At 45.2% G+C, this 66,671-nt stretch overlaps 2 protein-coding genes across 2 annotated transcripts; one reads left to right on the forward strand and one right to left on the reverse strand.

The window, feature by feature from the left end:
• Positions 1 to 10,894: 10,894 nt before the first annotated feature.
• On the reverse strand, positions 10,895 to 18,479 carry LOC149466117 (uncharacterized). The gene is made up of 7 exons (XM_089672773.1): positions 18,322 to 18,479; positions 17,576 to 17,745; positions 16,917 to 17,105; positions 16,707 to 16,830; positions 16,097 to 16,590; positions 15,911 to 16,013; positions 10,895 to 12,547 (listed from the first exon to the last, which is right to left on the reverse strand). Exons 2-7 carry the CDS (start codon positions 17,717 to 17,719, stop codon positions 11,655 to 11,657), a joined length of 1,947 nt encoding a protein of 648 aa, XP_089528899.1. The 5' UTR covers positions 17,720 to 17,745; positions 18,322 to 18,479; the 3' UTR covers positions 10,895 to 11,654.
• Positions 18,480 to 18,931: 452 nt separating this feature from the next.
• On the forward strand, positions 18,932 to 32,160 carry LOC149466118 (uncharacterized). Its single transcript, XM_089672807.1, has 7 exons — positions 18,932 to 19,051; positions 19,603 to 19,686; positions 21,375 to 21,566; positions 21,651 to 21,774; positions 21,876 to 21,973; positions 22,069 to 22,177; positions 27,467 to 32,160. The coding sequence occupies exons 2-7, from the start codon at positions 19,615 to 19,617 to the stop codon at positions 28,543 to 28,545; spliced, it is 1,674 nt and encodes a 557-aa protein (XP_089528933.1). The 5' UTR covers positions 18,932 to 19,051; positions 19,603 to 19,614; the 3' UTR covers positions 28,546 to 32,160.
• The last annotated feature ends 34,511 nt before the right edge of the window (positions 32,161 to 66,671 follow it).

Consider the following 66,671-nt stretch of genomic DNA (forward strand, 5'->3'; position numbering starts at 1 on the left):
CACCGAAAGAAAGCTCAATTCGTGGGGAAAAAAGGACGTAAATTTCATTTGGGTGCAGAGTTGCATGACCGCGCAATTGTCAGTTAAAGTAACGCAGCGCCAAAACACAAAAAAAGGCCTGGTCAGGAAGGGGGGTAAATCTTCAGGAGGGCAAGTGGTTAAGGAATCCCTGGTTGTCAACAAAGCGAGTGTACCCATTGGAAGATTTCCTCTCTATTATTGTTCTGGGGACAACTCAAAATGTGGGATTTTCTTTCACTTTCACTTTTAGCGATAATGGTAAACATGACAGAGAAGGTGAATCTCCATAACAGGGACACAGATAGCAATGAAAACAGGACAAGTGTTCTAATCCCTCTCCACAGGTTTTTCCCTTATATACAGTATACTTTAACTTTGTCCAAAATTTTTCTTTAAGTTCTCTTCATCACGGGTCATCATGGAATGGCGTGTGTGTGCACATAGGACAGTCATGGCTTCAACAGAAGGGGAGGAACTTTAAAGACCTGCAAATCAGGGAAGACTTTGTTGCAGAAGAAGATAGATCCCGGCTGGGACACAACTGCTGGTGATCGTGGAACACAACTGCTGGTGATCGTGGAACACATCTGTTGGTGATTGTAGAACATGTATCCTGGTGATCATGAAACACATCTGCCGGTGATCCTGGAAACATACCTTCTGGTGATCCTGGAACACACTTGCTGGTGATCCTAGAACACACCTGCTGGTAATACTGAAAACACACCTACGTGTGATCCTGGAACACAGTTGCTGGAAATCCTGGAACACAGCTGCTGGCAATCCTGGAAACACACCTCCTGGTGATCCTGGAGCACAGCTGCTGGCAATCCTGGAAACACAAATGCTAGTGATCCTGGAACATACCTACTCTTCAATCTGGAAACACACCTGCTTGTCATCCTGGAAACATACCTGTTGGTGATCCTGGAAACACATCTGCTTGTGATCCTGGTAACACACCTGTTGGTGATCCTGGGAACACACCTGCTGGTGATCCTGGAAACACACCTACTGGTGACCTGGAGGCACACCTTGCTGGTGATCCTGGAACACACCTGCTGGTGATCCTGGAAACACACCTGCTAGTGACCTGGAGACACACCTGCTTGTGATCCTGGAACACACCTTCTGGTGATCTTTGAACACACCTACTGATGATCTTGGAAACACATCTGCTGGTATTCCTGGAACACACCAGCTGGTGATCATGGAAGATGTATTTTATGATCACCCACAGTGTTTCCAGGTTCACCAGCAGGTGTATCTCCAGGTTACCAGCAGATGTGTTTCCAAGATCACCAGCAGGTGTATTTCTCATATCACTGGTAGGTGTGTTCCAGGATCATCAGCAGGTGTGTTCCAGGATCATCAGCAGGTGTGTTCCAGGATCATCAGCAGATATGTTCCATGATCATCAGCAGGTGTGTTCCAGGATCATCAGCAGATATGTTCCATGATCATCAGCAGGTGTGTTCCAGGATTTTAGCAAATTGCCAAATAAACTAAACTGCTAAGAGATCTGTAATCTGTAACCTGTAACCTGAGTGTTGGCTCTGTTCATTGTTTTAATTTCAATAACAGCCTACAGGAGTTGGAGCTGTGCATCGGTGTTCCATAATAACTACATTGGGGAGGGGCGATTGAGCGCTGTAATTTTCTGTATTGATAACGTGCACGCTAGCTCCAGGTCCATCAGCAGATGTCTTTGGATTACCAATAGGTTTGTTTAAGGATCACCAGTAGGTGTACTTGAGGATTGCCAATTGGTGTGTTCCACGATCACCAGCAGCGGTTTCAGCATTGCCAGTAAGTGGGCTCCAAGATAACCAGCAAGTGTGTTCCAGGTTGACCAGTAGGTGTTTTTCTGGAACACAGACAGCGGATATTGGCATAGACTAGTTCACTACAACAATGTCTGGATGGAAGTAATGGACTACTCAGAAGGTTGGCTCTGCTTCCTGTGTCATCTCAAGGTTTCATTTCCAACTTTGACTGGAACAAACCTTTTAAGCAGCTCTTTTGCTGAAGCACCACTCTCTACACTTTGATGATAACAGATGACACTATTTTCAGCTTGTATAGTCTGAAAGCAATACACTTTATCAACTGTCTTCTTTACAAAATCATTTTTTTATTTAAAACACCAGTATGGTGTGGTGAGATCATCATGTTCATGTGTAAAAACAAAAAAAAAAGATCATGAAAAACATTCAACATGTGCAAACAGTTACATACTTCAGGCAATCCCAAGGGTTCACATGAATCCAGATACAGAGAGTCTTATTTTGAGTTTATTTGGCCGTAGACAGATGGGAAAGTTCCCACAGAACAGGAAGACTAGACTTTCAGATTCCATGATGTTTCAACGTCTGATAGGTATATCATAGTTCTGGGCCGATGAGAATGGTAATTCTAACTTATCAATTTTAAAATGCATTCTCCTTGAAGGAGGCAAATCTGTGATGAAAGTGTAGCATAGGTGGACCTGCTTCTGGTCCTGGGCCCCTAACTCTCTGATAACATAAACAATGACTCAACAGACGACCAATTCTTGGGTGTGTGGTGAGAAGCACCTAGTAGAAATGTTGATCTCGCTTGGAAATTCTTTTACAAGGTCTATTGGTTAAGAGCATCAGATACACTCAACAAGGACCCTTTCTTCAAAACTGGAAAATGGTTTGTAATAGAGTCTGAATGGTATATATTAAAAAGACTGGATAGAAGATAGCATGTCCTATCAACAAAGTGGACAACCATCTGGCTGTCCACCTTGCCAAGAGGACACTAGCCCCATTCCAGCCTTACTATTCAGGCTTTTTAGTGTATTCCATCCTGATTCTGTTACAAACCATTGTCCAAGCTCTAAGTAAGTAGAGGGGGTGGAATCTTTCTCCTGAAATGTGTTGATCTAGCGCTCTTAACCAATAATGTTTTAAAGAATTTCCAAGCGAGATGACCGTTTGTGCTGAGGTTTCAAAGAGCAGGCCACACAATACCTGATATCTCAACTTTTGGTAGCTGTCAGGATGGTTAAACCCCTTGAAAAGTTCTCCTGTACTTAGATTTTCCTGAGATCTGCAGACTTTCTGTTATCTTTATATGACAGAATCAACCACTATTTTCTCTTTTTTATATTTGCTTTTATGATGGACTATTTAACAGGAGATGTCCTTTTGCTCCAAGATGGTCTTTATCCATTTTCATGTTGGACAATGCAACAGGGGACATCCTTATGCTCCAAGATGGTCTCTATCCATTTTCATGTTGGACAATGCAACAGCAAGTGTACAATCCAAACGCACACGTTTCTGCGTTAAAAATGTCTGTGTGTATAAGTGGGTGCTGCAGCGACCGTTGGCTGGAACCAAACAAAATCAGCAAGGAAAAATGTCACCAGCACACCAAGGATCACCAATATGGGTCCAAAGGTTTTAATGATTGATCACATAGTTACAGCAAGGCAACTTTTTGCAGTCTCGCAGGACCCCTTCATCAGTGTCACATGCCTGATGAAGGGGTCCTGCGAGACTCCGAAACGTTGCCTTGCTGTAACTATGTGATCGTTCATTAAAACCTTTGGACCCATATTGGTGATCCTCGGTGTGCTGGTGACATTTTTCCTTCCTGGACAATGCAACAGGAGATGTCGTTATGCTCCTAGATGGTCTCTATCCATTTTCATGTTGGACAATGCAACAGGAGACCTCCTTATGCTCCAAGATGGTCCTTATTCATTTTTTATGATGGACAATGCAACAGGAGACATCCTTATGTTGCAAGATCTTCCTTGTTCATTTTTTTATGATAGACAATGCAACAGGAGACATCCTTATGCGCCAAGATGGTCCTTATTATTTTTTTATGATGGACAATGCAACAGGAGACCTCCTTATGCTCCAAGATGGTCCTTATTCCTTTTTTATGATAGACAATGCAACAGGAGACGTCCTCATACTCCAAGATGGTCAGGAACAGAATTTACTACTGGAATCTCCAAAAGACATAATAGGCTGGCTGGTGGCTCTGCCCATCAAACTTCAACTTCAGTTCGCATTTTAATTGTATCTCCAAACAAAAAGTTAGTTTTTAATAGAGTAGGGAAGGTTTACAACCTCAGTTCTTACCATTCTCTCTGGTCCCATTATTTATGGTCCTGTTGAAAAAATTGTTACCAGTAATAAAAATCCTTTCACTTAGTACATGAGTAGAAGGCCAAAAGCCCCATCAGCTTTTAATTGCTAAGTCCCCATTGCATGTTTTTCCTGAAATCCTGTTATTGTATTGACAGAAAGTGACGATAAATGTTTTCAATAAGATATCCATTAGCAGTAAAACCTTGACAGCGGTTTTACTGTTTTCCAATCTGTCCAAAAATGTAAAAAACAAAATACTCTTTAAAAAAAAGTTAACTTTTTTTTGAACATTACAAAAATTTCTGCGGTTGATAATGAGCACTTTTGACGCTCATGCTTTGAGCTAACTGCATTGGTGAATTTAAGACAACTGAGAAATGCCCCCTTTCTCCCATTTCTTTGGTCTTTCGAAGTGGTAAACATGCAAAGTTGGCAAATGTTGCCAAGCTTAATCTTGACTCTTGTGTATTCCCGATAGTTGTCTGTCTTCATACAATGCTCTCTTTCTGCCATAGTATACAGAATGCCTATTAGCCAAGAACAGAAGAAGAAGTTACTTGAGGTCCAATTTTATGACCTTTGGCCTGTATCAATTACGATATCTGACCAGCATCAAGAGGGTCCATGGCCAATACATCTGTATCCTCACCATTTTTTATTGAAGGACCAGGGTGGGAAAAACCAGCATTCCATGACTGCTATTCCTTGTGATGATCTTAGGATGTTTATCTTTCCAGAAGCTTGTCAGGTATGCCTAAAAACAGGATCATTCAGATTTGGCGTATAGGTCAAATCAGGACATCTAAGATGGCTTCTTCCATTGAGGGTAATGCGATTTGATTTATTGTAAAAGTCTTTTCCTCGATAAATGCTCATGTGGCTCAAGCCAAGCCTTAAAATATCCCATCCATGTGCAAAACCTTTCCAGTGTGGGGATATGGATGATTGGCCACATAGGTGCTTTTGGTACAACTAGGCTTTCCTTTCAGCAGAAGCTCATCTGAACATGCAAAGAGCTTATCCTCCTCATACACTTTCTGGCGTTTAACAAAATTTGAGCTGGTTATAAAATTTTTTCTGCATATGTAACAAGGAACAAGCTTCTGCAACCAGTAGGCCCACCAGACTTTGTTATAAAATACCAGTCACATATACAACATGAATATGGCTTCTCCCCTTTATGAACCTACAGATGTTGATCAAGGTTCTGTTGCTTGTCCTACACTCGAATTTCCGAGCCCGGGGCTGTGTTCATTTATGTTATCTCATGTGTATTAAAAGATGGTTTGTGAAACTTTTCTCACACATGGACGTGAGTATGACATCTCAACTTGGTGACCTATTTCATGGCTAGCAAGACTTGACTTGAACTCAAAGCATTCCCTGCAATAAAAGCTTAAATAAAGCTTTACACTTCCATTACTTCTAGAAGGTCTATGATTGGTGACAGTTGTGGAGAGACACCTTAAAAAGAGCAGATAATAGCAACTGGAGGAAGTTGGGGGTAATAGGACATGATGTCCCCATCTTCTAATTCTCTATCTTGAGAGTTGGCAAGTGTTTCAAGGCAATAAGAAATAGTGGTGCAAAAGGAATGATCTTTTCTTCACAATCAGTGATCATCTTTTTCTACTTTCACAGTTCCTTCATGAAAATATATGGTCCATGATGTCACCCAGGCCCCCAATCACTGGGAAACTGTCACTTCTGATGGGAGTATCAACGGGATAGGACTGCCATGGTGCTCATTGCCAGGTCATTCCCTTATCATGTTTGACATTGGATCTGCATTGCTGGATGACATGATTGATGTTGGATCTACACTGTTGGATGACATGTTTGATGTTGGATCTACTTTGCTGGATGATGTGATTGACGTTGGATATACATTGCTGAACAACGTGATTAACATTGGATCTACACTGCGGGACAATGGTGATTGACATTGGATCTACATTCCCGGACGATGTGATTGATGTTGGATCTACATTGCTGGACAATGTGATTGATGTTGGATCTACAGTACATTGCTGGATGACGTCAGGGCATTCGCTTATCATGACTGACGTTGGATCTACATTGCTGCAAGACATGATTGAAATTGGATCTACATTGCTGGACAACATGATTGACATTGGATCTACATTGCGGGACGATGTGATTGATGTTGGATCTACATTGCTTGATGACGTCACGGCATTCGCTTATCATGATTGACGTTGGATCTACATTGCTGGATGACATGATTGACATTGGATCTACATTGCTGGACAACATGATTGACATTGGATCTATATTGCTGGGCAATCGTGATTGACATTGGATCTATATTGCTGGACAATGGTGACTGACATTGGATCTACATTGCAGGACGATGTGATTGATGTTGGATCTACATTGCTGGATGACATCAGGGCATATGCTTATCATGATTGCCGTTGGATCTGCATTGCTGGACGATGTGATTGATGTTGGATCTACATTGCTGGATGACGTCAGGGAATTCGCTTATCATGATTGACATTGGATCTACATTGCTGGATGATGTGATTGATGTTGGATCTACATTGCTGGATGACGTCAGGGCATTCGCTTATCATGATTTACGTTGGATCTACATTGCTGGATGACATGATTTACATTGGATCTACATTTCTGGATGACATGATTGACATTGGATCTACATTGCTGAACAACATGATTGATGTTGGATCTACATTGCGAGACGATGTGTTTGACATTGGATCTACATTGCTGGACGATGTGATTGATGTCGGATCTACATTGCTGGATGACGTCAGGGCATTCGCTTATCATGATTGACATTGGATCTGCATTGCTGGACGATGGTGATTGACATTGGATCTGCATTGCTGGACGATGGTGATTGACATTGGATCTGCATTGCTGGACGATGGTGGTTGACATTGGATCTACATTGCTGAATGATGTCAGGGCATTCGCTTATCATTATTGACTTTGGATCTGCATTGCTGGATGATGGTGATTGATATTGGATCTACATTGCTGGACCACGGTGATTGACATTGGATCTACATTGCTGGACGATAATGATTGACATTGGATCTACATTGCTGGATGATGTAATTGATGTTGGATCTACATTGCTGGATGACGTCAGGGCATTCGCTTATCATGAGTGACTTTGGATCTACATTGCTGGATGACATGATTGACATTGGATCTACATTGCTGAATGATGTCAGGGCATTCGCTTATCATGATTGACTTTGGATCTGCATTGCTGGATGATGGTGATTGATATTGGATGTAAATTGCTGGACCACGGTGATTGACATTGGATCTACATTGCTGGACGATAATGATTGACATTGGATCTACATTGCTGGATGATGTAATTGATGTTGGATCTACATTGCTGGATGACGTCAGGGCATTCGCTTATCATGAGTGACTTTGGATCTACATTGCTGGATGACATGATTGACATTGGATCTACATTGCTGGACAACATGATTGACATTGGATCTACATTGCTGGACGATGTGATTGATGTCGGATCTACATTGCTGGATGACGTCAGGGCATTCGCTTATCATGAATGACATTGGATCTGCATTGCTGGACGATGTGATTGATGTTGGATCTACATTGCTGGATGACGTCAGGGCATTCACTTATCATGATTGACATTGGATCTACATTGCTGGATGATGTGATTGATGTTGGATCTACATTGCTGGATGACGTCAGGGCATTCGCTTATCATGATTGACGTTGGATCTACATTGCTGGACGATGGTGATTGACATTGGATCTGCATTGCTGGATGATGGTGATTGACATTGGATCTACATTGCTGGACGATGGTGATTGACATTGGATCTACATTGCTGGATGACATCAGGGCATTCGCTTATCATGATTGACTTTGGATCTGCATTGCTGGACGATGGTGATTGACATTGGATCTGCATTGCTGGACGATGGTGATTGACATTGGATCTACATTGCTGGATGGTGATTGATATTGGATCTACAGTGCTGAACGATGGTGATTGACATTGGATCTACATTGCTGGATGATGGTGATTGACATTGGATCTACATTGCTGGGTGAGATGATTGGCGTTGGATCTACAGTACATTGGGCTTGATTTATTAAAACTGGAGGATGCAAAATCTGGTGCAGCTGTCCATGGTACCCAGTCAGCTTCTAACTTCAGCTTGTTCAATTAGGCTTTGCCAAGAAACCTGGAAGCTGATTGGTTTCTGTGCAGAGCTGCACCAGATTTTGCACTTTCCAGCTTTGGTAAGTCAACCCCATTGTTTAATTATTATTTTATTTTTAAAACAAACTTTTTCTAAGGTGTGGATATTTTTCTATTTATTATAATGAGTAGCAAGGAGTAATATATACACCTTGCTCATTCACAAAGGGGAAGGGTCAGATATCTGGGGCCCCCATTTTTTTAATGGCAGCTTTCAAGTTCTGGGGTAGAGGCTCTTGTCTGCATCTGCATGGGGACAATGTACCTTGGAGTACCCTTGCAATGCTGAGGGCATGTGGCCTGATGTGGTTTGGAGAGGGCTGAATAACCGCTGTCCCTTCCACCACCACCTTCCCTTTCCTGGCCATGTCTGGACATGGGTCTGGTATGGATTTTGAGGGAGGACTCCATTCCTTTTTTTTTGCAGGATCTCCCTTTAAATTCCATACCAGACCTGGACATGGGTCTGGTATGGATTTTGAGGGAGGACTCCATTCCTTTTTTTTGCGGGATCTCCCTTTAAATTCCATACCAGACCTGGACATGGGTCTGGTATGGATTTTGAGGGAGGACTCCATTCCTTTTTTTTGTGGGATTTCTCTTTAAGTTCCATACCAGACCTGGACATGGGTCTGGTATGGATTTTCAGGGAGGACTCCACTCCATTTTTTTCAGAGAGGACTCCACTCCATTTTGTTTGAGGGATCTCCCTTTGAATTCCATACCAGACCTTCAACCAGGCATGCAACCTTGGTAGCCAGCAAAGGAAGGGGCAGAAAACATGCACACACGTCCCCCTCCTGCTTTCAAACCATACCAGGCCACATGCCCTGATGAAAAAAACAATAGCCTGGGTTCGTTCCATAATTTGTACCAGATTCTTATTCAGGCTCCCATCTTTCGTAGGGTTCAGGTGCAATGTTTGTGGTGTGCAAATTTCCCAATGGGTTTGGAAAAGTTCCAGAGAGCCAAACTTTTCTTGGTCCAGTAATCTCTGCTCTTGGACATCATTGTTAGAAGGAGTAGGGGGTAACTAAAGAACGAAGAGTCGCCCTAACAGCCCTCCTTCTGAGCCATCTGCTCTGCCATTGAAGGTGAGCACAATTATTTAAGTATTATTAAAACTTTATGTAGAGCCAACAGTTTGCTCAGGACTTTAAAAAAAAAAAAAAAGGGACACAGTACAAATAAAACACAATTCAGGACAAGAGAGTTAGGAGGGTCCTGCTCATGAGAGCTTACAATCTCAACAATGAGGTTCCCCCATTCATATAAGGGCACAAGCGGCCTTATATTTGCATTTTTGCCCACTTCTTCCTTTGCAGGACTGCGGGCAAATTGTGCCAGCTTCGGCTTCCTTGCTAAGGGTTACATGAGAGCCAGCGCCATTTTGGGCCATAGCGTGGCTGCCATGGAGTCCTCTCTATTGTCACGCCAGCGAGCAACGAGATGTACCATCTCCGGTAGGTGGGGGTCTAGTACATAGGAAAGGTACACTGCTGCCGTGAAGGAGTGATTCAAGATCTGCTTTGGGAGCCATTCACTACCCACATGGAAGAAAAATATATTTGAAATATATTTTAAAAATATTCTTCCCAAATATATTGACATATATTTGAAATGTTATAATTTTGGTCATATTCAATATATTGCAAAATATATTTCAATAAATATATAATATATATATATATATACACACACACATATACAAATCTAAAATATATAATATAAAATATTTTTCATATAGTTTGCAATAAAAAAAAATGTCAACACCACACAGTATATATATATATATATATACATATATATATATATATATATATATATACTGTGCGGTGTTGAAATGCGTTTTTATTACAAACTATATGAAAAATATTTTTTACAATACATTTCAAATATACCTATGTCTTTAAAAATACAAATCTGCATTTTTGGAATGCATTTACAAATATATGTTAAAATTACTTTTTAAAAATATATATTTTTTAAATATATTCTTCTGATTTTTTTTTAACATATCAAAAAGTCATTTTAACATATATTTTTACATATATTTGTAAATGCGTTCCAAAAATGTAGATTTGTATTTTTTAAAGACATACAGTATATTTGAAATGTATTTTTAAAAGTATTTTTCATATATTTTGTAATAAAAATGCATTTCAACATACAGTATATATATATATATATGTGTGTTTTTATTGCAAACTATATGAAAAATATTTTATATTATATATTTTAGATTTGTATATGTGTATGTGTGTGTGTATGTATATATATATATATATATATATATATATATATATATATATATATAAAATATATATTTATTGAAGTATATTTTGCAATATATTGAATATGGCCAAAATTGTAGCACTTCAAATATATGTCAATATATTTGGGAAGAATATTTTTAAAATATATTTCAAATATATTTTTCTTCCATGTGGGTAGTAAATGGCTCCCAAAGCAGATCTTGAATAACTCCTTCACGGCAGCAGTGTACCTTTCCTATGTACTCCTACAGGTACTTCACCTCCACCTACCGGTGACGGTAAATATATTTTTCTTCTATATGGGTATGCGAGCTGCTATGTGCATGTTCGGCCATGCTACCCCATTAAAAAACAGAATTTCTCATCCTTCCCCCTCAAATGTTTGGTTTTACACACACTACAATCAATGAGATCGAGTAGAGGGGGCTTTTGACTATGGCTAGAGCTGGGATTCTCACTACCTGCTACCAGTTACCAGATCACTTACGTTGCCCTCGCTCTTCCAAAGGTTGAGCACCCTTGGGCTAGAGAGTTGCTACATTAGTATGGTACCCATCAGGGGTGGACTGGCAACTCATGGGGCCCCCGGGCAATAGGGGATCATGGGGCCCCTGTGTCCTCGCCCACACTCAAACCACACCCAAAACAGCCTATGAAAGGTACCAGGGGCATTTCATGGGGCCCCCTACTGACCACGGGCCCTCGGGCAGTGCCTGAGTGCTCGAATGGTCAGTCCACCCCTGATACCCATGCTTCTAAGTCATGGACCCCTGAACCGTTAGGTGCCTACGGTCCACCAAAGGTCTTAGCTTAGCACATTTTTCAGACCACATTTTTACTTCACAGCAAAAAAAAAAGAACTGAGACTCTTCCTGCTCTCCAAACCATGCATGTTGGTTTCTCCCAGAGGTGCACATGCCATACTCCTTTACCCATAATCCCCTTGTTTTCACCCGCTGCCCAGCTGTCTATCTCCCTGAAGGGTGGTCAACCTCACAACGCAACAGCCGGTGCCGATCAGCACTTTCTTTATATCTAAAGCATTTGCCGCAGCGAGAACACAAAAAAGGCTTCTCTCCCGTGTGAACCCTCTGATGAGTGAGGAGAACCGACTTTGCCGTGAAACCTTTCCCACACTCCGAACAGGTGTAGGGGTAGGCGCCCGTGTGAGTAGCCTGATGGCGAACTAGACCTGACTTCTGTGCAAACGTTTTCCCGCACTCGGAGCAGGAATACGGGTGGAAACCCGTGTGTGTTCTTTTGTGCCTCACAAGGGTGGACTTCTGAGCAAAACTTTTTCCGCACTGGGTACACGGAAATGGCTTCTCTCCCGAGTGAGTTCTTTGATGAGCATCGAGGTTTGACTTCTTCAGAAAACGTCTCCCGCACGAAGAGCAAGAGTACGGCTTGTCTCCTGTGTGGATGGACTGATGGCTGACTAGGTTATGTTTGTAGGAAAACGTTTTCCCGCACTGAGAGCATGAATACAGTTTCCACCTCCCGAAAGCCTTTTGGTGGCCAATTAGACCGGATTTAGACTCAAAGCGTTCCCAACAAGCTCGGGTCGTCTGGTGACAAAGAAGATCATCTGGCAGAGAAAAACACTGACCACACTCTGAACACTGGAGATCTCCATCCGCTACAGGAGGACAAAGAGTGATGGTCGTGGAGTGATTGGGAATACACTGACCATTAGAAGAGAGATCACGTGGTGGATCTGTGCTGTGAAGTAATGGATGGACATCTGTGGTACTGGAACATTCTTGAGAAGAGTTGGAGGTGAGGTCCATGTCATCTTCTGTTTCACCTCCTGGAGAGACAAGTGGAGGCTTCTCCTTGTAGTTCCAGTTGTGTCGTCCATCTGGCAGCAACAGAAACAGAGGGGAAAGAGTACCAGTTAAAATGTTCTACAAACACAAACAATCATATTTTCCCCACTACCCAACTGTGTCACAGCAGAGGGAGCCAACTTAGTGCAGTACAAGCGTACCTCAGTTTACGAATTTAATGCATTCTGCGGGACGTTTTGTATTGTGAAAAATTCGTAAACCGAAACGCGGTTTCCCATAGGAATGCATTGAAAACCAATTAATCAGTTCCAGAGGTCAGAAAAAAGTAACAAAAAGTATTTTATCTGTTCAAAACGCTTTATGAAGTGCACTTTAAAGGCATAAATACCGTACAGGGACATGATTAAAAATTAATTCGTAAATGCTTTGAAAACCAATTAATCCGTTCCGGAGGTCAGAAAAAAGTAAAAAAAAATTTTATCTGTTCAAAACTCTTTATAAAGTGCACTTTAAAGGCATAAAGGGACTTGATTAAAAGAAAAATTTGTAAATGCATTGAAAACCAATTAACCAGTTGCCGCCCGGCCTATAGCCAGATGGCGGCCGGGCGGCCACTTTGTCCCTCCGGGTGGATGCCATATGGCGTCCTTTCAGGCATGCAGATTGCACATTCCCGCAGGGCCGTGCTGCGGTGCGATCTGTCACCGGTCGTGTACCTCGGATCTGTATACCGACCCCATTGGCAGTACCATGTGACCTGCTGTGACCAATCACAGCAGGTCACGTGACAGTTGTATACAATGGATGGCTTCCTTTCATGCCATCCAAGTGTGTCTAGCTGTGAATGGTCACAGTGATCACATGCACAAGCTGGGCCAATCACAGCCCAGCTGTGTCATGTCATTAGCTGTGGCCAAATCACAGCTAAGCACAAAAATAACCCCCCTGAATGAATCGATGTCATTCAGGTAAATGCTTGCTTATAGCAAAGTAATTCTTTGCTATAAGCAAATTGTGTAAAAAAAAAAAAAATACTTATCACTTCCCCAAAGTAGTACAATGTTACTATGGTAATATTATACTACTTTGGTCATAGTGAAATATGAAAAAAAAAATCTTAATAAAAGAGGACACAAATATAATAAAAAATTAAAAATAATAATAAAAAATAAATAATTATCAATTTTTTTTTTGTACTGTCACCAGTCAGTGTCCCTGATCACCGCCATGCCAGTTATATGATGACGCTGTACTGCACTGGTGACAGTATGTACAAAAAAAATATAGTGAAAATCCTTTTTTCAATTTCTTCATTTCTGAAAAATTATGACAAAAAAATTACAACTTCAAAAAACTCGCCATGCCTCTTATGAAATACGTCGGACTGTCTACTCTGCAAAAAGGGGTCATTTGGGGTATATCTGTACTGTCCTGACATTTGGGGGGATATCTGTACCGTGCTGACATTTGGGGGATATCTGTACTGTCCTGACATTTGGGGGATATCTGTACTATTCTGACATTTGGGGGATATCTGTACTGTCCTTACATTTGGGGGATATCTGTACTATTCTGACATTTGGGGGATATCTGTACTGTCCTGACATTTGGGGGATATCTGTACTGTTCTGACATTTGGGGGATATCTGTACTGTCCTGACATTTGGGGGATATCTGTACCGTCCTGACATTTGGGGGATATATGTACCGTCCTGACATTTGTGGGATATCTGTATTATTCTGACATTTGGGGGATATCTGTACTGTTCTGACATTTGGAGGATATATGTACTGTCCTGACATTTGGGGGATATCTGTACCGTGCTGACATTTGGGGGATATCTGTACTGTTCTGACATTTGAGGGATATCTGTACTGTCTTGACATTTGGGGGATATCTGTACTGTCCTGACATTTGAGGGATATCTGTACTGTCTTGACATTTGGGGGATATCTGTACTGTCCTGACATTTGGGGGATATCTGTACTGTTCTGACATTTGGGGGATATCTGTACTGTCCTGACATTTGGGGGATATCTGTACTGTTCTGACATTTGGGGGATATCTGTTCTGTCCTGACATTTGGGGGATATCTGTAGTATTCTGACATTTGGGGGATATCTGTACTGTCCTGACATTTGGGGGATATCTGTGCTGTTCTGACATTTGGGGGATATCTGTACTGTCCTGACATTTGGGGGATATCTGTACTGTCCTGACATTTGGGGGATATCTGTACCGTCCTGACATTTGGGGGATATATGTACCATCCTGACATTTGGGGGATATCTGTATTATCCTGACATTTGGGGGATATCTGTACTGTTCTGACATTTGGGGGATATATGTACTGTCCTGACATTTGGAGGATATCTGTATTATCCTGACATTTGGGGGATATCTGTACTGTTCTGACATTTGGGGGATATATGTACTGTCCTGACATTTGGAGGATATCTGTATTATCCTGACATTTGGGGGATATCTGTACTGTTCTGACATTTGGGGGATATCTGTACCGTCCTGACATTTGGGGGATATCTGTATTGTCCTGACATTTGTGGGATATCTGTACTGTCCTGACATTTGGGGGATATATGTATTGTCCTGACATTTGGGGGATATATGTATTGTCCTGACATTTGGGGGATATCTCTATTGCCCTGACATTTGGGGGATATCTGTACTGTCCTGGCATTTGGGGGATATCTGTACTGACATTCTTGGACCTCAAGAAATTAGATTGGCTGACAGTCATGTCTATGAGTATGTTGTAGCGTAGCTGTATCCAAAGCTGGGACAAGGCCATCTAGCGTCCAGGGCGAAGATGCCAAACAACAACCCCCCCTCCCCCCCAAAAAAATGTATGAGTATTATATGTCTGAAAAAAATCTCCTCCTCCACCCATCAAAAAAACTTTGAGCACTAATCTTCACTCTCCAAGCATAAAGGGCAGAGCCAGAATGGGCCTACAAATAAAAGGGGCTTGCATGCCAAAAATGATGTTGGGTAGTTGATCAAGGCACTATGACAAGATAAAGTCTACCTTTTATCCAACTGTCCTAGATCTGGAGGCCACCGATCACCAAAATATGTACCTGCTTTGGTCTGAAGCTACCTACATTGAAGGATAATGATAGTCGGATTCAAAGAGCCGCATTTCCGGAGGCAAGATCTTAACAGTTATCAAGGAGAACGCTTGGAGAACAAAAAACATCTGCATTTAGACTATTGCGGTTTCAGTTAGGAACTCAAAGAGTACACAGGAGAGCCTGAAGAGAAGAGCCAGGGTCTCATAGGAGCTGATGGCTCCTGCCCACTGGGCACATACTGTCTCCCCATTACTGTCTACTGACAGAGAAGAAGAGATGGTTGTAGTCACTGAACAAGGAGGATCTGGGACTCTTCTCTGGATTTAGTGTTTATTCCTCACCTGTGCTGATCTCTGGAGGGATCTCCTCCTCCTTACATGGCTCATCTCCCCTCACACAGGGATCTTCTTCAGGTTCTACTTTGACAACAACCAGGTCTTCACCCTAATTAGGATAAACACTTTCAGTACCATCCTCAACAGCGGTGTCCGGCTTAGCAACTGACAGTCATACATAGAGACACCTACCTGATAATCCTGATGTTCCTGTGTGGAATTCTGGGAATACAGAGGATGGGGACATCTTACTGGTGGGTTCCCATCACTGGATTCATCTAGCTGATGATGGTGAGGGATGATGTGACCTTCCTGTGTGGAATCCTGGGAATACAGAGGACGGGGACATCTCACTGGTGGGTTCCCATTACTGGATCCATCTATCTGATGATGGTGAGGGATGGTGTGACCTTCCTGTGTGGAATCCTGGGAATACAGAGGATGGGGACATCTCTCTGGTGGGTTCCCATTACTGGATCCATCTATCAGATGATGGTGAGGGATGGTGTGACCTTCCTGTGCGGAATCCCGGGAATACAGAGGACGGGGACATCTCTCTGGTGGGTTCCCATTACTGGATCCATCTACTTGATAGTGATGAGGGATGGTGTGACCTTCCTGTGTGGAGTCCCGGGAATACAGAGGACGGGGACATCTCTCTGGTGGGTTCCCATGGCTGGATCCATCTGTAGGAGACACACACACTGACTGAATACATTGTTTCTATGTGTTTATCAGATAATGGGGGATCTAGGTGGACCCTCCGTACTGCTCTCTCCTTTACAATAAAGTCTCCTCTTACCAGGTGATGTGAGGGGCGGCTGATTCTCCATCATAACGTCCTTGTAGAGATCCTTGTGTCCTTCTAAATACTCCCACTCCTCCATGGAGAAATAGACAGTGACATCCTGACACCTTATAGGAACCTGACACACACAATGACACCGTCACCATCCAGACACATCCCTTGTCTGTTACTGGAGAATGTCCCAGAATTCCCGGCACCGCTCACCTCTCCTGTCAGCAGGTTGATGATCTTCTGGGAGACTTCTACGATCTTCTTGTCGTTGTTTTCAGGTGTCATGGAAGGAGTTGGACTCTCCATTATAGGGCTATGAAACCTGCTCCATCCTCCGGACACAGGAGTGCAACTATTGAGCACTACACTGCCTTTAGCTTCTTTTCTTAAAGGTCCATAATCCTAAGCAGAAATATCAAAGTATGAGACGTGGTTCACCTTTTCATAGTGTTCTGTAAAATCCTTCTAAGCATTCGTGGCAATGTGACCTCCCAGAATCTTCCTCACCTCTCCAGTCAGGTGTGTGTTTTATTAATAGAGATAGGTGTGATGTCATGTGACCTCCCAGAATCCTTCTCACCTCTCCGGTCATGTCTGTGTTTTATTAATAGAGATAAGAGTGACGTCATGTGACCTCCCAGAATCCTCCTCACCTCTCCGGTCAGGTCTGGGTTTTATTAATAGAGATAAGAGTGACGTCATGTGACCTCCCAGAATCCTCCTCACCTCTCCGGTCAGGTCTGTGTTTTATTAATAGAGATAAGAGTGATGTCATGTGACCTCCCAGAATCCTCCTCACCTCTCCGGTCAGGTGTGTGTTTTATTAATAGAGATCAGAGGGACGTCATGTGACCTCCCAGAATCCTCCTCACCTCCCCAGTCAGCAGGTAGATGATCTCCAGGGTGAGCTGTAATATCCTCTCGGTCTTGCTCTTCTCTTCATCTCTCTGCAGATTCTCAGGTGTAAAAATTTCCTTCGATGGTGGCTCGTCGGGAGAAGATCTCAGAATAACCATTTTTTGTGGCGTGGAGTAACTTTAGCCTAATAAAAAAACACAATAAATAAATGAGTAAAGAAACAAACAAATAGGACATTGAGCCACATTATGATCGCCTCCCTCAAACATTAATTTCGCAAAATCTTCTTCCAATGACATGTGATATGACGTCCGGTACCAAAGAGAGGAGGCCAAGGAGGTCCAGAGCAGACGTAAAATGCATTGGCCGGAGACGACGCCATAGACAGAAAATACTTGTACATCACCAAGCCATCGGCCACACCAGAGGTGCCGGCGGCACACAAAGAGCGTACCATTTAAAAGGCGTTCTCACGATTTTTCCAGAAATACCAACCACTGTGCAATATGCTGCCCGACCGCAATGAAAAAACCTTTGTCTATGCGTCTGCAGGCTCTGGGTCCCAAGCACCACATGAGCAGCTTCGATTTAGGCGCTTCGCATTGAAACATTGACAACTTAAAAATGTGTTACCGGCAAAGCAGATATCCTACGCATTTCACTGAATTCCTACAATTATAATAAAAAAAAAAAAAATATAAGATTGAAAAAAAAAACTTAAACTACAAAGTAATACAATAATATCTAAAATATACATTACAGAGGTAGATTCTTGCAGGGGAATCTTTTTTCCTCAGTTCAACAACAGAACCTGAACACATTCTCTATAGCAGGAAACAGAGCAGGGCAGCTGGAATGGTTTTCATGGGAATGGTCCACAACAAAATGGCCGCCATGGTCACTACTGCTACCACCCCACCGACCAGAAAATTAAAAAAAAAAATGTTGTTTCATATTTAATTGTTCCTTTTCTACTGTGTAGCACAAATATGAAGATGACCAAAAAAAAGGGAGAAGCCAGCAATCTCTGGTCTACAACAAAATGGCCGCCATGATCACTACTGCAACCCCACTGACCAGCAAATTAAAAAAAAGAAACTTTTTTTTTTCATATTTAAAAGTTTGCTTGTGTTTTTTTACTGTCTAGCACAATATGAAGATGACACACAAAACAACAAAAAACGGAAGAGCCAGCAACCTGTGGTCTACAACAAAATGGCCGCCGTTTTTTTTTCAGCACTTTTTTCATTTAAAAGCTTTATTATTTAAGAAAAAGAGTGAAAAATTTACGAGGAGATGTATCTAGTGATGAAGTGTAAACTATAAAAATTCTGGGGGTGGAATATCTTGAGGAAAGTGTATGTCCGCGTTGTTGGACTCCGACAAAATGGCCACTGCTGAGCTGCTCAGGCCAGGAAATGACAGTGAATGGACAGTGACCCCGGAAGTGATATGGAGGGTTACTGTTACTGGTGGAGAGGAAGCTGGAGGTGAGAAATTCACATTTCTATCTGTGCTTTTTATTTTTCATTTACAAAATAGACATAGAAATGGTTTCCTGACATAAAAACACCTTTTTCTCCAGTTCTGCATTTTAAAAAATATTTATTTCATGTATTTTAAATCTAATACAGCAAATATACGCACCTGAATCTGTTGTTATGTTATCTACCATTATTCCCCTCAACTCAGCGCTATAAGCCATCGGGTTCGTATTGTTTTGCCCGGTGTGTCAGTCTAACACAGTAAGCGTGCTTACAGCTGTGGGGTGGTGGTAGAGGCAGGGCCTTGGAGGAGGTACCTTCTGCTTCACTGCTGTCCTATCACAGGTCAGGGAATTGGTGATTGAGGTGTACTGCTTATCTATTCTGAAGGAAGGTGAGGTCACCGACCTGGCTGTGTTGTGCGGCAGGGGTGCAAAGTCCCACCACCAACACTTTCAACTTCCGTTTGTTCCCTACTGCTCTGCATGACATCAGAGAGCAAGAAACATCCCAAAGTATGGGGGTTGCATTGAAGTACAGTATTTCTGATCTTCTAGATTTCCTACCTGATGGAAAATAATCAACTGACTGAGAGGATACTGAGCCTCACCCTGGAGATCATCTACCTGCTGACCGGAGAGGTGAGGAGGATTCTGGGAGGTCACATGACATCACTCTGATCTCTATTATTAAAACACAGACCTGACCGGAAAAGTGAGGAGGATTCTGGGAGGTCACATGATGTCACTCTCACCTCTATTAATAAAAGACCTGACCGCAGAGGTGAGGAGGATTCTGGGAGGTCACATGACATCACTCTTATCTCTATTAACCAGTTGCCGACCGCAGATTGCTGAATGACGGCTTCATTCTGGGAGGGCGTCATATGCCGTACTCGCAGAACGCGCTGTCCTGCGCGCCCCCGGCGATCTCCGTGATCGCTGTGTCCTATGGACACAGCTGATCACGTGATGTAAAAGGCCAATCACAGCAGCTTTTTACCACGTGATCAGCCGTGTCCAATGACACACTGATCACAGGGAAATGCAATTGCTGGTTCTCGGCTGCACTTTACTCACGCTGTCAGAGTGTGAGGAAAGTACTGCCGAGAACCGGCAGTTGTCAGAGCAGGGATCGGCACCGATCATCAGGGCACTGATGATCGGTGCCCAGCAGTGCCACCCACCAGTTCCACCCACCTGTGCCCAGCAGTGCCGCCCACTAGTGCCGCCCACTAGTGCCCAGCGGTGCCACCCATCCGTGTCACCCACCTGTGCCCCTCAGTGCCACCCACCTGTGCCCCTCAGTGCCACCCACCTGTGCCCATCAGTGCCACCCATCAATGCAGCCCAGCAGTTGTGCCAGTCAGTGCCCAGCAGTTGCGCCAGTCAGTGCCCAGCAGTGCCGCCTATCAGTGCTGACTATCAGTACCTATCATCAGTGCCGCCTATCAGTTCCACCTATCAGTGCCTCCTATCTGTGCCACCTCATTAGTGCTGCCTATCAGTGCCGTCTATCAGTGCCCTTCAGTGCTGCCTATCAGTGCTCATCAGTGCTGCCTATCAGTGCAACCTCATCAACGCACATCAGTGAAGGAGAAAAATTACCTGTTTGCAAAATTTTATAATAGAAACAAATAAAACTTTTTTATCAAATTTTTTGTTCTATTTTTGTTTATAGCGCAAAAAATAAAACCCCCAGCGGCAAGTAAATACCACCAAAAGAAAGCTCTATTTGTGAGAAAAAAATGATAAACATTTCATATGGGTACAGTGTTGCATGACCACGCATATCTGTCATTCAAAGTGCGACAGCGCTGAAAGCTGAAAATTGGCCTGGTAAGGAAGGGGGTATAAGTGCCCGGTAGGAAAGTGGTTAATAAAACACACACCTGACCGGAGAGGTGAGGAGGATTCTGGGAGGTCACATGACATCACTGTTATCTCTATTAATAAAACACACACCTGACCGGAGAGGTGAGGAGGATTCTGGGAGGTCACATGACATCACTCTCATCTCTATTAATATAACACAGACCTGACCGGAGAGGTGAGGAGGATTCTGGGAGGTCACATGACATCACTCTCATCTCTATCAATATAACACAGACCTGACCGGAGAGGTGAGGAGGATTCTGGGAGGTCACATGACATCACTCTCATCTCTATCAATATAACACAGACCTGACCGGAGAGGTGAGGAGGATTCTGGGAGGTCACATGACGTCACTCCTATCTCTAATAATAACTTGTAATAAGAATGTACACACCTTCACAGTGCTATATCTGTGTTGCTGTAAGAAGTGAATAAAATCTGTTTTTCTGCTTAGGATTATGGACCGATGAAGAAATTCAACAATCACATGAAATCCAGCAGCCAACCCCGTGTCTCCAAAAAATGGAATCAGAGGCAGAGCTCAATCATGGAACCACCACCATCTCCCTCCTTGACCCCTGAGAGAAACAATGACACCAAGATCCTGGAAGTCACCCAGAGGATCATTGAGCTACTGACAGGAGAGGTGAGCGTTGCCAGGAATTCTGGGACATTCTCCAGTAACAGACAAGGGATGTGTCTGGATGGTGACTATCATTGTGTGTGTCAGGTTCCTATAAGGTGTCAGGATGTCACTGTCTATTTCTCCATGGAGGAGTGGGAGTATCTAGAAGGACACATGGACCTCTACAAGGACGTCATGATGGAGAACTGGCCGACCCTCACATCACCGGGTAAGAGGAGACTTTCATTAAGGAGAGAGCAGTATGGAGATCCCCCATCATCTGATAAACACAGAAACAATGTGTTCAGTCAGTGTGTGTGTTTCCTACAGATGGATCCAGAAATAGAAATACCCCAGAGAGATGTCCCCGTCCTCCGTATTCCCGGGATTCCACACAGGAACATAAGGAGATCCCTCAGGATTATGAGGTAGGTGGATCTGAAGGTTTCAGCAAATACCAAATTAAATCTTCACTTCTGTAACCTGACTTTCTGAACCTGAAGTTCTTTTGTTTAACATTTAGGATGAAGACCTCATTGTTATTAAAGTTGAACCTATAGACGATGAGGAGATGTACATGAGGGGTGAGCAAACATGTAAGGAGGAGGAGATCCCTCCAGAGATCAGCACAGGTGAGTAATAAACACTAAATCCAGAGAAGAGTCCCAGGTCCTCCTTGTTCAGTCAGTGCAACTATCTTTTCTTCTCCCCCCTCCTCTGTCAGTAGACAGCAATGGGGGGACAGTATGTGCTCAGTGGGTTAAAGTCAGGAGCCATGCATCCCTTTTAAGCCCTTTTTTTCTCCTCCCATCATTTTAGTTATGGTGGTTTATCTCTTTACTTTTTTCTGTGATTGCTTTTATGCTTCTTTAGAGAGTTGTGCATTCCCCAAATTCTAGATCAAAGTGTTTGAGAGTGGAAAGTGTTGGATCCTGAAACCATAACATGAAGCTGAACTTACTCCATAGTTGACTCTAGGAATTCCTGCAGAGCACTTTGGGCCCTCCAAGTATTGGATCCTGTGACCATAATATTAAATTGGACTTACTCTGTACTTGGCTCCAGGAAGCGTTAAAGAACACCTTAGATCCTTCACATTACCAGATCCTGCAACCATAACGTGAAACTGGACTTATTCTGTTTTTGGCTCCAAGAAGCATTGAAGAACACCGTCAATCCTTCACAGTGCTAGATCTTGTGACCATAACGTGAAATTGAACTTATTCTGTAGTTGGCTCGAGGAAGCGTTGTAGAACACCTTAGATCCTTCAGGTTACCAGATTCTGCGACCATATCATGAAAGTATACTTACACTGTAGTTGGCCTTAGGAAGAATTGAAGAACACCTTAAATCCCTCACAGTGCTAGATCCTGTGACCATAGCATGAAACTGGACTTACTCTGTAGTTGGCTCTAAGAAGCGTTGTAGAACACCTTAGATCCTTCAGGTTACCAGATTCAGCGACCATAACATGAAACTGGACTTACTCTGTAGTTGGCTCCAGGAAGCGTTGTAGAACACCTTCGATCCTTCAGGTTACCAGATTCTGCGGCCGTAACATGAAACTAGACTTACACTGTAGTTGGCCTTAGGAAGCATCGTAGAATACCTTAGTTCCCTCATGGGGACTCAACAGCACTTTAGCTGTGGAGTCTGGCCTCAGCAAAGCTCCCACCCAGCTTTCTAGGGACATCGGGCTCACGGGGACTCAGCGGGACTTGGGCTGTGGAGTCTGGCCTCAGCACAGTTCCCACCCAGCTTTCTAGGGACATCGGGCTCACGGGGACTCAGCGGGACTTAGGCTGGGAAGTCTGGCCTCAACACAGCGTGCTAGGGACGACATCAGGCTCACGAGGACTCAATGAGACTTGGGCTGTGGAGTCTGGCCTCAACACAGCGTGCTAGGGACGACATCAGGCTCACGGGGACTCAGCCAGACTTTAGCTGTGGAGTTTGGCCTCAGCACAGCTCCCACCCAGCTTTCTAGGGACATCGGCCTCACGGGGACTCAACGGGACTTGGGCTGTGGAGTCTGGCCTCAACACAGCGTGCTAGGGATGACATCAGGCTCATGGGAACTCAACGGGACTTTAGCTGTGGAGTCTGGCCTCAGCACAGCTCCCACCCAGCTTTCTAGGGACATCGGGCTCACGGGGACTCAGCAGGTAGCGATGGCTCAAGCACTCAGGGGCATCACAGGTAGCTATACTCCAGGCACGCCATGGGGCGGTTCAAGTAAGGGTAGTCTGCGCGTGCAATAGGGGCAGTTCATGACACGGGTGGTCTGTACGTACAATAGGGACAGTTTGTGACATGGGTGGTCTGTGCGCACAATGGGGGACAGTTCAGGACACGGGTGGTCTGTGCGCACAATAGGGACAATTCAGGGCACGGGTGGTCTGTGCGCACAACAGGGACAGTTCATGCCACGGGTGGTCTGTGCGCACAATAGGTACAGTTCAGGACACGGGTGGTCTATGCGCACAATAGGGACAGTTCATGGCTTCTAGGGACACTTACGATAGGCGTCTTGCAGGTGCTCAGCAGCAGGCGGCTTCCAGAGGGGGGTAGGCGACTTGCGGACGCTCAGCAGCAGGCGGCTTCCAGAGGGGGGTAGGCGACTTACGGGCGTTCAGCAGCAGGCGGCTTCCAGGGACAAAGCTGTTAGCAGGCAGGATGGCTTCCCAGGGGCCCAGCAATCAGCAGACAGGGCGGCTTCCCAGGGGCCCAACAATCAGCAGACAGGACGGCTTCCCAGGGACCCTCAGCGAAGGACGGCGCCCCTCACAGTGGCCAGCTTTTCAGGGGACAGCAGCGGTTAGCAGGCAGCGCCCCCCTTCTCCAGGGGCCCAGTGATCAGCAGGCAGGGGCCCTCACAGCGGCCAGCTTCTCCAGGGGCCCAGCGATCAGTAGGCAGGGGCCCTCGCAGTGGCTAGGAACAGCAGCGGGAGTCATGGCTGTGGATTCTGACCTTTGAGGAGGGGGGCTCATGCAGAGCGCTCAGCGGGGATGGCTGCGGAGGCTCCCACCTTGGGCATTCAGCAGAGGGCAGTGGGTACTCCCAACCCTGAGGTATTGCAGAGGGCTACAGTTCTGACCTTTTGGGGATCTGCAGAGTGCGCAGCGGGAATGGCTGCGGAGGCCCGGTCCCCCCTCCCGGGCCTCCCAGCGACTTCCAGGGAGGTAGGCGACTCCAGCAGCGTGCACAGGAACAAAGAGGGCGGCTTTTTCCCGCGCCGGCCTTTTTAAAGCCGTGCGGGACACTGCCGGGTTGCCCCAGCAACGGCCGGTCCAGCGCCGCGTTGCCGGGGCAAGGAAGCACACCCCCTTGACTCAGGCCGTGCTTCTCGTGAGTGTAGCCTTTGTCACTGGGGGCGCAGAGCGCGGGAAGCCCCGCGCCCGCTGGGCGTGAGCAGAGATCTCCCAGCGACCCCCGCCAGGATTTCCCGGTGGGGGGGTCACAGCTCTTCCGGCTGAATTGCCGGAGAAGCTGTGACCCTTGCCGCAGCGCTCCCCTCCTGTTATCCCGCACAGCCTGCTTCAAGGCTCTGTGCAGCGAGGGGGGGGGAAGGGCGTGAGCGGCGGCACACGTGACACTCCACATTACCAGATCTTGCAAACATAACATGAACTGGGCTTTATCTGTAGTTGGCTCCAGGAAGCGTTGTGGAACATGTTAGATCCCTCACATTACCTGATCCTGTGACCATAACGTGATACTGGGCTTATTCTGTGGTTAGCTACAGGAAGCGTTGTAGAACACCTTAGATCCCCCAAGGTGCTAGATCCTTTGACCATAAAGTGAAACTGGGCTTATTCTGCAGTTGGCTCCAGGAAGCGTTGTGGAACATGTTAGATCCCTCACATTACCGGATCCTGCAACCATAACGTGATACTGGGCTTATTCTGTAGTTGGCTCCAGGAAGTGTTGTGGAACATGTTAGATCCCTCACATTACCTGATCCTGCAACCATAACATGATACTGGGCTTATTCTGTAGTTGGCTCCAGGAAGTGTTATGGAACATGTTAGATCCCTCACATTACCTGATCCTGCAACCATAACGTGATACTGGGCTTATTCTGTAGTTGGCTCCAGGAAGCGTTGTAGAACGCCTTAGATCCCCCAAGGTGCTAGATCCTTTGACCATAAAGTGAAACTGGACTTATTCTGCAGTTGGCTCCAGGAAGCGTTGTGGAATATAAAAAGTGGTAATTGAGCGCTGAGAACAATAATATAAAGCTCCTAGCATAAAAGGCAACCTCTAAAACCCAGTACAAGAAATATAATATAAGTATGCAGCGCTAATGTAAAAATATAGAATCAGATAGATGAAAAAATATATAGAATCAGATAGATCAGAAATTGCACAATATCATATTCCAGCAACTTGGTCCATATATAGTGGTACAACAAAGTGATTATGTGCAAATGTTCATAAATCCGCAATAGAGGGATAACCGTGACTCTTGTGCTCTTGAAAGTATACAAACATTACACTAACCAGATAGCGCATTAGCTGCGCGTGGAGCAATTAAGACCTGCTCCTGGTGCTCTGGACTTGTAATACCATGAAGATGTCATTAGCATGTAGGCCACTAGGTGTCATCAATCTAGGTGTGCTCTTTAAACTTCCACCATGCCAGTCACCAGGGGGGGAGGGAGAGGTCACACACCAATCCAGGTCATCAGGAACCTTCAAAAGCGGGCTCCCATGGAAATGATGAGCCCAGAGAAAGCTTCCAATAGTGCAGTAGGTCTTTAATTCACAAAATTCCAGCATATACAGATTAAAAATAAACTTACATCCGGATCCGATATGACCACTGGGTGTCAGTCAGGATGGCCTTGCGATATAGGTACAATGGTCAGGGGCACCTCCCTAACGCGTTTCGTGTGCTTACACTTCCTCAGAGGGAGTGTGCCCATGATGCATAATTATTTTATATAAGCATTGTAGAATACCTTAGATCCCTCACGATACCAGATCCTGTGACCATAACATGAAAGTGGACTTACTCTGTAGTTGGCTCTGGGAGTTCGTGTGAGTCACCTTAGGTTCTCCAATTTAAACGCTTTCAAATGCAATAGCACAAGCCATTGCCTGCCCACTCTCACTCTTCTATGCTGATTACTGGTACCACTCATCATAGTCACAGAGAAGAATGGCAATCTAGAGGTCCTTTAAGTCAGAAGATGCCACCTTGAGCAGTGTAGCAAAACCAGAATCCAAAAAAACCCAAAGGTCACCTAAAATTTAAGTCATAAAAAGTGATAATGTGAACTTGGGAATGAATGTGACCTAGACACTGTAGTAAGGGCCTTCTGTTGGTGAAAATGGTAATGCAATTTGGAACTGGTTCAAGACCTACTCCAGCCACGTGTGTCTCCACTCTACATTTTCTGCTTTTAATCACAAATTCCTCTTAATGTCCCTTGAGGCAATTTCAGTTCAAATATATGTAAAGCCAAAATGTTTTTATTTTGGATATTGCATGGAAGTTATTATTGCTGTCCATGTCTCTTCTGATGAGATTCGCTCTCTTCTCTGTCCTGGTGACCATTATCATCAAGTAATGAGAGATCAAAATAAGTTGCCGTCGGAGCAGGAGTTGAGGAATTCTTCCACTTGGGACATCTGGTCCAGTGTAAACTGTCTAAGACAGTGATTTGGAGAGATTTTCTTCCACTTCCTGTCATTTTCATGGGTAGGAGTTGGGAGAGGAATAGATGGTTAAAGCACTGTCTCTCTCTTTGACTTCTCCATCTGGGGCCTATCAAATACACAGCTCTCAAAGGTAAAGCTTGAGGACCTACATACTAAGTCTTGGCTTCCTTTGATCTTTGGTACAAGCCTTTATTTATGGTCTGCTACCATCTCAACGTTTATCATGGTCTCCTCTTCTTTTATCTTCTACAGATGGCCGATACAGTGGTGGTACAGTGAAGGAACATCTCATCATCAAACAGGTGTGTAAAGCAGAGGATGAGTATGTCTCCATGAGCTCAAATCTCCATTCAGAACTGTCATCGGCTCATTCTACACATGGTGGGCGACCCCCCGATGACCCGCGTTCGTCCGAGTCAGGGGAAAGCTTCACCCAACCTGATGAACTTATCCCTGTAGAAATAACGGACGATGGCACCAGGCTTTTCTCCTGCTCTGAATGTGGCAAACGCTTTAAGCAGAAGGCAGATGTTGTCAAGCACCGGCGAATCCACACGGGAGAGCGCCCCTACCCATGCTCAGAGTGCGGCAAGTGCTTCATTGATGCCTCCCAGCTCTCTAAGCACCGGAGGACTCACACAGGGGAGAGACCTTACTCCTGCTCTGAGTGCGGCAAGTGCTTCTCAGAGAAATCCAACGCCGTTAGGCATTGGCGGTCCCACACGGATGAAAAGCCTCACCCGTGCCCAGAGTGTGGCAAGTGCTTCAAGAACAAGTCCCACCTGCTGACGCACCTGCGCTTCCACACAGACGAGAAGCCTTACGCCTGCTCGCTATGCGGGAGGAGCTTCAAGCAGAAGTCAGACGTGGTCAAGCACCAAAGGCTCCACTCAGGGGAGAGGCCGTACTCCTGCTCCGTGTGTGGGAAAAGCTTCTCTGGCAAGTCCAATCTCATCCGGCATGAGATCACGCACACGGGGCAGAAGCCTTACTCTTGCTCCGATTGTGGGAAACAGTTTGCTCAGAAGTCCCATTTGGTCACGCACGAGAAGCTCCATGCTGGTTACAGACCCTTCTCCTGCTCAACGTGTGGAAAAAGCTTTACAGATAAAGCTGTTCTAGTCCGCCATGAGAAGAGTCACTCGGAGGAGAAGCCCTATGCATGCTCTGAGTGTGGGAAGAGCTTTAAGCAGCGGTCAGACGTGGTGAAGCACGAACGCATCCACTCCGGGGTGAAGCCATATTCCTGCACAGACTGCGGCAAAAGCTTCGTCCAGAAGGCCCACCTCCTCAGCCATCAAAAAGTTCACGTACGGGACCATCCGGAGTGACTCGGAAAACATAAATGTAGACTCTGATCACATTTAAGGGCAGCTTTGAAATGAGATGATACAGAAAGCCAAAGGACCATGCCGGGCAAACAGCTACACAACGGATATGGAGGCACGGGACCCGTGTTGCCTCCAGAACATTCGTAGAGTAATGCTCATCATCTTGTGGTCCTGATGTCCTACACAGAGGAAGGGTGGGCGAACGTCTACAGAACACCAAGCTCTGCGGTGTCTCCGTGCCACTGCCCCGCCTCCTGGAGATTGTTTGGAATGTAGCTTGCCATGAGCTCCGGGCAGAGAATACAAGATGGCAGCTATTAAAGTGTTACTAAACCCCGGACCCCGCATTCACTATATCCGCTCTCCCCAGACCCCGAATTCACTTTATCCGCTCTCCCCGGACCCCGCATTCACTATATCCGCTCTCCCCCCGGACCCCGCATTCACTATATCCGCTCTCCCCCCGGACCCCGCATTCACTATATCCGCTCTCCCCGGGCCCCGCATTCACTATATCCGCTCTGCCCGGACCCCGCATTCACTATATCCGCTCTCCCCGGATCCCGCATTCACTATATCCGGTCTCCCCGGACCCCACATTCACTATATCTGGTCTCCCCGGACCCCGCATTCCCTATATCCGCTCTCCCCGGACCCCGCATTCACTATATCCGCTCTCCCTGGACCCCGCATTCACTATATCCGCTCTCCCCGGACCCCGCATTCACTATATCCACTCTCCCCGGACCCCGCATTCACTATATCCGCTCTCCCTGGACCCAGTGCTGATCACATGCACTCTCCCAAGAAAAAAAGAAAACCTCTCTGGCAATACACACCAAACGGAGCATGTGCAAACTGCCTACGGTTCCGTCTTATCAGGGGAAAAAAAAATGGTCGCTTGAACAGTGGGAGGAACAGAGCAGTCAGGATCAAACAGCCTTTTTACACAATGCAGAGGATTAGCCCCTTAGGTTCCACAGTGAGTATAACCAGCACGCTTTACTGCATCTACAGACTGATTGTACTGTTGTGGGTTTAGTAACACTTTAACCCCATAAGCCAGAACTGTCTCCCCTGAGTGTCTCTCTGAAACTAGTTTCGCTTTGCTACTGGAGCTCTGCTTAGCTAAACCCTGCAAACTATTGCTCACAATGAAAGGGGAATTGCAGTGGCAGTTGATGGAGCTTAGCTCTTAAAAGTGGTTGTAAACCGCAGACATGAGATATGAACAAAGCACATCCCTCTATAGTGTGGGCTTGTCTCAATCCAGAGAGATATGAACAAAACACATCCCTCTATACTGTGTACTTGTCTCAATCCAGAGAGATATGAACAAACCACATCCCTCTGTACTGTGTACTTGTCTCAATCCAGAGCACTATGTGTCCTTTCTGTCTGCTGCCTTGTTCCTCACCTTTCTGCATGAGTCACTTCGGACACCAAAAGAAAAATGGTGATGGGGAGGGAGCTTCAGTACACAACCTGTGATTGACAGCCTCAGCTCTGTTCCTTTCCTTCCCTCCAATCAGCTCTCACCGAGCTCTGCAGAGTGTAAAATCAAATGACGGAGCTTCAACAAGGGAGGGCTGCTCCAGCACACAGCCTGTGATTGGCAACCTCAGCTCTGTTTCTTCCCTCCAATCAGCGCTCTGCAGAGTGTAACTTTTGTTGAGAGAACTTCAGCACACAGGGTTGCTCCAGCCCACAGCCTGTGATTTACAGCCTCAGCTCTCTTCCTTTCCTTCCCTCAAATCAGCTTTTACTGAGCTCTGCAGAGTGTAACTTCAGCTAAGAGAGCTTCAACACAGGGGAGGGCTGCTCCAGCACAGAGCATGTGATTGACAACTTCAGCTGTTTCTTCCCTTCCCTCCAATCAGCGCTCTGCAGAGTGTAACTTTAGCTGAGAGAGCTTCGACACGGGGTTGCTCCAGTACACAGCCTGTGATTGACAGCCTCAGCTCTGTTCCTTCCTTTCCCTCCAATCAGCTCTTACTGAGCTCTGCAGGGTGTAACTTCAGCTCCCAGCCCCCTGATTTCTGAAAGCTCAGACAAGCTGTGTAAAATCTGGGCTTTGAATGGATGTAGAGAAGAGAGTGCTTGTAAACCTCAGACATGAAATAATGAACAAAGCATATCCCTCTATAGTGTGTACTTGTCTCAGTCCAGAGCACTAAGTGTCATTTCTGTCTGCTGCCTCCTTTCCTCTGTTATCAGCATGACTCACTTCTGCCAAGTTCTTCTGACACCAAGAGATAAAATGGTGACGGGACGGAGCTCCGGCAGATCGACAGCCACAGCTCTGTTCTTGTGAGCTGTATGAAGGAGAAGGGGGGGGGGCTCTCCCCTCCAATCAGTTCTCAGAGCTCTCCTCACTGCAATGTAAAGCATCAGCTCTCTGCCCCCTTTTTCCTGACAACTCAGACGAGCTTTAAAAAAGTTTGGATTTTGAATGAATGCAGAAAGAAGAAGACCGCAGATAAAGAGGTACAACTTATGTACCAGTCACTTCAGTGGGTACATGTAAGGGTTTGCAACCACTTTTAAGTCAGGCCTCCAACATCAAAGTGAAACTAGTTTCCACTCCAGGAGCTCTTGAATCTGGGCCCTGTGCACCCTCGGTTCTGGACAGGGCTCAGACACGCCCACCCTGGAGTCTCGCCTCTTTGGTAGCTGAGCATTGTGGGATGTGAGTTTCGGGCGGTGTGCCTAGGTTTGGGTGGTAGAGTTGCTAGTATCATGGCAAATCTGCCTTGTACCAGTTTGAACAATTGCTCGGAATGTCCAGATCCACTACCCCTCCACGTTTACATGTAATGGAAGGCTCAGATTAAGGTGGACAATCCCTTTAAAACTCTAAAAGGCCAGAGGTGACATGGTGCCGCTACATCGAAGGATAACTGTCAGCCACCAGGCCACCCGGCAAACCTCCTTTAGTTTTGGTAGGAGAAGGCCGAGTCTAGAACACCTGTCAGGTTCGTATTGCTGTCCGAATTGGAAATGTTTGCACTCATTTCCTATCCCAGTGACACCCTATGTTTCAGGATGTGTTGGGTGTCACCAGGACAGAAAGTGAATAAAAGTATCCAACTCAGGCTTCCACCATGTGAACACAGCCAGTGCGACATGTTCTTCCTTCAGCAGCCACCATTGAATCTCTGGTAGTAGAGAGAGAGAGATCACCATCGTAGTCACATGAGAGGCCAGTGGGGGAGGAGCTTAAGGGGTGAGTCCACCCAGATGGTCTTGAAGGCCTGAGCCACTCTCTCTGGTTTCCTAAAGTCAATCTCTACTTTACCACCAGAGAGGTTACTTCTCCTCAGGGGCGGACTGACAACTCATGGGGCCCCCGGGCAATAGGGGATCATGGGGCCCCTGTGTCCTTGCTCAAAAAAAGCCTATGAAAAAGGTACCAGGGGCATCTCATGGGGCCCCTTACTGACCCCGGGCCCTCGGGCAGTGCCCGAGTTTCCAAATGGTCAGTCCACCCCTGCTTCTCCTACATCTAAATATCAGTTCTGGCCGGAGTGACCCATAACCCAGAGGAGGAGCAATTCTGGGCAAGCCTTCCTTTAATTTATTCAGAAAAAAATGTCAATAAAACATTTCAACCTGTGTGTGTCCAGTTGTCTTCTTCCCACTGGGTGGGTTCCATCCAAATCTCAATAAGGTAAGATTGTGTGTCGGCCTTTGTTTAATCCGTCTCATTAGTGTAGGTCGATTTTTAAACAATCCTAATTTTGCATCAAAAATGTCTTCTTTGCTGGAGATCTGGGAACACCATCTAATCCAGCATCTTTATGTGTAGCAAGAATTCCCAGTCCCACCCACTGCAACATTTTTAAAGTGCTGACCTCGCAAATGGATTCATAGGCCTGGCACCCTTCCTGCCTTGCTCCTATTACATACCTATATTCCCAGCGATATCTCTTTTGAGACCCAGTGACTTCATCACCAGGTCTGTCTTTTGGCCTTGGTGCAGGGAGGTGGGAGGGGCCAGCAGACTCCTGGCGTTGGTGCGGGAGGTGCCCATATGGAAGAAAAATATATTTGAAATATATTTTTAAAATATTCTTCTCAAGCATATTGCTATATATTTGAAATGCTACAATTTTGGCTGTATTCAATATTTAAAAAAAAAAAAAAAAGTTTATATATAAATATACATACACACACATATATATATAATAAATATATATATGTTGAAATGCGTTTTTAAACTCCCTGCCTATACCCATATGGAAGAAAAATATATTTTAAAAATATTCTTTCCAAATATATTTCCATATATTTGAAATGCTACAATTTTGGCCATATTCAATATATTTCAAAATATATTTCAATATATATATATATATATATATATACAGTCAGGTCCATAAATATTGGGACATTGACACAATTGTAACATTTTTGGCTCTATACACCACCACAATGGATTTGAAATGAAACGAACAAGATGTGCTTTAACTGCAGACTGTCAGCTTTAATTTGAGGGTATTTAAATCCAAATCAGGTGAACGGTGTAGGAATTACAACAGTTTGCATATGTGCCTCCCACTTGTTAAGGGACCAAAAGTAATGGGACAGAATAATAATCATAAATCAAACTTTCACTTTTTAATACTTGGTTGCAAATCCTTTGCAGTCAATTACAGCCTGAAGTCTGGAATGCATAGACATTACCAGACGCTGGGTTTCATCCCTGGTGATGCTCTGCCAGGCCTCTACTGCAACTGTCTTCAGTTCCTGCTTGTTCTTGGGGCATTCTCCCTTCAGTTTTGTCTTCAGCAAGTGAAATGCATGCTCATTCGGATTCAGGTCAGGTGATTGACTTGGCCATTGCATAACATTCCACTTCTTTCCCTTAAAAAACTCTTTGGTTGCTTTTGCAGTATGCTTTGGGTCATTGTCCATCTGCACTGTGAAGCCGCGTCCAATGAGTTCTGAAGCATTTGGCTGAACATGAGCAGATAATATTGCCCGAAACACTTCAGAATTCATCCTGCTGCTTTTGTCAGCAGTCACATCATCAATAAATACAAGAGAACCAGTTCCATTGGCAGCCATACATGCCCACGCCATGACACTACCACCACCATGCTTCACTGATGAGGTGGTATGCTTAGGATCATGAGCAGTTCCTTTCCTTCTCCATACTCTTCTCTTCCCATCACTCTGGTACAAGTTGATCTTGGTCTCATCTGTCCATAGGATGTTGTTCCAGAACTGGGAAGGCTTTTTTAGATGTCGTTTGGCAAACTCTAATCTGGCCTTCCTGTTTTTGAGGCTCACCAATGGTTTCCATCTTGTGGTGAACCCTCTGTATTCACTCTGGTGAAGTCTTCTCTTGATTGTTGACTTTGACACACATACACCTACCTCCTGGAGAATGTTCTTGATCTGGCCAACTGTTGTGAAGGGTGTTTTCTTCACCAGGGAAAGAATTCTTTGGTAATCCACCACAGTTGTTTTCCGTGGTCTTCCGGGTCTTTTGGTGTTGCTGAGCTCACCGGTGCGTTCCTTCTTTTTAAGAATGTTCCAAACAGTTGTTTTGGCCACGCCTAATGTTTTTGCTATCTCTCTGATGGGTTTGTTTTGTTTTTTCAGCCTAATGATGGGTTGCTTCACTGATAGTGACAGCTCTTTGGATCTCATCTTGAGAGTTGACAGCAACAGATTCCAAATGCAAATAGCACACTTGAAATGAACTCTGGACCTTTTATCTGCTCATTGTAATTGGGATAATGAGGGAATAACACACACCTGGCCATGGAACAGCTGAGAAGCCAATTGTCCCATTACTTTTGGTCCCTTAACAAGTGGGAGGCACATATGCAAACTGTTGTAATTCCTACACCGTTCACCTGAGTTGGATGTAAATACCCTCAAATTAAAGCTGACAGTCTGCAGTTAAAGCACATCTTGTTTGTTTCATTTCAAATCCATTGTGGTGGTGTATAGAGCCAAAAATGTTAGATTTGTGTCGATGTCCCAATATTTATGGACCTGACTGTATATACTGCATGTTGAAATGTGTTTTTATTACAAAATATATGAAAAATATTTTAAAAAATACATTTCAAATACACTGCATGTCTTTAAAAATACAAATCCACATTTTTGGAATGCACTTACAAATAGATGTAAAAATATATGTTAAAATTACTTTTTTATATGTTAAAAAAAAATACAAAAAATATATTTAAAAAATATATCCTTTTTAAAAAATATGTTCTTCAGATTTTTTTTAATATATAAAAAAAGTAATTTTAACATATATTTTTACATATATGTTTGTCATGTTTCACATGACTGTCATATTATTATTATATAGGATTTATATAGTGCCAACAGTTTGTGCAGCACTTTACAATATACAGTCAGGTCCATAAATATTGGGACATCAACACAATTCTAACATTTTTGGCTCTATACACCACCACAACGGATTTGAAATGAATCGAACAAGATGTGCTTTATCTGCAGACTGTCAGCTTTAATTTGAGGGTATTTACATCCAAATCAGGTGAACGATGTAGGAATTACAACAGTTTGCATATGTGCCTCTCACTTGCTAAGGGACCAAAAGTAATGGGACAATTGGCTTCTCAGCTGTTCCATGGCCTGGTGTGTGTTATTCCCTCGTTATCCCAATTACAATGAGCAGATAAAAGGTCCAGAGTTCATTTCAAGTGTGCTATTTGCATTTGGAATCTGTTGCTGTCAACTCTCAAGATGAGATCCAAAGAGCTGTCACTATCAGTGAAGCAAGCCATCATTAGGCTGAAAAAACAAAACAAACCCTTCAGAGAGATAGCAAAAACATTAGGCGTGGCCAATACAACTGTTTGGAACATTCTTAAAAAGAAGGGACGCACCAGTGAACTCAGCAACACCAAAAGACCCGGAAGAGCACAGAAAACAACTGTGATGGATGACCAAAGAATTCTTTCCCTGGTGAAGAAAACACCCTTCACAACAGTTGGCCAGATCAAGAACACTCTCCAGGAGGTAGGTGTATGTGTGTCAAAGTCAACAATCAAGAGAAGACTTCACCAGAGTGAATACAGAGGGTTCACCACAAAATGGAAACCATTGGTGAGCCTCAAAAACAGGAAGGCCAGATTAGAGTTTGCCAAACGACATCTAAAAAAGCCTTCACAGTTCTGCAACATCCTATGGACAGATGAGACCGAGATCAACTTGTACCAGAGTGATGGGAAGAGAAGAGTATGGAGAAGGAAAGGAACTGCCCATGATTCTAAGCATACCACCTCATCAGTGAAGCATGGTGGTGGTAGTGTCATGGCGTGGGCATGTATGGCTGCCAATGGAACTGGTTCTCTTGTATTTATTGAAGATGTGACTGCTGACAAAAGCAGCAGAATGAATTCTGAAGTGTTTCGTGAATATTATCTGCTCATATTCAGCCAAATGCTTCAGAACTCATTGGACGCCGCTTCACAGTGCAGATGGACAATGACCCAAAGCATACTGCAAAAGCAACCAAAGAGTTTTTTAAGGGAAAGAAGTGGAATGTTATGCAATGGCCAAGTCAATCACCTGACCTGAATCCGATTGAGCATGCATTTCACTTGCTGAAGACAAGACTGAAGGGAAAATGCCCCAAGAACAAGCAGGAACTGAAGACAGTTGCAGTGGAGGCCTGGCAGAGCATCACCAGGGATGAAACCCAGCGTCTGGTGATGTCTATGCGTTCCAGACTTCAGGCTGTAATTGACTGCAAAGGATTTACAACCAAGTATTAAAAAGTGAAAGTTTGATTTATGAATAGTATTCTGTCCCATTACTTTTGGTCCTTTAGCAAGTGGGAGGCACATATGCAAACTGTTGTAATTCCTGCACCGTTCACCTGATTTGGATGTAAATACCCTCAAATTAAAGCTGACAGTCTGCAGTTAAAGCACATCTTGTTCATTTCATTTCAAATCCATTGTGGTGGTGTATAGAGCCAAAAATGTTAGAATTGTGTCGATGTCCCAATATTTATGGACCTGACTGTAAGTCATATGCCTTTAAGTGTTCTATGTATTTTGTCTCTGCTCCTCCCTTTCCTTTGGTTTAGTTCTTGCTGTATAAATAGCCCTCCCCCTTTTTCCAGTAATGCATTTCAGGTTCTAGCCTCATGTCTTATGGAAGCAGATCACATTATGATCTTTTGGCCTATCCGATGTTCATTGGTGTAAGATTCTGTCAGTTTATGGAATAAACTTTACAAGATCTACAAGGTGTCATCTGATCGAGTCACTGCCTGTGTTATTCAACTAAGATTGGAGTTATTGCTATCTCATCACAACTGTAACTTACAGAGATCACACTTTCAATGCTTAGATTGGAGAGACAGAACAATGTTAAAAAAAAATCTGAATAATATATTTAAAAAATATATATTTTTAAATATATTCTTCGGATTTTTTTTATCATATAAAAAAAGTCATTTTAACATATATTTTAAACATACAGTATATTTATGTTAGGAACATGCATGTCTAAAGGGATGCTGAGTATGTGTTCTTTCATATAATGCTCAAAATGTAGATTTGTATTTTTAAAGACATACAGTATATTTGAAATGTACTTTAAAAAATATTTTTCAAATATTTTGTAATAAAATGCATTTCAACATGCAGTATATATATATATATTTATTGAAATATATTTTGAAATATATTGAATATGGCCAACATTGTAGCATTTCACATATATGGCAATATATTTGAAAATAATATTTTAAACATATATTTAAAATATATTTTTATTCCATGTGTGTGGGAGCTCCTGTACATGCCACAGCATCCAGCTACGCACTGCACCTGATGCCAAAAGAGGGCTGGTTTGTCTGGAGTGGAACTCGTACTTTGAGCACCCTGCCTACAGCATTATAAGAAAGAACGCATCCCATTTAGATGTGCATTCCTGCTGGCCACTGCAGCCTTTAGCTGTGCAATCTGCTGATCACTCTAACAGAGTGCAATGAAACAACTAATCAGCAGATTGCACAGCTAAAGCCTGCAGCACTCAGTGGCCAGCAGGGGTGCATGTCTAAGTGCGACGTGTTCACTCTTATAATGCTGGAGGCAGGGAGTCTCCAGGTAAAGCCTGCAGCACCCAGTGGCCGGCAAAGAGGAACATGCATGTCTAAAGGGATGCTGAGTACGTATTCTTTCATATAATACTCAGGAACAGCAGAATAGTGAGGGATGGCAGCCCTAAAAATCACGTCCGCACATGACAAAGAGCAAAAACGATTGATGGCCGAGAACGCGAATAACTTGAGAGTAAATGCAGCCCTCTGAACCTCTATTGCCAACCGCCAATCTGCAGCAGCTGGAAGACAGCAGCAAGTACTGAATGTGGGTCATCTGGTGTCTTGGGAAGCACTGACTCTCGAAATGGGTCACATGACCTGTTATCAGACACCTCATAGGTCTAATCAGGCTCCTCCCTCTATCTGTGTTAAGTCTGAGAGTTCGGGAAGAGGCGTGGCTAAGGAAATGAAAGCTGAAAAAGGTATAAAAAAAAAAGAAAACCCCACATACCTATAAGTGACAGAAATTTTATTTAATGTCCTAAGCCAGTTGAGAAATTATTTTTGTATAAAAATGGAATTAGGCTGTTTCCTGAAGAATCGAGATTTTACAGGCCCATTTACTTTTTTTGTGCTGCCTTTATGCTCATTAATGTGCACAGGGATGGTGGAAACCCCTCATAATGGGCCCCAGCAGGTGTACAGACCCGGAACTTGGCACAGGGATGGCGGGAACCCCTAATGGCCCCAGCAGGCATACAGACCTGGGAACTCAGCACAGGGATGATGGGAACCCCTCATAATGGGCCCCAGCAGGTGTACAGACCCGGGAACTTGGCACAGGGATGGCGGGAACCCCTAATGGCCCCAGCAGGCGTACAGACCCGGGAACTCGGCACAGGGATGGTGGGTACCCCTCATAATGGGCACAGCTGGTGTACAGACCCGGGAACTCGGCAGAGGGATGGTGAGAACCCCTCATAATGGAACAGCGAGTGTACAGATCTGGGAACTCAGCACAGGGATGGTGGGAACCCCTCATAATGGGCACAGCGGGCGTACAGACCTGGGAATTTGGCACAGGGATGGTGGGAACCCCTCATAATGGGCACAGTGGGCGTACAGACAAGGAACTCAGCACAGGGATGGTGGGAACTCCTCACAATGGGCACAGCGGGCGTACAGACCCGGGAACTCGGCACAGGGATGGTGGGAACCCCTGATAATGGGCACAGCGGGTGTACGGACCCGAGAACTAAGCACAGGGATGGTGGGAACCCCTCATAATGGGAACAGTGGGTGTACATACCTGGGAACTCAGTACAGGGATGGTGGGAACCCCTCATAATGGGCACAGCAGGGGGGTGGTGAGGTAAGGGGGGGCGGGTTTTGAGGTTTTTGAGATTTTTTTGGGGAGGTGGGGCGGGGGTGGTTAGGTCGGGGGTTCGGATTTTGAGGTCGGCTGAGATAGGCTTTTTTTGCGATGGGGGGAGTGGGCGGGGGTGGTGAGGTTGGGGGTGCGGATTTTGAGGTCGGCTGAGATGCGTTTTTTTTTTGGGGTGGGGCGGTGGTGGTGAGGCCGGGGGTGTGGATTTTGAGGTCGGATGAGATAGGTTTTTTTTTGGGTTGGGGGTAGTGGGGCGGTTGTGGTGAGGCCAGGTGTGCTGATTTTGAGGTGGGCTGATATAGGTTTTTTTTGGGGTGGGGGTGGTGAGGCCAGGTGTGCGGATTTTGAAGTGGGCTGATATAGGTTTTTTTTGGGGTGGGGGGAGTGGGGTGGGGGTGGTGAGGCCGGGGGTGCGAATTTTGAGGTCGGCTGAGATACGTTTTTTTTTGTGTGGGAGGGGAGTTTGGCGGGGGTGGTGAGGCCAGGGGTGCGGATTTTGAGGTTGGCTGAGATAGGGTTTTTTTGGGGTGGGGGGAGTGGGGCAGGGGTGGTGAGGCCGGGGGTGCGGATTTTGAAGTAGGCTGAGATAGGTTTTTTTTTTGGGGTGGGTGGAGTGGGGCGGGGGTGGTGAGGCCGGGAGTGTGGATTTTGAGGTCGGCTGAGATAGGTTTTTTTTGGGGTGGGGGGAGTGGGGCGGGGGTGGTGAGGCCGGGGGTGCGAATTTTGAGGTCGGCTGAGATAGTTATTTTTTTTTCGGGTGGGGGTGCGGGGCACGGGTGGTGAGGCCGGGGGTGCAAATTTTGAGGTCGGCTGAGATAGTTTTTTTTTTTTGGAGTGGGGGGAGTGGGGCGGGGGTGGTGAGGCCGGCAGTGTGGATTTTGAGGTCGGCTGAGATAGGGTTTTTTTGGGGTGGGGGGAGTGGGGCAGGGGTGGTGAGGCCGGGGGTGCGGATTTTGAAGTAGGCTGAGATAGGTTTTTTTTTTGGGGTGGGTGGAGTGGGGCGGGGGTGGTGAGGCCGGGAGTGTGGATTTTGAGGTCGGCTGAGATAGGTTTTTTTTGGGGTGGGGGGAGTGGGGCGGGGGTGGTGAGGCCGGGGGTGCGAATTTTGAGGTCGGCTGAGATAGTTATTTTTTTTTCGGGTGGGGGTGCGGGGCACGGGTGGTGAGGCCGGGGGTGCAAATTTGGAGGTCGGCTGAGATAGTTTTTTTTTTTTGGAGTGGGGGGAGTGGGGCGGGGGTGGTGAGGCCGGCAGTGTGGATTTTGAGGTCGGCTGAGATAGGTTTTTTTTCGGGTGGGGGTGCGGGGCAGGGGTAGTGAGGCCGGGGGTGCAAATTTTGAGGTCGGCTGAGATAGTTTTTTTTTTTTGGAGTGGGGGGAGTGGGGCGGGGGTGGTGAGGCCGGGAGTGTGGATTTTGAGGTCGGCTGAGATAGGTTTTTTTTGGGGTGGGGGGAGTGGGGCGGGGGTGGTGAGGCCGGGGGTGCGAATTTTGAGGTCGGCTGAGATAGTTATTTTTTTTTGGAGTGGGGGGAGTGGGGCGGGGGTGGTGAGGCCGGCAGTGTGGATTTTGAGGTCGGCTGAGATAGGTTTTTTTTCGGGTGGGGGTGCGGGGCAGGGGTAGTGAGGCCGGGGGTGCAAATTTTGAGGTCGGCTGAGATAGTTTTTTTTTTTTGGAGTGGGGGGAGTGGGGCGGGGGTGGTGAGGCCGGGAGTGTGGATTTTGAGGTCGGCTGAGATAGGTTTTTTTTTGGGGTGGGGGGAGTGGGGCGCGGGTGGTGAGGCCGGGGGTGCGAATTTTGAGGTCGGCTGAGATAGTTTTTTTTTTATGGGGTGGGGAGAGTGGGGCGGGGGTGGTGAGGCCAGGGGTGCGGATTTTGAGGTCGGCTGAGATAGGATTTTTTTGGGGTGGGGGGAGTGGGGTGGGAGTGGTTAGGCCGGGGGTGCGTATTTTGAGGTCGGCTGAAATAGGTTTTTTTGCGGGGAGTGGGGCGGGAGGGGTGAGGAAGGGGGAGCGGATTTTGAGGTCAGCTGAGATAGTTTTTTTTGGGGTGGGGAGAGTGGGGTGGAGGTGGTGAGGCAGGGGGTGCGGATTTTGAGGTCGGCTGAGATAGGTTTTTTTTATGGGGTAGGGAGAGTGGGGCGGGGGTGGTGGGGCCAGGGGTGCGGATTTTGAGGTCGGCTGAGATAGGATTTTTTTGGGGTGGGGGGAGTGGGGTGGGAGTGGTTAGGCCGGGGGTGCGTATTTTGAGGTCGGCTGAAATAGGTTTTTTTGCGGGGAGTGGGGCGGGAGGGGTGAGGAAGGGGGAGCGGATTTTGAGGTCGGCTGAGATAGTTTTTTTTGGGGTGGGGAGAGTGGGGTGGAGGTGGTGAGGCAGGGGGTGCGGATTTTGAGGTCGGCTGAGATAGGTTTTTTTTTGGGGTGGGGAGAGTGGGGCAGAGGTGGTGAGGCCGGAGGTGTGGATTTAGAGGTTGGCTGAGATAGGTTTTTTTTTGTGTGGGGGGGGGAGTTTGGCGGGGGGTGGTTGGGCCAGGGGTGCGGATTTTGAGGTTGGCTGAGATAGGGTTTTTTTGGGGTGGGGGAGTGGGGCGAGGGTGGTGAGGCCGGGGGTGCGGATTTTGAGTTCGGCTGAGATAGTTTTTTTTTTGGGGTGGGGGGAGTGAGGCTGGGGGTGCGGATTTTGAAGTAGGCTGAAATAGGTTTTTTTTTTGGGGTGGGTGGAGTGGGGCGGGAGTGGTGAAGCAGGGGGTGTGGATTTTGAGGTCGGCTGAGAAAAAGGACGCACCAACCTAGTGCATTATCGTTTAAAAATATATTTATTGAAGAAACAAAGTAAGTATCAGACTTACAATAGACATAAAAACACAGGCATGTCAAACTGAACAAGATGTATGATCCAAACAACATCTGAGTTGTCAGGGACTCCAGGAGTTACCGCGGCGCGCAAGTCTGCGCATGCGTGGTCTGTCTAGGTGCACTAGTTGCCATATGGTCTTTCCTGCTTTTCCTGTTATCCTGTGTTCCTGAGAGATTGCTAGTTGCCGACCCTGCCTGACCCTGATCCATTGACCGTCTCCTGCTCTGATCCCTGGCTCGTCCCTGACTACTCTTCTGCCTACTCCGGAATTATTTGACCTCCTGTTGCCGAACCTTTTCTTGTGACCCGGTTACTCTCTGCCTGCTGCCCTGTACCGTTCTGCCAGCCTGGCTTGTCTGACCCCGCTATACTCCATACTGTCATCCACCCATCCATCCATCCCGCTCGGATCCAGTCGCTACTGTCCAGGGCCTGCCAGCCTCTTCACTTCAGGCTCTCCTCCTGTACATACCTCCGGCGGTCCTCTCTACCACGGTTGGGCGTACCCAGGGACCACGACCTGGTCTCAGTTCTGCTCCAAGTCCATCCCCACCATCAGGGGCTCTGGTGAATAAGCAGACTGGGGCTTAGACTCCGCGCCCTGGGGAATCCCGTTCTGTGGTTCACTAGAGATACCGCCGGGCGGTACCTAACATGGGTCCATACGGTGGAACCCTGGATGACCAACTGGCTAACGCGTTTCGAGGACACAACCTCTTCCTCAGAGCCAACACTTCAGGAGTCTGCACTTCTCTTATATAGGCTACTAAATGATGCCAAAGGGCCGTATCAAAACCACCCAAAGGTGGAGCCTAGCATCACATGACCCATTGACATCTAATTCCAATATATGTCATCTCTTTTTCTCTACATAATAATTATTATCTTTTATTATATATTTATACATCTGTCTTTTTACATGAATTATCATGTTATATTTATCTTTAGTATCTATATCACTTGGAGTTGATTGCACTTCTCTTTATTTGAGCTAAGGTCACACACACGTACAGTGGGGATCGAAAGTTTGGGCACCCCAGCTAAAAATTTGTATTAATGTGCATAAAGAAGCCAAGGAAAGATGGAAAAATCTCCAAAAGGCATCAAATTACAGATTAGACATTCTTATAATATGTCAACAAAAGTTAGATTTTATTTCCATCATTTACACTTTCAAAATAACAGAAAACAAAAAAATGGCGTCTGCAAAAGTTTGGACACCCTGCAGAATTTATAGCATGCACTGCCCCCTTTGCCAAGCTGAGACCTGCCAGTGTCATGGATTGTTCTCAATCATCGTCTGGGAAGACCAGGTGATGTCAATCTCAAAAGTTTTAAATGCCCAGACTCATCTGACCTTGCCCCAACAATCAGCACCATGGGTTCTTCTAAGCAGTTGTCTAGAAAACTGAAAATAGTTGACGCTCACAAAGCTGGAGAAGGCTATAAGAAGATAGCAAAGCGTTTTCAGATGTCAATATCCTCTGTTCGGAATGTAATTAAGAAATGGCAGTCATCAGGAACAGTGGAAGTTAAAGCAAGATCTGGAAGACCAAGAAAAATATCAGACAGAACAGCTCGCAGGATTGTGAGAAAAACAATTGAAAACCCACGTTTGACTGCACGATCCCTCCAGAAAGATCTGGCAGACACTGGAGTTGTGGTACACTATTCCACTATAAAGAGATACTTGTACAAATATGGTCTTCATGGAAGAGTCATCAGAAGAAAACCTCTTCTACATCCTCACCACAAAAATCATTGTTTGAACTTTGCAAATGAACATATAGACAAGCCTGATGCATTTTGGAAACAAGTTCTGTGGACCGATGAGGTTAAAATTGAACTTTTTGGCCGGAATGAGCAAAGGTACGTTTGGAGAAGAAGGGGCACAGAATTTAATGAAAAGAACCTCTGTCCAACTGTTAAGCATGGGGTTGGATCAATCATGCTTTGGGGTTGTGTTGCAGCCAGTGGCACAGGGAACATCTCACGAGTAGAAGAAAAAATGGATTCAATAAAATTTCAGCAAATTTTGGATGGTAACTTGATGCCATCTGTGAAAAAGCTGAAGTTAAAGAGAGGATGGCTTCTACAAATGGATAATGATCCTAAACACACCTCGAAATCCACGGGGGATTACATCAAGAGGCGTAAACTGAAGGTTTTGCCATGGCCTTCACAATCTGCTGACCTCAACATAATTGAAAATCTATGGATAGACCTTAAAAGAGCCGTGCGTGACAGACAGCCCAGAAATCTCAAAGAACTGGAAGACTTTTGTAAGGAAGAATGGGCAAAGATACCTCAAACAAGAATGGAAAGACTCTTGGCTGGCTACAAAAAGCGTTTACAAGCTGTGATACTTGCCAAAGGGGGCAGTACAAGATATTAACTCTGCAGGGTGCCCAAACTTTTGCAGACGCCATTTTTTTGTTTTCTGTTATTTTGAAAGTGTAAATGATGGAAATAAAATCTAACTTTTGTTGACATATTATAAGAATGTCTAATCTGTAATTTGATGCCTTTTGGAGATTTTTCCATCTTTCCTTGGCTTCTTTATGCACATTAATACAAATTTTTAGCTGGGGTGCCCAAACTTTCGATCCCCACTGTATATACATGTATGTGTATATATCAGGGGCGGACTGACCATTTGGAAACTTGGCACTGTCCGAGGGCCCGGGGTCAGTAGGGGGCCCCATGAGATGCCCCTGGTACCTTTTTCATAGGCTTTTTTGAGTTTGGGCAAGGACACAGGGGCCCCATGGTCCCCTATTGCCTGGGGGCCCCATGAGTTGTCAGTCCGCCCCTGGTATATATATACATTTTTGTGTGTGATTTTATTTCATTTTATATATTTACATATTTACACACATATATATACTGTGTATATATATATATATATATATATACAGTATATATATATATAATTTTTTTTTTCTCCGCATGTGTTCCTAGAGAGATGGACATGCAGGTGCATTTTGAATCACTCATTATTTCATTATTATACCATTTTCTTCATTCATTCATTTGTTTATTATTTCATTTATTATTATTACATATGTTCATTAATATTGTTTCATGTTTTTTTTTGTCTCATTTTTGTTTCTTAGTTTTGCATCTAGTGTATTTGGACCACCCTGGTCTGTAGAGGGCAGCAAGCAGTGCATATTCCAGAATATTCCAGAACATTCCTATTGGGTCTACTGAGTCCATTCCTAGCGCAGGAGAAAAGTGTTTGTTGTCGAGAACTTTAAGCTTTGACAAACCTGGAAGCTGATTTCTATGCAGAGCTTCATCAGTTTTAATAAATTACAGAACGGAAACAATTGAGAGCTACTAGGTCTCAACAAACAGGGTTATTATAAAATGGTATTATAAAAGATAATCAAGTCCATGAAATTGTAAAGTCTCTAATGTCCACTATGACGCAGCTTGTTGTAGGAGCAGGAGATGACTGTCAAAAGTCAAAGAGGAAAGAGAAGCAAGAGCCATCTGGGTGTAGTAGTTAAAAACACATTTAATGAATAAAAACAATGTCACTCACAAAGGTAGAGTAATCTTTAGGCATGGGTAGCAAGAGGATGGCTGTCAGCAAGGGTCCTATCTTCGTGGCCTGAAGAAGCAGCACATGCTTCGCTAGGGGCGGACTGACAACTCATGGGGCCCCCGGACAATAGGGGATCATGGGGCCCCTGTGTCCTTGCCCAAACTCAAAAAAACCTATGAAAAAGGTACCAGGGGCATCTCATGGGGCCCCCTACTGACCCCGGGCCCTTGGGCAATGCCCGAGTTTCCAAATGGTCAGTCCGCCTCTGTGCTTTGCCATCTTTGGTCGTCAGTTCCGGTCATTGATGTCACTTCTGCCTTCGGCTGCATTCCACGCCAACCAGGAAGCCCTGGGAGCCTCCAGAACAGCCTACAAGTTGGTTCACAGCCACCACCATTGCGGTCCGGGACTCTTACTGAAGGCCATCTTCTTGCTACCCATGCCTAAAGATTACTCTACCATTTGTGAGTGACATTGTTTCTACGCATCAGTTTTAATAAACTGTCTGGCAATGAGATCTGTCACTGCCTACAACAACTACCACACACTAATACTAATCTGCATTCAATCAGATTGGCCATCTCGTTCTCTGTCACCCAACTGCTGAAATATAGAGAACAAAAGAGCACAGCCACCCAATGCAATCCCACACAACAACAACCATTTGTAACTGAGCTGAGAGGCACTGATGGTACAGCACACCTGTTTCTCAGTAAAAAAAAATTTTTTAAAGAGAAATTTGGCTTCTTTTCCCCTCAAATTATACTTACCTAGGTGGGTGCAACATTGGCCTGATGCTGCATCTGTCCCCTGGCGGCTCTAAGGATGAGAACTCAACGATCACATGACCGCTAATCGCTGAGATCTCATTGCCACTCTGAGCAGAGAGCGGTGACTAACAGTCACCGCTCTCTGTTCTGCCCCCACCCAGCGCTCACTGGAGCACTGGACTATGGAGGGAGAGAGAGCGGCTGGTCAGAGAGGCTGAGCCAGGTGCCGCTCCAGACTCTGGGGTGAATCCCGACCAGGGGCGGACTGACCATTTGGAAACTAGGGCACTGCCCGAGGGACCGGGGTCAGTGGGGGGCCCCATGAGATGCCCCTGGTACCTTTTTCATAGGCTTTTTTGAGTTTGGGCAAGGACAGGGGCCCCATGATCCCCTATTGCCCAGGGGCCCCATGAGTTGTCTGTCCGCCCCTGGGTACAATACAACTGTACACACAGCAATAACACAACAGTCTCTTCAGATTCATTAGAGCAGCCATTTTCAGTCTTTTTAATATGGAGGAACCCTTGAAATACCTTACCAGCCTCAGGGAACCCCTGCTTAGACGTATCATATTTACAGCTAATGGTACATTAATGGGATGAACACTGGGAAGAATGTGCCTTACATTTGTGATAGGTGGTAATAATCTCCCTTTATAAATAGCTAAAAAGTTACTGGCTTCATTGGTTACATATCTGAGAGGGAGAAATGGTCCTTTTTCAAGGCACCTCTAGCAACCTCCAGAAAAATCTCAGGGTTCCACAGAACCCTGGCTGAGAATGGAAGCTTTAGAACATGCAAAAACATTTTATTAATTTTATATGTATAATCCCTATACAGGCAGTGCAAAAACAGTTACAACCAGGGGTGGACTGACAACTCATGGGTCCCCCAGGCAATAGGGGATCATGGGGCCCCTGTGTCCTTGCGCAAATTCAAAAAATCCTATGAAAAAGGTACCGGGAGCATCTCATGGGGCCCCCTACTGACCCCAGGCCCTCGGGCAGTGCACAAGTTTCCAAATGGTCAGTCCGCCCCTGGTTACAACACTAGAACTTAAAAAAGGGAGACATAAAAATGCAAACACTAATAAAAATCAAAGGGATACTTTATTAAAAAAAAAATCACTTCTCCTGCTTGTGGGGTTGGGACAATACCCCAGCACGTAAATGGGACCCCTGAAATATGATCAGGAATGGATTTCAGATCTCCTCTGTCACATCTTAGTGATCAAATTGACTTGCCACCCACTCAGGCTATTCATTTGGATGGAAGGGGCTGTCTGCTACATACATATTTAAGTGGAACTTCACTCAGAAGTGGAAGTTGCCTCCTCCCCCTCCCTCTACTATATTTGGCACTGTTTATTCAGGTGGGAGTGGGTATTTGGTTTTGACAGGTCCTCTCTCCCACTTCTGTTTGGATTGCCACGGCAATCCAGGTGGAAGTTTATCAGCCTTTCAGCCTTCTAGGACACATCACTGGTCCCAGAAGACTGCAGGAGTCAGGACCATTAACAAAGCTCAGGACGACTCATGCATGCACATTGGGAATCCCTTGCAAGTCTTCCTTCCCTTGAAGCCTTGCAGCTTCACAGCCGGTTTCCCTTAGTTTAAGGATAAGTTCACTTTTTGTAACATGTAACTCCCATGGGTTTAATATGTAACATGTTACGGATGCACTTGCCTCAACTCCCCCCGATCTTCTCCCCCCACTAGCTGTCAAAATCTGAAAGAAACATGTCCATGCTGGGCTCCACTCGCCAGGCCACATCGTTCATTCATAGCATTCTGTGAATGGAAAAACTCTCACCGTTCCTGGCAGTACATGCGTGAAGGAACCAACTGTTTGAATTGAGAACTACATGAGGATTGAAGAGCCAATTGGAAATACACTATATTGACAAAAAGTATTGGTCCACCCCTCCAAATAATCAAATTCAGGTGTTCCAATCACCTCCATGGCCACAGGTGTATAAAATCAAGCCCCTAGGCTTGCAACTGGGAAAAACAGAAACTCAGCCACAAAGTGGTAGTCCACATAAAATGACAAAGCGGGATCAGCATATGCTGAAGCGCACAGTGCGCAGAAGTCACCAGTTGTCTATAGCTAAAGACCTCCAAACTTGGTGTGGCCTTCAGATGAGCACAACAACAGTGCATAGAGAACTTCATGGAATGGGTTTCCATGGCTGAGCAGCTGCATCCAAGCCTTCCATCACCAAGTGCAATGCAAAGTGTCGGATGCAGTGGTGTAAAGCACGCCGCCACTGGACTCTAGAGCAGTGGAGACGTGTTCTCTGGAGTGACGAATCACGCTTCTCTGTCTGGCAATCCGATGGACGTGTCTTGGTTTGGCAGCTGCCAGGAGAATGGTACTTGCCTGACTGCATTGTGCCACGTGTAATGTTTGGTGGAGGGGGGATTATGGTGTGGGGTTGTTTTTCAGGGGTTGGGCTTGGCCCCCTAGTTCCAGTGATGGAAACTCTTAAGGCGTCAGCATACCAAGACATTTTGGACAATTTCATGCTCCCAACTTTGTGGAAAGAGTTTGGGGATGGCCCCTTCCTGTTCCAACATGACTGCGCACCAGTGCATAAAGCAAGGTCCATAAAGACATGGAGGAGCCAGTTTGGGGTGGAGGAACTTGACTGGCCTGCACAGTCCTGACCTCAACCCCATAGAACACCTTTGGGATGAATTAGAGTGGAGACTATGAGCCAGGCCTCCTCCCCCGACACCAGTGCCTGACCTGACAAATGTGCTTCTGGAAGAATGGTCAAACCTTCCCATAGACACCCTCCTAAACCTTGTGGACGGCCTTCCCAGAAGAGATGAAGCTGTTATAGCTGCAAAGGGCGGGGCCAACTCAATATTGAACCGTACGGACTAAGACTGGGAGGCCATCAAAGTTCATGTGTGTGTAAGGACAGATGGCCGAATAGTTTTGGCAATATAGTTTATATTGGACATTTCAGGGGCCATGTACAAATATCAAACACATCTCTATACGGAAAATAGAATGTTGAATAACTACAGATTTACATTTAACACAGAGCCTGTCTTGTGTGACATTCTACTAATAGGAAAATGCATTACTTTACTGTATACAAAGATTACATACTGTAAACAATGGCTGTGTCATCGGACAAACTTGATTTTCATGTTTCTGGAGCTTAGACCCCACTGCTGTGTTACATAGTTACAGGCTGAAAAAAGGCCAAGTCCATACAGTTTAAGCAATATAAAAAAAAACAAATAGAAAACCTTCATATACACAACCCTATACCCACAATTGATCTGATTGATCCAGAGGAATGCAAAAGAGAACCCCAATAAAGCATGATCTGGTTGGCTTCAGCGCTGGAAATACATTCCTTCCTGATCCCTCCAGGAGGCAAATGGATATTCCCCAGATCAAGAACCCTGGCCTTACCCACATGGAAGAAAGGGGAGGGGAGGGGAAGGGGAATATTGGGGGGGAAGGGAAGGGCGGGAATATGGAGGGAGGAGAATATGGGGGGGAGGACAGGGGGAGGGGAATATGGGGGGAGAGAAAGACAAGGGGAGTGGAGGACGGGAGAGGAGGGGAGGATGGAGAGAGGGGAGGGTAGAAGTGGGCTAGGGAGAGGAGAAGAGAGGACAGGGGAGGGGAAGACAAGGGAGGGGAGAGGAAGGGAGGACGTGGAGGGGAGAGGAAGAAAGGAAGGCTGGGGGAGGGGAGAGGATGAGGGAAGATGGGGGAGGTGAAGATGGTGGGGGGAAGGGAAGGATAGGGGAAGGGAGGGTAGGGGTAGATGCAGGAGGGGAAGACAGGGGAAGGGAGGGGAGGAGGAGGGAAGGACGGGGGGAGGAGAGGACAGGGGAAGACGGGGGAGTGGAGGATGGGGGTGGAGAGGACAGGGTAAGACAGGGAGGGGAGGGGAAGATGGGGAGGGGAAGACAGAGTAAGATGGGGGAGGGGGGGCAGGGGAGAAGGAGGGGAGGGGAAGATGGAGGAGAGGAGGACAGGGGAGGAGGAAATGATGGGGGGAGGGGAAGATGGGGGAGGGTAAGACAGGGGAGGGGGAGAGTAGGGGAAGACGGGGGAAGAGGAGAAGAGAAGACATGGGAGGACATGGGAAGGGAGGGGAGGGGTAGATGGGGGAGGGAAAGACTGGGGAAGAGAAGACAGGGTAAGATGGGGGAGGGGAGGGGTTTGAGGGACACGGTGCATTTTCATAAAGTAAACAATTTCCTCCCAAGAAAAGTCCTGTATGTGACCCCGGGGGGATGTGACGGGACGTCACTATCTACATCCAACATCCCATTGGTGCACTTCAGAAAACAGGGGAGGGGGTGCCCTCTGTGGTGTGTCTTGGTGTAGAGGGTGATAGAAACACACCAAGAGGAGGATGGGAGGAATACACAGAGGGGGGTGATAATCCCAACCACCACAAGAGGGCGGAGCGAGGATGCTATGTGTGATTACAAGAGGAGGAATCCAGCACTGGATGATGCCCCTCCCCCTCCCTATTCTGGGGAATTGTCAGGGCAGACGGTGGAGGTAACATCTCAAGTTTCTTTGCAATCTTCGGCCTATCCTGCCCTGCTCTCCACAGGCAAGAACAATAGGGCACTTTCCTGGATCCGACACATGCGCAGTAACATACCGAAATTTGGTTCTCCCCTACTGCGAATGCGTCATATCAGGTCAGATGCATGCGCAGTAGGTTCCTGAAATTCTGTCCTCCCTACTGCGCATGCATTACATTGGCTTCCGCCACATATATAATAGACGGACCGAATTTCGGGACCCTACTGCGCATGTGGCGGGGCCCACTCTGACGCATGCGCAGTAGGCGGACCAAATTTTGGGGCCCGATCTGACGCATGCGTCGGACCCGATCTAACGCATGCGTCGGACCCGATCTAACACATGAGCTGTAAGCGGACCAAATTTCGGGTCCCTACTGCGCATGCGTCGGACCCAATCTAATGCATGTGTTGTAGGCGGACCAAATTTTGGGTCCCTACTGCGCATACTTCGGGGCCCAATCTGACGCATGTGCTGTAGGCGGACCAAATTTCGGGACCCTACTGCGCATGCTTCGGGGCCCGATCTGATGCATGCGCAGTAGGGGAGAACTGAATTTCCGTTTTATCATTTTTATTTGCATATGTTTTCTAGTAGAAAATAAAAAACTGGGTTTTTTTCATAATTGTCTGTTGTTTATAATGCAAAAAGTAAAAGCCGCACAGGTGATCAAAAGCCACCAAAAGAAAGTTCTATTTGTGGGAAAAAAAGGACATGAATTTCATTTTGGGTGCAGTGTTGCATGATCACGCAATTATCAGTTAAAGTAACGCAGCGCCGTATCACAAAAAAAAAAAAATGGTCTAGTCAGGAAAGGGGGTAAATCTTTAGCAGAGCTTGTCAAACGTTTGGGTTTCTTTATTTTCTAGTTTACTTTTTTTTTTGTGAAGGAGTAGGGGCACTACATGTGTTTTGGGGAGTGACATCCACAGGATCTGCAGGTCTGCTTTAAGATTCCAATACACTGCCCCCAGAGCCCCCCCCCAAGCACTGGCCCGGGTTGTGGGGTTGAGGCCCTTATCAACATGAGGACAACATGGGTGCTTTGCCAAGGGGGTCCCATCTAGCAAGGCACCCCCCCATGTTAAGGACATGTGGCCTGGACGCTCACCCTCTCCCTCCAAGCAGCATGCTCATTTAAGGATCTGGTATGGATTTTTAGGGCACGAAAAATACATTAACGCAACATGCAGATGTGAACAGGGCCTTAATGTGGAGCTAATGTCCGTACAAAAAAATTCAAGAAGGAAGTAGAACTTTAAGTGTCTCCTTTGCAAAAAAAAAAAAAAAAATTCTTTCTCAGCCACTTGTTCAACTCTCTTAGCTCTGGCTGGACTCTCTGGTGTGGCTCATGGCACAGGGAGTATTTCTGAGAACAATACCTTAGAGGTCCTTTTCTTTAGCTTAGTACCGAAGACCCTGAAATGGTTTTTAAAGGATGCTCCATCTTCTTTTGACTTTTCCATTGGTACCAATGTGTACAATCAAAGCTGGGTCCTCCCAGCCCCACCCAACAATCTGTACTACAATCCGACAATGTGTCAAACCTGACAAACTCGGCAAACACACTGGTTTGCATTCAAATCAGGGCCTGGACTGAGCAAATCTAACATGAAGGACCAGCATGACTGGGGCGTGCAGATGAGGTGGAGTGTGTATTTGGGTGGGAGGATATGCAGGAAGTAAGGGGGTGGTTACTCACATGATTGGAGTACGCAACCTTGAATAGTCTTGCCAGGATTAGGAGGTGGGTTGGGTCTTGTCGGAGGATTATGGGTCGGGCCCATCGTAGGTATGAGTGTCCCTTCCCAATTATAAGGTCACGTTGGTAATGTGGGAGTTCATTGGCTGTATCTGGGACTACGTAACTGTAGTATTGTCCCCGAGGTGGTGCAGTAGCGTCTGGGGGCCTTTTCATTGGGTGTCAGATACAGCCGAGTTTTGGATGTGAGTAACGGTGCCTTTGAAGACCTTCGACCCGGTTGGGATTATTACTGTCAGTTATTATTTGAGTGTACTGTAAGAAGTGTTATGTTAGAGTTATGTTAAATAAATGGCTGCTATGGTCGGTTTTACACCAAAAGGGAGTCGCGTGTTTATTTAGGTGGGTAAGATTGAAGGGTGGTGGTGGTTTTTATGCATTAGGGGTAAGTATTAGCCTCAATATTCTGCATGTCCATCAGTCATGGTCTCTGTGACAGTTTACTCTGGAATCCCTTACCACCAGTTATTCTTTCTTTGCCTAAACGCCAACTCCTATCCACACTGAAAATGTAACTCCCGTGTCAGCTAGGGGACTTATTCTGCTCCGGTAATGGTACCCCTGAGCTGGTAAACCCAACATCATGCAACCGGGCATATTGTGGCATACTTATCAACTCATGACTAACTCAGCTCTACCTTGTCTTCTAACTGTAACCCAGCTACTTGCCTTGGGCTCCTGCACCTCCATTTCTACACTCTCCTCCATACTGGCCTCAGCCAGCAGCTGATAGGTCAGGTCCAGGCTCCTCTCCAAGTTGTTAATGCTCCACGATGATACTTTAGATCCAGAAACTGGGCTTCCAAACAAACAGCTTGTTCACCCTTGAATAGATGCTCCAGGAACAAATGCATGGGGCAGGATGTGCACCATGCCATGCGGGGGGGGGGGGGGGCATGTCTACTACTAACTTAATAAATTCAACTCAAATTGTTGGTGTACTGTCTTATTGTAGTTTTTACCACTCCACACTTTTCTCACAATACACAGTGCTTCTCTCTACAACAGTACTCAGTAGTTTTTGCCCTGTCTAGTTGCTTTTACAGTGCCCAGCAGATTGTTATTATAGTTCCCAGCAGTGTTATTGCAGTGCCAACAAGTGCTATCACAGTGCCCAGCACTTGCTATTATAATGTCTTGAAAAAGTCTTCACACCCCTTGAAATATTCCACATTTTGTTATGTTACCACCAAAAACGTAAATGTGTTTTATTAGGATTTGATGTGATAGACACAAAGTGGCACATAATTGTGGAGTGGAAGGAAATGAGAAATGGCGTTCAAATTTTTTTACAAATGTCTGAAAAGTGTGGCGGCATTTGTATTCAGCCCCCCAGAGTCAATTCTTTGTAGGACCACCTTTCGCTGCAAGTCTTTTTGGGGATGTCTCTTTGCAGATCTAGAGAGGGACATTTGTGCCCATTCTTCTTTGCAGAATCACTCAAGCTCTGTCAGATTGGATGGAGAGCATCTGGGAACAGCAATTTTCAAGTCTTGCCACAGATTCTCCATTGGATTTAGGTCTGGACTGTGACTGGGCCATTCTAACACATGAATATGCTCTGGTCTGAACCATTGAAGTCCTTCCCAGCGTCCAAACAGTGAGTATCCCCTATAACCATATGTGGGCTCTCCTTCTTCTTCTTCAATATCCTTCAGTGTGCAATTCTCACAAAGAAAAACTTCATCTTCAACTTTGTACCCTCAAAACCCAGATGGAAGAAAAATATATTTGAAATAATTGCACACTGAAGGATATTGAAGAAGAAGAAGGAGAGCCCACTTAACAGTTATACTCACTGTTTGGAAGCTGGGAAGGACTTTTTATTTTCTTTCAACAATGGCTTTCTTCTTGCCACTCTTCCATAAAGGCCAGATTTGTGGAGTGCACGACTAATAGTTGTCCTGTGGACAGATTCTCCCCCTGAGCTGTGGATCTCTGCAGCTCCTCCAGAGTTCCCATGGGCCTCTTGGCTGCTTTTTTGATGAATGCTCTCCTTACCCGGACTGACAGTTTAGGTGGACGGCCATGTCTTGGTAGGTGTGCAGTTGTGCCATACTCTTTCCATGGACGATGGATTGAACAGTGCTCCCTGAGATGTTATGGTCAAAGCTTGGGATTTTTCTTTTTAATAACCTAACCCTGCTTTAAACTTCTCTACAACTTTATCCCTGACCTGTCTGTTGTGTTCCTTGGCCTTCATGATGCTGTTTGTTAACTAATGTTCTCTAACAAACCTCTGAGGGCTTCAAAGAACAGCTGTATTTATACTGAGATTACATGACACACAGGTGGACTCTATTTACTAATTAGGTAACTTCTGAAGGCAATTGCTTCCACTAGATTTTAGTTAGGGGTATCAGAGTAAAGGGGGCTGAATACAAATACACACCACACTTTTCTGATATTTATTTGTAAAAAACAAATTTGAACTAGTGGTGCACCGAAATGAAAATTCTGGTGCAGAAAACGAAAATTCAACTGCAACCGAAACCGAAATGCGCAGTTTTTAAAAATGAATATATATTTTTTAGAAAAAAATACACTGATTAAAAAAAAACAAAAAAACAACAACAATATTTACCCCAAATTGTTTGTAAAATATGAAAGAGGATGTTACAGCGAGTAAATAGATACCCAACATGTCATGCTTTAAAACAGCGCACACTCGTAGAATTATTTATTTATTTATTTATTTATTTATCGAGTTTATATAGCGCCAAAGGGTTTGCTCAGCGCTGTACAATAGAGGGGGGACAATACATGAAACAGAATGGCGTGAAACTGCGGTACTTAAAAATCTCCATGAGGGATGCTTTAAAAATTTCTACAGGTTAGCTGTGTAAAGTTACAGGGGAGGTCTAGCGCGAGAATTACTGTTCTTGCTCCAACGTTCATGGTGATACCTCACGTGTATGGTTTGAACACCGTTTACATATGTGGGCGTGGCCTACACATACGTTCACCACTCCATGTGAGCACAGGGGGATGGCGGGTACTTTAAACTTTTTTTTTTATCTATTTAATGTTTTGGGGGTTTTTTGCACTGTCCCTTTAAAAAATTTTTAATCACTTTTATTCTTATCACAAGAAATGCATGCATCCCGTGTGATAGAAATAATTAGTGACAGGTCCACTTTATGGAGAGATATGGAATCAATAAGACCCCACATCTCTCTACAATGTAAAGCATTAGATAAAAAAAAAAGCATTGATCTAGTGCTTTTGAAAAGAAAAAAAAAATGGCAGGAACGGGAAGTGACATCAATAAACAAAGAAGTGCAGCGCTAAAATATGTTGTGAACCAAATAAAATATCAATAAAAATCATTAAAAAGTCCCAATGTAATTGGTGATAGTAACAAGATGCCTCTTGTGCTATGGTGACACGGGACCCGGTATCAATGCAAAATTGATAAGGTAATGCGCACTCACCAGACGCGCATAATATTTGCGCCTTGTAATAATAATCCAGATGTCATCAGGTAGAGAACTGGTTTGCAGATGCTCTTCCCTCTTATGGGATAGTGGGGCATCACATTGGATGTTAAGAGGCTGATGAAGACACTCTTCGTCCACTAGATGCCCCTCTCTCCAGTAGGTATCTCTCAGGGTGTGTGAGTATCCTCTAGGAAGTACTGGTCCGTCCCTGGTATAGCGGGTCTACAGGCTAAAAAGCTCCCCCAAAGGGTAGGGACAAAGGTACTTCCATAGTGTAGTAAGTGTGATAAAAAGACAGACAGGAATCAGTGAAGACTAACCATATGTAATCTAAGATGGCCGCCGGAGCTCCACGTTGCTCCGGGGGCATGACGTCACGGCGTAATGTGGCTCCTCCTATCTCGTATCGTGCTCAAACACGTCCTCAGAGGGGGGTCGCCATTCCGAATTGACATTGCTCCGGTCATCCAAGGGCATAGAGATGAGTAGCAGCCATCTTTCCTTCACTCATCTCTATGCCCACCTGTGGGATCGATGGTTTCTTAGGTAAGGCTGAGAACTACCGAGCGGTGGGAGGGTGGCGGCAGCGGCGAGGGGCGGGTTTTTTTGGCACCTATATCGGTGCTTTTCTTCATTTCGGCCAAAGGCCAAAAGAGGTGTTTTTGGCCGAAACGTTTCGGCCACCAAAATTTCGATGCATCCCTATGAAAACCATTTCTCATTTTCCTTCCACTTCACAATTTTGTGCCACTTTGTGTTGGTCTATCACATCCAATCCCAATAACATACATTGACGTTTTTGGTTGTAACGTGAGAAAATGTGGAAAATTTCAAGGGGTGTGAAGACTTTTTCAAGGCACTGTACAATGCCTAGTAGTGTTATCCCAGTGCCCAGTAGCTCAGTACCCAGTAGCTGTTAGGCTTCATGTACACGAGCAGCTCCTAAATTCGAGTTCAGGAGCTCTTAGCATTTTTATGCCAAAGCTCCTAAACCCAACTCCATTAAAGCCTACACATAAAAGTACACATAGGTTTTTAGCAGAGTTTAGGAGCTGCCACCAGGGGCGGACTGACAACTCATGGGGCCCCCGGACAATAGGGGATCATGGGGCCCCTGTGTCCTTGCCCAAACTCAAAAAAGCCTATGAAAAAGGTACCAGGGGCATCTCATGGGGCCCCCTACTGACCCCGGGCCCTCGGGCAGTGCCCAAGTTTCGAAATGGTCAATCCGCCCCTGGCTGACACATTTATGTGAGGTTCAACCTCCCCCTCCTGAATGCAGAAGAATCGCATTCAGGATAGGAACATTTTTGACCGCCGACCACGGGAAAATGCAAAACGTGGCAACCGCGGTACAGCGTTTTTGCAGCGATTTGCGTTTCCCATGGCCAGCGGTCAGGGTAGGCTCGTTTACATGAAGCCTTAATGTGGTATTGAATCCCAAAATATTATATTGCAGTTTACCAATGCTTAGATGTGGTGCCTTACCCGTGCCGCCAATCGTGACCACAGCTGTCAATCACTGGGTCCTGGCCGGTGATTACTCGCCAGCGCCCGGGGGTTGCAGAGGATCTCTGATGGGGAGAACTGTTTCTAAACAAAACAGTTCTTCCTGTCAGCTCATGCACACTGCTTTGGATGGCTGTGCATAGTACAGCCATCCAAAGCAGTGTGCTTACAGTGAAGCACACAGACACAGCCAACCCTTTGATCGCCCCTCATGTTAACCCCTTCCTGCCCAGTGCCATTAGTACAGTGTCAGTGCTTTTTTTTAGCTGTCAGTGACACCAAGTCAGTTCCCCCTAGTGTCAGAATGCCCGTTGCAGTCCCGCTATAAGTCACTGATCGCCGCCATTACTAGCAAAAATTTTAAATTTATAAAAAATCCCATTATATATACCGCCATTTGTAGACACTATAACTTTCACGTAAACCAATTAATTTTCACGTATTGGTATTTTTTTTAGCAAAGATATGGAGCAGAATACATTTTGGCCTAATTTTATGACGAAATTTGATTTTTAAATTTTTTTTTACTGGACATGTGTAGCCTCCCTAGCGGTCTGATTATGTCCATATTTCTGTGCTCAAAGCGGTACATTTTTTTGCATGGAAATATGTATTTTTTTTATTGGCGGCCTGTAATTTTTAGGAATAACTCACTGAAATCTGTCCAAACAAGAGTCTAGTAAACATCCCGGGTATGATAAAACTTGAAACACGAAATCATAAATTATAATTTAATAAATAATAATAAAAAATAATATTATAATAAGAATACATTTAATTAAATAATATAATCAAACCAAAACCACTGAAATTTGAAACATAGCGCCAAGTTCGCACATCACTGAGCAAAGTCGCAGAATCGTTTTCGGTGTCTGATGACGAATTGCCCCATGAATCATTATCACTCAATTCTGAAAGTGGTTCTAATTTACTATCACTGTTATCTAACTGGTCTAAAACCGCTTTTGACATAAAGGGACGCTTTTTGGACGCCATCGACGTTTCTTAGTTTCCAGGCAATAAGAACAGTAAAAATGCAGGCAGGGCACAGGACAAAGCACTCGGGATAAAATGTATGTGAAATGGTTTGATACAGTAATGTTTTATTATGTGATTTTAGTGTATTTAGTGAATTTAGTGAATGTCACTTTTACAACTTTCAAATTTCCCGCCGGTTCCGTCCCCGTACGTCATGACGTCGCAGGGAACGGAACCCGGAAGACAGATGCCGGCATTGGCCGGAGGACATTGCCGGGGACACTGCAGGAGGGACATCGTGGGATCGCATGACAAGGTAACCGAAGAAGAGATCCTGGAGCAACACTGCAAGGTATTCCCGAGTGTAGCTCGGGGTTACTGCTTGTGGTGCTGAAACTTTACCCGAGCTACACTCGGGAATACCGCCAGGGGGGTTAATAGCAAAAAGTAAAAAATATAGCTTTTTTTCTCAAAATTGTTGGTTTTTTTTAGAGCGCACAAAATAAAAAAACACAGAGGCAATCGGGCAGACCGACCATTTGGAAACTCGGGCACTGCCCGAGGGCCCGGGGTCAGTAGGGGGCCCCATGAGATGCCCCTGGTACCTTTTTCATAGGCTTTTTTGAGTTTGGGCAAGGACACAGGGGCCCCATGATCCCCTATTGCCCGGGGGCCCCATGAGTTGTCAGTCCGCCCCTGGTCAGGCAATCAAATACCATCAAAATACAGCTCAATTTGTGGGAAAAAAGGCTGTAAATTTCATTTGGGTGCAGCGTTGCATGACCGCGCAATTGTCAGTTAAAGTAACGCAGCGCCGTATTGCAAAAAATGGCCTGGTCAGGAAGGGGGGGAGGGGGGGGTGGATAAAATCCTCAGGAGGGAAAGTGGTTAACAGACCAAGCTATCCAGCAAAAGTGGCAGTTAGTGTGTTGAGACAAACCATTTTACACTCACAATGGTCAGCGGCTTCCTCACACTGTTCACAATGCAACGTTGAGTGCTCACCAAGATCACTACGATGCACAATTTTTCCCTCGCCAACACCGACACACACTACTTTATTAATCCTGGTCAGCCGGTATACTTTTGCTAGTGCGGTGTAAGAGAGTTCTCAGTAATATATCTTTTATTCAGTTGTTTTGAATGACACGTCTTTGTGTTCTTTTGTTCCTATTAAATGTGTGGGGAGATGTGATATGAGGAAACAAATACTCTATAGTGGACTCCATACAAATGGTGTGGTGATTCATTCGTTTGGGGATAGTATACCCCCAGTTCTAGTCTCTCTTCATCCATGAAACAAACAACACAGTACTTGAATCCAGCATCTCCAGTCTACAGGTTCACACACATAATGTGCATGTGTCTGAGCCCCCACCTCACTGACAACCTTCTCGACCCCCTACAGTCTCGCTTTTGCCTCCTACACTCCATTGAAACTGCCCTACTAAAGCTCTCTAATGACCTACTAACTGCAAAGTCCAACGGCCACTATTCAATACTCCTACTACTCGACCTCTCCGCGGCTTTTGACACGGTTGACCACCCCCTCCTCCTCAAAAAAACTACACTCTTTCGGCCTCAGAGATTCCGCTCTCTCCTGGTTCTCCTCCTATCTATCGCAGCGCTCCTTCAGTGTTACCTATAACGCTGCCACCTCCTCTTCACTCCCTCTCTCTGTAGGGGTCCCTCAAGGCTCTGTCCTTGGACCCTTTCTCTTCTCCATCTACACCTCCTCCCTTGGTCACTTGATAAACTCCCACGGCTTCAATTACCATCTCTATGCTGGTGACACGCAAATCTATCTGTCTACCCCTCACCTCACCCCTTCAGTTTCCACCCGCTTCGCTAACCTACTAAGTGACATATCGGCATGGATGTCACTCCACTTCCTCAAACTCAACCTTTCCAAAACTGAGTTCCTAGTATTCCCCGCAGCCCGTGCCCCCTCCCCTGACTTCTCCATAAATATCGGTAACACCATCCTCAGTCCATCCCCTCATGCCAGGGTACTCGGTGTAATCTAGACTCCCATCTGTCCTTCCAGCCCCAGATCCAATCGCTGACAAAATCATGTAGACTTCACCTCCGCAACATCTCCAAGATACGACCGTTCCTAACCCTGGAAACCACTAAGCAACTTATTCACTCCCTTGTCATATCACGCCTCGACTACTGTAACTCCCTCCTCATTGGCCGACCTCATCGCAGGTTATCCCCCCTCCAGTCTATCATGAACGCTGCTGCCAGACTCATCCACCTCACTAACTGTTCCGTATCCGCCTCCCCTCTCTGCCAATCCCTCCACTGGCTCCTAGTTGCCCAATGGATAAATTCAAAACTCTAACAGTGACATATAAAGCCGTCCACAACACTGCCCCAATTTACATAACCGATCTTATCTCTAAATATCACCCAAACTGTACACTCCGCTCCTTGCAAGACCTCCTACTCTCTAGCTCCCTCTTCTCTTCCTCCCATGCTCGTCTCCAAGACTTCTCCAGGGCGTCACCCATCCTCTGGAACTCCCTACCCCAATCTATCAGATTATCACCTACTCTACTTGCCTTTCGGCGATCACTGAAAACCTATCTCTTCAGGGAAGCCTATCACGCCCTCTCCTAATTCTGGAATCCTCCACTCTTCCAACCACTCCATCCCCCACAGTGACTACCTACTGTACCATTCACCCCTCCCTCCTAGATTGTAAGCTCCAAGGAGCAGGGCCCTCTAATACCTCTTGTATTGAACTGTATTGTTACTGTACTGTCTCCCACCATAATGTAAAGCGCTGAGCAAACTGTTGGCGCTATATAAATCCTGTATAATAATAATAATAATGACTGCTAGAGAATGAGCATTTTCAGAAAGAGTGATCAGCAATTATAGCCCTCCCTGGTTCTCTTATGACAGATTTCCTTTAACCGCTTCCGCGCCACCCTATAGTAGAAATACTGCTACAGGGTGGCACAGGTGTGCAAAATCACGTATATATACATTATTTTGCAGTTCCAGGTAGGGGGCGCGTGCCCTACCCGCGCCGCCATTCGCCGCCTCGGCTGTCAATCACTGGGTCCCGGCCGGTGATTTCCCACTGGCACCCAGTGATCGCCGAGTATCTCCGAAAGGGGAGAGACCTGTCTATAAACAACACAGACCTCTCCCCTGTCAGCTCCTGCACACTGCTTTCTATGGCTCTGCATAGCACAGCCATACAAAGCAGTGTGCTCAGGGGTGTATTTACCACAAGGCAAACAATGCACTTGCCTAGGGCGGCAGTTTTCAGGGGAGCAGCCCCTTCCCCCCAGAAGAAGGGATGAAAGTAGGTACACATGCGCTATGGGAACCAGGTGGGATCCGAGAGAGACTGCGAGCTGCTTGATGTGTATGCACAGCCCGACTCTCGTTCCCGGGGATGTCCGGAGCTGTGAAGATGAGTGTCTTTTTCTCTATTATGGGGGGGGGTAGTGGAAGGCTCTCCCAGGAGGGGGCAGGAGTGTTGTTGGTCAATGTCAGCAATGTCAGGCTCTCTCCATGGGAGGGGGAAGGGGGGGGGTTGGTCGGTGTCCATGGGGGGCAGACGATTTTTGTGTTGCCTAGGGCAGCACAAAACCTAAATACATTACTGAATGTGCTTACAGTGAAACACACACACACAGCCTCATAGTAAAACAGCACAGTTACCCTTTTATCGCCCCTCATGTTAACCCCTTCCTGCCCAGCGCCATTAGTACAGTGTCAGTGCTTTTTATTACCACTGATCACTGTATTGGTGTCACTGGGGATGTCAGTCACACCAAGTCAGTTCCCCCCCGCAGGGTCAGAATGACCGCTGCAGTCCCGCAGTCCTGCTATAAGTCACTGATTGTCGCCATTACTAGAAAAAAAAAATTGCAGTATTTATACCGCCATTTGTAAATGCTAAAACTTTCACGCAAACCAATTAATTTACACATATTGGGATTTTTTTTAGCAAAGACACGGAGCAGAATACATTTTGACGGAAATTTACGATGAAATTTGATTTTTTACATTTTTTTTACTGGATGTGTTTAATAGCAGAAGGTCAAAAATATTTTTTTTTCCTGAAAATTGTCTTTTTTGTTTATAGGGCAAAAAATAAAAACCACACAGGTGATCAAATGCCACCGAAAGAAAGCTCTATTTGTGGGGAAACAAGGACGTAAATTGGGTGCAGCGTTGCATGACCGCGTAATGTCAGCTAAAGTAACGCAGCGCCTTAGCGCAAAAAATGGCCTGGTCGGGAGGGGGGGAATCCTCAGGAGGGCGAGTGGTTAACAGGTGTGCCAGTGATATAGTGCTTGCCTTTGGATCTACTGACTAGAATGGGTCAGTAGTATTCATGAAGTCTCTTAGATTGTAAGCTCTCAGGATCAGGGTCCTCTGTTTCCTCTTGCTCCAAATTGTATTGTAACTGTAATGTCCACCTTCATTTTGTAAAGCGCTGCGCAAACTGTTGGTGCTATATAAATCCTGTATAATAATAATTCTAATTGTCCATGTGCCTTGGAGGACGTATAAAAACCATGGGCGGACCGACCATTTGGAAACTCGGGCACTGCCCGAGGGCCCGGGGTCAGTAGGGGGCCCCATGAGATGCCCCTGGTACCTTTTTCATAGGCTTTTTTGAGTTTGGGCAAGGACACAGGGACCCCATGATCCCCTATTGTCCGGGGGCCCCATGAGTTGTCAGTCCGCCCCTGATAAGAACTCTACTGAAAGCTGACCATAGACATTTGCTGCGATCTGAGTGTAGAGCCAAATGGAAATGTCAGGAAGTGTTCTCTTAAAGAGTCCTGTAGATGCAGCTATATCAGTTTCCGGAAGAACCGAGGTGGTAAAGTATGAAAAACAGATAAAAGTACATACCAAAACATGTCATTTGACAACTAAGAATCTTAAATCAGTTAGCACTAATACAAATCTTACCTGCTTTGGCAGTTTAACCCCTTCATGTCCGGACACTTTCACCCCCTTCCTGTCCAGGCCAATTTTCAGCTTTCAGCGCTATCACACTTTGAATGACAATTGCGCGGTCATGCAACACTGTACCCATATGAATTTTTTTAGCATTTTTTTGAGACAGATAAAGATTTATTTTGGTGGTATTTATTCACCACTGGGATTTTTTTTTCTGTATAAATGAAAAAGTCCAAAAATTTTGAAAAAAAGTGTTTTTCTTATAAAATTTTGCAAATAATCTTTCTTCATAAATCTTGGCCAACATTTATTCCGTTATCTTTTTTAGTAAAAAAAAAATAACCCAAATTAGTTTATAATCAAAAATTATGATTTTTCAAAAAAATTTTTTTGCATTATTATTTTTATATTACTATTATTTATGGTTTTTTTTTACATACTGTCACCCTAGCAGTACAGTGTCACCATGGTGACACTGTACTACTTGTGGGGGGTTATGAAGATTTTTTTTTTTACACTGATTGCTTTTACACTCATAAAGGCTATAAAATCAATCATTTCTCCTTCTCTCTGGTTGCATTCCTGCAGCCACTGAGAAATACTGTGAGAGCTGTGATTGGTCACAGCTTGTCACATGGTACAAGGCTGTTGTGAATAGCCTTGTACCATGTGACCTCTGTGATCATTCACAGATTTCAAACGTAGTAAGCAATGATGTCAGAAATGACATCTTGCTTACTACTCTTCATGTGATCACTGATTGGTCAATTAGTGATCACATGATCAGGATCTCACACAGAGGTCCCATACAACGATCAGTGTTCCACTGTGTCCAGAGGACACAGCGGGCACCGGATCGCGGTGCTGTGCGCTCCCAGGGAGCGCGCTCAAGCAGGGGGCGGGGAGGCCATTTAAAAACGGCCACCCGACCCTGCACTGCCACCGTCCGGCCGTTTATATACAATGGCCGGATGGGAGGTGGTTAAACAAGCTACCTTTTGCTCTTTGCTTGAAACCCCTCGCCCTCCAGAGGATTTCCCCCCCTTCCTGACCAGGCCATTTTTGGCGATACAATGCTGCATTACTTTAACTGATAATTGCGCGGTCATGGAACGCTGCACCCAAATGAAATTTATGTCCTTTTTTCCCACAAATGGAGCTTTCTTTTGGTGGTATTTGATCACCTCTGCATTTTTTATTTTTTTTGTGTTGTAAACATAAAAAGACGAACAATTTTGAAAGAAAAACAATATTTGGGACTTTTTGCTATTAAACATGTCCAGTAAAAATTTTTAATTTAGTCATAAATTTAGGTAAAAATGTATTCTGTATTTACTTCAATAAGTGTGTGCGCTTAGGCTGGCCATAGACGGGTCGTTTATCGGCCAAATTTATCCGGTTAAGAGTGTACTGTGGTGTCAGCAGGGGTTGGGCTTTCAGAGAGGGGTCCAGAGCAACAGGGAGCCTGAAAATAATTCAGCAAATTGTAAAGGGGTAGTGCTACACATATGCAGGCCATAGACGGGTCGTTTATCGGCCGTATTGTCAGCCAAAAAACGAAAAATCGATCGTTCTGTTGCCACCAATGCTTACGAAAATCGGCCGTTTTTCATAGATTTTTCAGCATGACCGATAAAAGAAACGAGAAGGAGCCGCGAAAATCGGCCGACAACATTGCTCACTAATGGTGCGAATATCGACTGATTATTCTTTCGGATGAAAATTTGGCCAATAAATGACTCGTCTATGGCCTGCATTACCTGTTTTCAGGCTGTTCCAGTCAGGTCACATGATCCAGCTCCCCTCTGTCAGCCAGCGGAAGCTTCAAGGGAGAGGAGGGAAGACTCTGACAAAAGATGGCCCACAGTAATCCTATGGGTGATGTCATTGCTCTAAGGCAGGGGTCTCCAAACTATGGCTCTCCAGCTGTTGAAGTTCTACAAGTCCCATCATGCCTCTGCAAGTCTTGCCTGTGGCTGTCAAAATCTTGCGAGGCCTCATAGGACTTGCAGTTCCTCAACACCTGGAGGGCCATAGTTTGAAGACCCCTGCTCTAAGGTATTACCAGTTATTTTTGAGACATCTCTCCCCTCCTTGCGGCTGGTGCTGTCTGACACCAGAGAGATCACGTGGCCGAACTGGAGCAGCACGAATATAGGTAAGTATACAGGTCTTTCTTTGACAGGTTAGTTAGTATAGGTGTTGGGAGGGAGCATTTTTAATATTAGTTAAGTATATCCCAGAAATATACTTTAACCAATTCAATACCGGGCAATTTTACACCTTCCTGCCCAGGCCAGTTTTCAGGTTTCAGCGCTCTCACACTTTGAATGACAATTGCGCGGTCATACAACATTGTACCCAAACTAAAATGTTATCATTTTCTTCACACAACTAGAGCTTTCTTTTGGTGGTATTTAATCACCGCTGGGGTTTTTATTTTTTGCTAAATTAACAAAAAATTTGAAAAAAAAACACGTTCTTTGTTTCTGTTATAAAAGTTTGCAAATAAATAATTGTTCTTCATAAATTTAGGCCAAGATGTATTCTGCTACATGTCTTTGGTGAAAATAACCCAAATTACGATGTATTTTTTAGTTTGTAGGAAAGTTATAGAGTTCACAAACTATGGAATAGATCTGAATATTGATCAATCCTGAAGTACTGACAGCCAATCTAATTTCTTGAGGTCCAAGAATGTCAGAACAGTACAGATATCCCCCAAATGACCCCTTTTTGCAAAGTAGACCGTCCGACGTACTTCATAAGAGGCATGGTGAGTTTTTTGAAGTTGCATTTTTTTTGTCATAATTTTTCGGAAAATGAAAAAATTTAAAAAATTAGTTTCACAATTTTTTTTTACATACTGTCACCAGTGCAGTACAGCATCATCATATAACTGGCATGGCGGTGATCAGGGACACTGACTGGTGACAGTATGAAAAAAAATAAATATATATATATATTTTTTTTGTTATTATTATTTTTTATTAAATTTTTTTTCTTTTTTTTAAAATTGTTTTCATATCTCACTATGACCAAAGTAGTACAATGTTGTACTACTTCGGGGAAGTGATCAGTATTTTTTTTTTTTTTTACACAATTTGCTTATAGCAAAGAATTACTTTGCTATAGGCAAGCATTTAACTGAATGACATCGATTCATTCAGGGTTTTTTTTTTTTTTGTGCTTAGCTGTGATTTGGCCACAGCTAATCACATGACATGTGCATGTGATTAGCTGTGACCATTCACAGCTAGACACTAGTATACAATGGATGGCATGAATGAAGCCATCCATTGTATAC

Source organism: Staurois parvus, unplaced genomic scaffold (genome assembly GCF_062004578.1).
Source record: "Staurois parvus isolate SC_StPar_1 unplaced genomic scaffold, SC_StPar_1.0 ptg000132l, whole genome shotgun sequence".
NCBI lineage: Eukaryota > Metazoa > Chordata > Amphibia > Anura > Ranidae > Staurois > Staurois parvus.

Excerpts from the sequence above, each read along its gene's own strand:
- LOC149466117 (XM_089672773.1), bottom strand. The coding sequence starts at position 17,719 with ATGGTTATTCTGAGATCTTCTCCCGACGAGCCACCATCGAAGGAAATT. Across the intron at positions 17,106-17,575 it reads TCTACCTGCTGACTGGGGAG|GATTATGGACCTTTAAGAAA; the intron begins GTGAGGAGGATT and ends ATTTCTGCTTAG. Across the intron at positions 16,014-16,096 it reads AGGAACATCAGGATTATCAG|GGTGAAGACCTGGTTGTTGT; the intron begins GTAGGTGTCTCT and ends TATCCTAATTAG.
- LOC149466118 (XM_089672807.1), top strand. The coding sequence starts at position 19,615 with ATGGAAAATAATCAACTGACTGAGAGGATACTGAGCCTCACCCTGGAG. Across the intron at positions 19,687-21,374 it reads TCTACCTGCTGACCGGAGAG|GATTATGGACCGATGAAGAA; the intron begins GTGAGGAGGATT and ends TTTTCTGCTTAG. Across the intron at positions 21,974-22,068 it reads AGATCCCTCAGGATTATGAG|GATGAAGACCTCATTGTTAT; the intron begins GTAGGTGGATCT and ends TTTAACATTTAG.